The sequence below is a fragment of the Cervus canadensis genome, chromosome 9 (assembly GCF_019320065.1).
Source record: "Cervus canadensis isolate Bull #8, Minnesota chromosome 9, ASM1932006v1, whole genome shotgun sequence".
Taxonomy (NCBI): domain Eukaryota; kingdom Metazoa; phylum Chordata; class Mammalia; order Artiodactyla; family Cervidae; genus Cervus; species Cervus canadensis.
In genome coordinates this window covers 25675502-25747590 of record NC_057394.1, presented here as the reverse complement: position 1 = coordinate 25747590, position 72089 = coordinate 25675502, and positions in this window count along the sequence as shown.

The window sequence follows — 72089 nt, the reverse complement described above, 5'->3', positions numbered from 1 at the left end:
TCTAAATCTGCCTGATGAAGTTCTTACATACAGAAACAACACTTACATCTGCATATATGATATTCAATGATAATTTTTAACAAAAATTCTAATTTTCTCCCTGAAGCAAAATAAAGAATTGCAGAAATAATAAGACAAAAGCTATTAGGTATGCTTTTCTGTGTTTTTATTGGCTCTCAAAATGCAGCACATTTAGTTTATGACTCAAAATAGAAGTTTTCTGGTTTTACAAAGCTGTCTATTGCAGATTTGTCATGGTACTTGGAGGAGGAAATGGCAACCCACTCCAGTATTCTTACTTGGAAAATCCCATGGACAGAGAAGCCTGATGGGCTACAGTCACAAAGAGTCAGACACGACTGAGCAACTGAGAATGCATGGTACTAACACAATATTAACCCTTCAACAGAGACAATTTCTAGTTAGTTCTTTGACAATCCTAGTGAGTCGAATAGCATTTTCCTGAAATTCATGTCCACACAGAACTTCAGATTGTAATCTTTTTTTGAAATAGGGTGTTTGCACATGGAGTTAGTAAACAATCTCAAGATTAAAGGATTGCTGAATTTAAGGTGAGCCTAAATCCAATAATTTGTCTCCTTACAAGTAGCAGAGAACACAGAAGTTTACAGAATAAAGATGAAGGCAGAAGCTGGAGTGAGGCTGCCATCGCTGAGGAATGCCTGGATGCGATAGAACCTGGAGGAGGCAAGGAAGTATTCTCTGCTAGAGCCTTCAGAGGGAGTATGGCTGACATCTTAATTTCAAACTTCTAGCCTCCAGACCTGTAACAGCACACACTTCTGTTGTTCTAAACCATCCAGTTTGGTCTATTTTGTTATGGCAGCCCAAGGAGACTAATACACCTGGAACTGATTGCTTTGAAGGGTAACCCCACAAGTGACACTCTGGAGAGTTGTTTTATCGGTGTTACTATAGGAGTGTAACTCAGCCTGTGTGTAATAGACAGGGAACCAGTCGTGGACAAAGAGAAGAATAGTCTTCCAGTAGATGTCTGAACTAATACCAGTGGGACCAGAAAATGTGATATGGAATTATGTAATCATGCATTTAATGATGAGTATTCATAAAATAAGTATTTCTATAAGAACTTAGTATACACCAGGCATGTGCTAGATACCAAGAATATAACAGACATAAAAAATAAACAAAACAAGAAGTTAGTCTCTGCTGTTAAGGTGCCTCCAATCTTATTCCAAAAAATGTGGCTTCCATACATGGAATTGATAGCTATAATAATAGTAAGCACAAATTGTTAGAATATACTAAAGTCCATAATTCCACCCAGTACAATGGTTCTCAACATTAACTTACACTTCTTTCACCCAGGAAACTTTACAGAAAAGTATCACATTTTCTCTTTCCTAAGGGAAGCATATTTAGCTGGTCTGTTTACCACTTTTTTTTTTTTTTTTAATATCCCTAATCTCTAACGGACAACAGAATTCTGAAATTCTCTTGCCATGTTGGCTGTCAGGACTAGAGCTCTCAGTCGCTCAGCTGGTAAAGAATCCATCTGCAATGCAGGATACTCCAGTTCAATATTCTTCTATGTTGATATGTGCAGTTCAATGCCTGGGTTGGGAAGATCCACTGGAGAAGGGACAGGCTACCCACTCCAGTATTCTTGGGCTTCCCTGATGGCTCAGCTGGTAAAGAATTTGCCTGCAATGTGGGAGACCTGGGTTCAATCCCTGGGTTGGCTAGATCCCCTGGAGAAGGGAAAGGCTACCCACTCCAGTATTCTGGCCTGAAGAGTTCCATGGACTGTGTAGTCCACGGAGTCACAAAGAGTCAGGCAGGACTGAGTGACTTTCACTTTCACTTTCCCTCATGGTAATAAAGTGAGAAAACCGGTGATGTTTCCTCACAGTACAGAATAGACACCTGACTGCATTGTACACCTGTGAGCTGCTCCTTTCACAGCAGGACAATCAAGAGAAGAGGCTTAGTTCTGCCCAGATAAAAAAGACCACATTTTTCTCATTCTTGAAGTCAAAGAAAGCTTGACTTCCCAAGGAGAAAGCTCCCTGGTGTTCAAAAGGGGAGTAATATCAAGCCTACCCATAGGCCTCTTTGGTAGAAGCCAGTTAGGCTGAAACATGTGCCCACATACACGGAAGGATCCTGAGAAATCCCAAATACAGACTCAGAGTCAGGTCAATCAAAGTGATTACACAATGGAAACCTGAAAGAAATGCCCGGATATAACTGATTTAAACTACCACGAGGGCATGACTCTCTCTCTGAGTTCAACTGTGTGTCTATCCACATGTACTGTACTCTTTTCCCTCTAATAAACTTCACTTGTTTCATTACTCTCTGTCTTTGTGGAAATTCTTTTCTGCAAAGCCAAAGGGACAGGGCCCTTGTTGCTGACCACTGCTGTGACCCTACCTCAGTCTCTGGCTGTGAACTAAAACCTTGCTTCAAACCACTGCAGTCCAGGTCCCTTGAGATCAAGTTTATTAATATTTCAAGAGACTCTTAAGAGTCCTTGGACTACAAAGAGACAATCAGTCCTAAAGGGAATTAGTTCTGAATATTCACTGGAAGGACTGATCCTAAAACTGAAATTCCAATACTTTGGCCACCTGATGTAAAGAACTGACTCATTGGAAAAGACCTTGATGCTGGGAAAGATTGAGGAGAAGGGGACGACAGAGGATGAGAAGGTTGGATAGCATCACTGACTTGATGGACATGAGTTTGAGCAAGCTCCAGGAGTTGGTGATGGACAGGGAAGCCTGGCATGCTGCAGTCCATGGGGTCGCGACTGAGCCACTAAACTGAACTGAATGTTTCAGCATCTTTGACATAAGTTATGCTGTTACAGATTTATCATATGTACACTTATCTTCAATCTCCCTACAAAACATTTTTGTGGGAAGTAGAAATTTTACAATGTCTCCCTCCCATTTTTATGTGTTTCTGTTTTTCTTTCCTTCACACACACACACACACATATACACCCACACACAACACACATTTGTTACAAAATTTTATTAGGAAATGAATTTTAAAGGAAATAATAAGCAGCAAATGCCAAATATGGAGTAATAATTGTGAAAAGATCTAGGATACCACAGATATATATTTTCCAAACCCTACTGAGATATTTTTCTTTTTTTCCTAGCGTTGAGTATGAAAAACCTGATTATTGTCCACATCAAATTCATTAGCTTCTTGAAATGTACCCGCTTCCATGTTGAACTTCTAATAACTCCTCTGTGTGTGCCTGTGTTAGTCACTCAGCCATGTCTGACTCTTTGCGACCCCATGGACCATAACCCACCAGGCTCCTTTGTCCATGAAATTCAATAGGCAAGAATACTGGAGTGGGTTACCATTTCCCTTTCCGGAGGATCTTCCTGATCCAGGGATCAAACTGGGTCCTCTGCATTGCAGGTGGACACTTTACCATTTGAGCTACTAGGAAGCCCAATAATTCCTCTAAACCTAACTAACACACTGATCTTAGAACTGATGAAAGTCCCCTTATGAGTCTGCCTCATTTTCAGCATTAGCTCAGACCAAGGTTATAAGCTTGTGAATCCTGTTTCAGTTTACAACTTTGAAGATACGAAGGCCTAACAGGAGAGAATGTTCCTTTACTGTTTATGTATGTTTCCAAGTCATCCTTCCACATTGCCAGAGGCAGAACAAAATGAACTAATTGTGCTAGCATTTGCCATCTGATTTCACTTTTTGGAAAAGCTATTTCTGTTTCCTCTAATGCATGACACATCACCATATCAACTTTAACAACTTCTCTGTGAAGTGACTATACCATGTACTATACATTCTCTTTAAAGTCCCTTTCTTATGATCTTCTTCCTTGTCTTATATGACCAGCAGGCAGTTGGCATTTCACAAACATTTTATTTTCTTAGGCTCCAAAATCACTGCTGAAGGTGACTGCAGCCACAAAATTAAAATTGAACAGCCATTTAATTAAAATTCAACTGCAGCTTGCTCCTTAGAAGGAAAGCTATGACAAACCTAGACAGTGTGTTAAAAAGCAGAGAGACATCACTTTGCTGACAGAGGTCTGTATAGTGATAACTATGGTTTTTCCATCATGTACAGATGCGAGAGTTGGACCATAAGGAAGACTGAGCACTGAAGAATTGATGCTTTTGAACTGTGGTGCTGGAGAAGACTCTTGAGAGTCCCTTGAACTGCAAGGAGATCAAACCAGACAGTCCTAAAGGATAGCCACACTGAATATTCATTGGAAAAACCAATACTGAAGCTCCAATACTTTGGCCACCTGATGCAAAGAGCCACCTCATTGGAAAAGACCCCGATGCTGAAAAAAATTGAGGGCAGGAGGATAAAGAGGCAACAGAGGATGATATGTTGGGATAGCATCATTGATTCAATGGACATTAGTTTGAGCAAACTCCTGGAGATGGTGAAGGACAGGGAAGCTTGGTGTGCTTCAGTCTGTGGAGCTGAAGAAAGTCGGACACTACGGAGCACCTGAACAACAGCTGCAACAAACTTTAGTTCCCTGCTGCCTTTCTCTGGTCAAGTCCATGGGATTGGTAAAACAATCTTTTAGAAGTAAATTGATATCAAATTAGTTATGCAATCGAGTACCAGAGCTATTTAAGTTTGCTGCTATAGGGGGAAATGTCACTATAGGGTTTCTGGATGCAGTATGAAGGGCAGTATTATAAATTGTCTTGAAATCAGGAAATTATCAGTGATATTGTCAAAATAAATCAGGTATGAGCTAATGAGTACCAGGCCCAGTTAGATGGAAATGAAAATAAAGGAGGATGTTTGACTCAGAGTAGTTTGAAAGTCAAAGTCAGTAAAGTGATTGAATGACCAGCTAGAACCAAATATAATCCAACATTTGAAATCACAAACAACTGAGAGACCATTCATGTCAAAAATCAGACCCCAGAAATGGGAAAAGTGAATTTTAAGAGCACTTACAAAATCAGTGTTAATATTCCCAAGGTAGTAGCGAAGCATTCAAGTTCACATCGCCTAAGGTTAGTGCTAAGTAGCTTCAGTTGTGTCCAACTCTTTGCGACCCTACTGACCATAGCCCACCAGGCTCCTCTGTCCACGGGATTCTCCAAGCAAGAATATTGGAGTGGGTTGTGATTTCCTTCTCCAGGGAATTGTATGCATGGAAGTGAGCTGAACTTGGCTGTTGCAGAAGTTGTGGTTAAAATTAGATGAATGAAAAAAAAAATTAGATGAATGTAGTATACCAGTTTTCAGTTGAAAATCTAGATAGCTCTGTAGCACCTCAGATTAGATAGTTGGAACCAAGATGGAAGGCAAAGGGAGAGAGAGTTTAGGACAAAAAGAGAGAGAGAAAAAATTCTCCATCAAATCTTCTAAGTTCTTTAAGAGAGCAAAGAGAGAAGGGCTGCACAATTGCCGAGCAAGAGGATTGTTTTTAGAAGAGCATTTAAAAGAGTAAGAGTTGAACTTGTAGGTGTTAAAAGGAGTGAGTGTAAGAAAATGGATAACTGCATGACTTCACTAAAAATGACATGTTGAAAAGAAAAAAGCTACATTAGAGAAAACAACAGGATGGAATGGACGCCTTTTCAGTGCTGCTTGACATTTAGAATTCTTGAAAATCCCTTGAGTTGAGCGAGGCACTTAATTATGGTGATCGTCCATTTCTCTACTTATAAAAAAGTGTTGATAATGCCTGGGTTCCTTATTTCACAGAATAATGGAAATTTGTATACAAATTTGTATAAAAAATGATAGAAGAAAGCCCTGTATAATTGTATAGAATGTTGTTAGTAAAGCCATGATCAGCTATGTTATGAGTAACTAGCTACATTATAATAAAGTCTTATAATTGTTCAGGATAAAATGCTACATTTTTCTCTCCATGAAGCATCAGCCAAATTAAACAGAAGTTGTAATCCAGACTGTTACAGTACGCAGGTATTCTGTGCTTACTCAGTATCTCTTCAAGAACAGGAATACTCTGGATGTATCTTGGCTCAAGACACCATCAGTTTTCTCTTAGATTACTCAGTTTCCTACTAACAGATCTCCCTGCTTCTCTGCTGTGTGCAATTTAGTCTTGATAGAGCAGCCAGAGTGGATCTTTTAAAAACACGATTTGGATTATGTCGTTGTTCTACTCAAAACCTTCTAAAGCTTCCACATGTCACTCAGCATAAAGTCAAAGTCAGACATGAGTTGCAATTTCTGATACTTCCTCACTCTCCCTTTCTAATCACACTAGCCCTCGCACTATTCCCCTGCCAGCTCAGAGAGGTTCCTCTCTTAGGCCTGAAAGGAATGCTACTCTAGATATCCCAGTGGCCACCTCCCACTTTCATGCAAGTCTTGCCAGGCAAACCCATCTCAGTGAGTCCTGCCCTAGGCACTATATTTAAAGGGCCAGCCCCCCATATTGCAAATCCGTGTACTCTGAAGCCCTTTTCTTCAATATAACTCTTTATCACTTCTTTGCAAAATATTTATCACCTTCTAAAAGATTACATAATGTATGTCATTTTTATGATTATTATATTCTGATTTCTTTAACTGATTTCCTTGGCTCCATGAGAATAGAAATCTTTGTGTCTTTTTTCACCCATGCACCTGTAGCAGAGTACCTGGCCCATGGTTATTGTTCCCTAAATATTGGTTGCCTTGTAGTCTTTAAACTGTTAGTGAATAGTAGTCTATTCTGTTTGTGGAAAGTCATTCCACTATTCCCCAACTCTCCAGTGGTAAAAAGTAGAGGCACACTTTGTTTTATTGTGCTTCACAGATATCACTTTTTTTTTTAATTTACAAACTGAAGGTTTGTGGTAACCCTGCATTGTCACAAATGGGTCAGAATTTTTTAGCAAGAAAACATCTTTTAATTAGGGTATGTACATTATTTTTTTTTAGACATAATGCTACTGAACACTTAATAGTCTACAGTAAAATGTAATATGGGCTTCCAGGGTGACGCTAGTGGTAAAGAACCCACCTGCCAATGCAGGAGATATAAGAGACTTAGGTTCAATTCCTGAGTCAGGACGGTGCCCTGGAGAAGGGCACAGCAATCCACTGCAGTATTCTTGCCTGGAGAATCCCATGGACAGAGGAGCCTGGTGGGCTACAGTCCATAGGGCCACAGAGTTGGACATGACTTAGCATGCAAGCACATAGTATAATATGCTGTATTTTGTATTCACTGGGAAACCAAAAATCTCTCTGACTCCTTTTATTGTTCCATTTCTTTTATTGTGGTGGTCTGGAACTGAACTTGAAATCTCTCTGAGGTATGCAAGTAACAGAAAGAACTATACCAGCTGAAGAAAATAAGACAGGGAGTTACTTCTCCCTTGGTTAACAATGTACATGATGTATTTGCCATTTTTTTTTTTTTAAGCATCCATTTGTTCATGAACCATGGAGATAGGACTTGGTTCTGAAGTTAGGTGTATAATCCCACCACATGGATAGAACTACCTAGAAAGGGAAGGCAATCCAAAGACCAGAATAAGATCAGAGGCTGAAAGAGATAGGTACATATCTTTAATAAAATTTCTTTAATGTCTGGATGGGGCTTCCCTGGTGGCTCAGTGGTAAAGAATTCACCTGCAGTGCAGGATATGCAACTTTGATCCCTAGGTCAGGAAGATCCCCTGGAAAAGGAAATGGCAACCCACTAGAGTATTCTTGCCTGGAAAATCCCTTGGACAGAAGAGCCTGCTGGGCTGCAGTCCCTGTGGTCTCAAAAAAGTCGGACATGACTGAGCCACAAAAACAAAGGAAATTTGCCATAGTCCAATTCAACCTCTTTTCAAACTGTTTAACTGAACGGTTACATTCACTTTTTTTTTTTTTTCCACTTAACTACAATTTAATTTGTCAGGCTTCTGGCAATTATATCCACCAAATCTCTAACTCTGTGGAGAGTAGGGAAGTTTTATGGTTTTAATGCTGTTGCTTATTTCACAGAAGCTCGTGTAGTGATAATGTGTGTGTCTTGAAATATTCTGAAATGTATAAATTAATTGTGATAAGTCATCTCTAATTGACTCCATATTCCTTGTGAACTTGGGAATGACCCAAAGAGCTCATTTAAATTATTTTATATACAGTTTGGATACTTCAAAATCAAAGCCTCTTCTTGATCTGGAACACTTTCAAGCTCAGGTATCTATGCTCATTTACATCTCTTTGATCATCCATCAACTTTTCTTGATTATTTTCATTTAGAAAATTTAGCTCATCTCCACACATTTTGCATCCATAAACACACCCATGGCCACTGTTTACTCCAAAAGGGCTCCTTTTTTTTTCCCCTTGACTTTGATTTTAAACACACATTTTGTTTGCTTTGAAGTATCATGAGCAAATCCCAGCTTCTCATTTTATAAATTCTGCAGGAGCCTTTTGCAAGAATTCATATTACACTAAGTCTCATGCTTGCCTTCTCATTTATCTCAGATTTCCTTTTAGTTCCCAATCCATTTCATGATCCAGTTTTAAATGCCTATCTCTCTGAAACAGAGAGAGAGGTGTGCAATCGTATTTAATTTCACTCCCTAGTCATCTGCCCCTTTGCACAGTGTTACAACTATTGCTTGTATCAGAATATTTTTTGCCACCTCTAATAATTACTTTTAATGTCTTTTGTTTTATCAGCATCCTGTCACCTAAAACTCAGTGTAAAATACTTTTTTCTGTGTTTCCTTGAAATTCCCCCTATGCAATTTTATGTATAGTTTTGTTTCTGAATTAAAATCTCCATAAAATGCAAATGTTCTATACAATTTACACAATTTGATTTACATAACAATATTGATATCTTAGTCTACTTACACTTAAAATACAAATGTACACTTCTCACTCTCATGATTCTCCATGTTAACAACATGAAAGACATTTTATTAACAAAAGTTTTGCTTTTCACACTTTAATCAGTACTGTTCATATGCTTTTGTCTTAGTCTACAGTAATTCTAACTGCATTAATTCACAAGGTACTCAACATGTCTGTAAATTGCTATTATTTGCCGGTATAGCTTTACAAATATACTACCTTTTGTATGTTAATTTTCTACAGCTTATGTTCTCATTATAGATTGCTCTAAATTGAAAAAGAGAAATTAGGCAGTATAACTGTGAAAGTTTTACAAACTTAAATACACATGCACACTTATAAATAGATTTCTGGTAAGCAAGCATAATTTTTGTATTAAAGTCAGCCTTAAGAAAATCTAGTATTATTTCTAAATAAATAAATCTATTATTATTTTAAAAATAAATCTATTATTATTTTTATTAATGATAATAGACTTGGCATGGGGACATCTAGCTCTAGTAAGGGATATGACACATCCTAGTCTCATCTGATGGTGGAGAGATGTGACTAAAATAAGGAGAGACAAATGCAAAAAAGTCCAAGAAGCATTTAGAAAGCTTCTTTCACTCTATGCTACTTGAAGGCGTAAACAATGTTCTGAATCTGAAAGATTTCTGGAATAATTGAATATGTAGTATTATCAAACTGGAAAAAAAAAAAACACTAGTGTGGAAAGTTGAAACCTCACACTTGTTCTATAATATCTCTCTGGCCTTTCAGAATTCTGGAAACTATACTTAACTCTCTGACCCAGAGTTTGAAGCAAACAAGTTTGCATCTCTTCTATGCAAAAATTGATCAGTCAAGAACGACCCAAATACGCTAAGATGAAAAATCACCCTCTAAAACCCTACGCATATCAGCCTACAGCAAATACCAAGGTTATCAAGCATCACTGTGTGTTCAGAATTTGATGTCAGGTTTTTAAAAATATTTTTACTGTTAAATATAAGCTGACAATCAAGAATTATCAGACATCTAAGGAAAGTCTGCAAACCCAAAAATAAAATAAAAATAAACAGACCAGAAGCAGTATGGAAACAAAAGTTATACAAGGAATAAAATGTTGTTGCTAATATCTTCAGAAATATAAGAAAAGTTACTGCAACTCTGATGTCATAATGTAAGAAATTCTTCAAAAGTTAAAAAGAGTCCTTGGGATTAAGCACATGATAATAGAAATGAAAACTCAATAGAAAATTAATAACATTGAAATATTATAGAAAATCAAGCAAAAAGAGATGGAGAATATGAGATTAAAATAATTATATTAGGAGATCAGCTCAGAAAATCCTGCACACAAGACTTAGTGCTTCCAAAAGGAGATTAGAGAAAAAATATAAGGGATAAAATCATAGACGATTTTCCAGAACCAAAGAATGCATATCTTCAGATTGAAAGCTATCACTGAGTGATTACCACAACTGTTGAAAATAAACCCACACCAAGTTCTGTTGCCAAACGCACATGATTATGAAATATCAGAGCACTCTGCATCATGAGATGCTTCTAGCGAAAAAATTAAGGTAACACAGAAGGATCAAATCAGAGTGACTTGAGATTTCTCAACAGCAACTCTAGAAACAAGAAAGCAATGGGGTGATATAGTGATATCTAAAATACTCTGATGGAAAAGGATGTCAGGGATATCTCATACCTGATACATTGACAGTGTGTGTGTGCTCAGCTGCTCAGTCGTGTCCAACTCTTTTCGAACCCATGAACTGTAGCCCTCTGTCCAGGGGATTTCCCAGGCAAGAACACTAGACTGGGTTGACATTTCCTTCCCTAGTAGATCTTCCTGACCCAGGGATATAACCCATGTCTCCTGCATTGCAGGCAGATTCCTCACCACTGAGTCACCTGGGAAGCCCACATGGCCAGTACGTACTACAATTCCATGTTATTATTATATTACTATACACAACCAAAAAACTAACCATTGCATTTTTCTCATTGATACACTGCAAGGTCTCCTCTAAAATGATTTATACTACCACCCTGTTACACACAAGCTCTTTGAGATATCATGGAGGAAGCTCCATGCTATGGACTCTGATATTTCTCCAAAGTTGTCTCCTGCTGCTCCCTTTTCATACATGACTCATAGGAAAGTTTGCATTGATTTTCCTGAAGTATTATTACTTTCTCTTCCATCCCTATAAACAATAATCATATCTTTTAAACTCAAGTGAAACATTCTCATTTACAAATATCCCTCTCACACCCATATGGACCCAAGTTGGATGAAGTACCCATAAGAGTTCTCATATGCCCATGATCTTTCCTGTACTTATGGCATTGTGTTATAATCGTCTGTTCTTGCCACCAAATAGAGCTTCCTAAAGTCCAAAAGACTGTCTTGTTCTTTGTATTTTTCTACTTTCACTTTTTAGTTGATTTCAACATATATTTATTTGGTGTCTTCTGTGTTCCAGGATCTCTTCCAGTTATTAATTTTTTAAGTGTTGCATCTGTTGTGAAAAATGTATCCAGGCATTTATACAAAGATACAGACGGTACTTTTCAATATACTTGTCAATATGGGCTTCCCAGCTGGCTCAGTGGCAAAGAACTTGCCTGCCAATGCAGGAGACGCAGGTTCAATCCCTGGGCTGGGAAAATTCCTTGGAGATTTTGGCAACTCACTCCAGATCTTTGCCTGGGAAATCCCTTGGATGGAGGAAACTGGTGGTTTATGGTCCACAGAATCACAAAGAGATGGACACAACTTAGCAACTAAACAACAACTCTTCTATATCTTTTCCTTCTAAATACTATCTAACTGGTTGCAACTCAAATCCCCCCCCATATCTGGAACTAGAGGTCAAATGATCAGTTTCTAGCCTTAAACAATCCCTCCTGCATTCCTTTAGGTACTATCCAAATATGGACAAACAAAATCAAGGAGAAACTTTAATCTCAGAGTGCTCCATGAGATGGTGAAAGACAGGGAAGCCTGGCAGGCTACAGTCCATAGGGTCACAAAAGTTGGGCATGACTGAAGTGACTCAGCATGCATGCACACATACACCAACCAGAATGGTAGCATCATTGACTCAATAGACATGAACTTGGGCAAACTTCAGAAGATAGTGAAGAACAGGGATGCCCGGCATGCTGCAATCCATGGTCACAAATACGCAGATGTGACTGAGCAGCCGAACAACAACAGAGTGCACCACTTATTTTGGCTCCAAACCTACACATCTGGCTTTCCTAGTAGACAAAAATAGTACTGTTCCATATTTGCGGATCTATTTCTTTCAACCAGTCTTTGGCTGGGAGTAATGCATTACAGTTTCTTATATATTGACAAGCACAGGAATAAACTTGAAGTCTTAATAAAAGGCTGATTCTGAATTAATAGATCTTGGATGGGGCTAATATTTTAAATTTCTAACTAGCTTCTAGTGACACTCATGTTGATACAAGTGAGGGTCTGCAAGAGATCAGAGATTTGAAACATGATAGCAGAGGTGGTGATGATGGTGGAGGCAGTGATCCAGGTACCTCCATAGTGAAAGTGAAAGTGTTAGTTGCTCAGTCCTACACAACTCTGCGACCCCCATGTAGCAGACCCCCTCTGTAGCCCGCCAGGCTCCTCTGTCCACGGGATTCTGCAGGCAAGAGCACTGGAATGAGTAGGTAACGTATTACTGCAGCAACAGAACTCTAATATTCTGGTGCTGAAAATGTAAGTTTCTTAGCCAAGTGGAAACACACTGAATAAAGGATGACATGCCTTAATATTTTTAAGCAGATTAAAAACTTGTGTTCTATAATAACATGACTCTTGTTAGCCCACTTTTAATGAGCTCTTGCTTTATGGTGGAGTCATCTGCCTCATATTTTCAACACTTTTATGAGTTTATGATTTGATTCTATTAATACTCTTCTTTTACAAAGAGGAAACCAAGGCATGAAGATGCTATATAACTTGCCTCAAAATCAGTAATGTAATAAGTGGTAAACCTATTAATTTAATCCAGACAGTCTGACCACTGGGCTGGTACTCTTTTCAAAAGTTATAGAAATTACAGAATTTTGAGTCAAAATATGGGTAGAGCTATGAGAAAAGAGAGACATAACTCACACAGTTGAGCCAAATAATTATTATAGATTTAACTAATTCTACCAATTGGTTTTTAATCAATTTTAGATTGTGTTGCTTTCATGTCTGTTTTTGAAGGTCTTTATCATTTTTAAACAGGAAGTTCAAGCTGGTTATTTCAGAGATGCCAGCCATATGGCATTAAATCAGAAGCCTTATGAATTATTTGGAAGCTTCTTTTGATCTCAGATGTGAAAACAGCATGATCTCATTTTGTGTCAATCCTCTGGATTTATTTTAGAACCACAACCTATTTAGAATAACTTTTTGTTTTCTTGGTTCCTAAATGTCAGTTGTAAAAGCCCCTAAAATTCCTGATACTTGACAATTAAGTGAGGGAATCTGATTTTCACTTTGGCAAAAAAAAAAAAAAAATTAAAAATGGAAATATATTCTTGGTTCTTTGTGAAACATGTTTCCTCAGAAAAGGCAAAATATTTGATTCTGCATCAATAAAAACATAGAACCCCTAATAAGGGAAGTGCTGTGTTATTACAGCCTCAGCTGGTAAGCCATTACCTAAAATATTATGTTCTACTGGGAGCAGACACTTTAAATTTGTCATTTGAAACTGAAAAGTTTCAGAGAAATATGTCAAAGATGACAAGAGAATTAGAAACCTGTCACATTAAAAGTATTTAAAACCATACACGTTTAAAGTGAAGATTTAAATGAGACAGGACACTGTTTTCAGATTTTTGAGGGACAGTCTAACATGAGGAAGAATTCATTGCTTTCTGTGTGACCTCAGAATAACAGAATGGGAACACGCACATCTGGAAGTTGGAGATTTTCTGATTGATGATCATTTCAGAAAGACAAAAAGTGTTAGCCGCTCAGCCTGTCTGAACTTTTGTGATCCCACAGACTTCTGTCCTTGGAATTCTCCAGGCAACAGTACTGGAGTGGGTAGCCATTTCCTTCTCCAGGGGATCTTCCCGACCCAGGGATTGATCCTTGGTCTCCTGCATTGCAGGCAGATTCTTTACTCTCTGAGCCATCAGGGAAGCCCAAGGAAAACAAAGACACCCCTCCCCCCAAATTAAGGCTGCCCAAGGTACTCATATATGAGTCAATTTAGTCATTGGTTGATTCATTTACTCCTCCAATAATGGTTTTCTGAAGCTTTCTCTCTGCAGGCAATGTTCTAGCCTGAACGTGATAAACTACCTTCATTGAGATTTCAATCTAATGCAAAGGTGGGGGTGGGTATAGATAAAATCAGGAAAAGAAGGTAATACAATAACAAGTAAAAACTACCTGGGGCAGAGGTGGAACCTAGGATTGCCATGTGAGTGTTGACATATGAGCAGAAAACAAAATATGAGAAGGAACTACTTATGCAAAATTACAAGGATGAATGAACCAATATACAGACCATGATGTGGTGACCATCTTGAGGAGCTGAAAGACCCCAGTTGAACTGCAATGAGTGAGAGGGAGAGTAATATGTGTTCAGGTCTGATATAGACAGCTCATACCTTAAACAGCTTCTTTCTCATACCTTAAATATCTAGGCAAATTCATAACATCTAGCTACTCCAATTTATAACCTGTGAGCGTGCAAAACGTGAGGCCCTATAATAAAATTCTTTGAGGTAAATGCTGATGTTTTCATTACATAAGCCTGGGTAGATATTTTATTACATGCAACAAAGTTAAATCATAAGGAAATTTATGATCCATGAGGCAGATGGTATGTCCAAGATGATGGCAACCAAATCTTTCATCCAATTTGCTTTTACAATGGTCATCTTTTAAATGACACTCTTTGCATTTGAGATATGGGCTCTACATATCCTCCTTTGAATTTCTGTACTACAGTGGAAAGAGACATCATTTGACTTCCAAAAATAGGTCCATATAGGGCGTACACCCTGATCCTCTTTGGGAAGGTTATTCTGGAAACTTAGCCACCCTGGTGTGAGGAAGCCCAGCTCATGTGGACACACTTAAGAAAGGAAGCCTTTGTGATCATTCCAGACTGAGTCACCATCTGACTGGCACCACAAGCAAAACTAAATAAGAAGCATCCAACTGCAAACATGTCAGCTCCCACCAGGACTATAGAGGAGAGTGAAATAATTACTGTTGCTTTAATCCACTAATTTTGTGGTGAATTTTTAAATGCAGAAATAAATAACTGGAACAATTTATATTAAGGTCCATATAGTCAAAGCTATATTTTTTCCAGTAGTCATGTATGGATTTGAGAGTTGGACCAGAAAGAAGGCTGAGCACCAAAGAAGTGATGCTTTTGAACGGTGGTGTTGGAGAAGACTTGAAAGTTTAATCAAGGAGATCAAACCAGTTAATCCTAAAGGTATTCAACCCTGAATATTCATTGGAAGGACTGATGCTGAAGCTGACTTTGGCCACCTGATGGGAAGAGCCGACTCATTAGAAAGACTTTGATGCTGGCAAAGATTGAAGGCAGGAGGAGAAGGGGCAATAAAGGATGAGGTGGCTGGATGGCATCACTGATTCAATGGACATAAATTTGAGCAAGTTCCGGAAGATGGTGAAGGACAATGAAACCTGGCGTGCTGCAGTCCATGGGGTTCAAAGAGTCAGACACAACTAAGTGACTGAACAACAATAACAATATTAAGTTCATATAAAATAATTAATACCTAATTAGTAATATCTAATTTAGCTACATAAATATGTGATTTAGAACCCACACAGTTTCAGTTCATTTTTGGTGGCCTGAAATTTTCTAAAAAAAATATTTTCTGAAATGCTTCAGAAAGTGTTATCATTTTGATATTCTTTTCTTTTTTTTTTTTTTTTTTTTTTTTTTTTTATTAGTTGGAGGCTAATTACTTCACAACATTTCAGTGGGTTTTGTCATACATTGATATGAATCAGCCATAGAGTTACACGTATTCCCCATCCCGATCCCCCCTCCCACCTCCCTCTCCACCCGATTCCTCTGGGTCTTCCCAGTGCACCAGGCCCGAGCACTTGTCTCATGCATCCCACCTGGGCTGGTGATCTGTTTCACCATAGATAATATACATGCTGTTCTTTCGAAACATCCCACCCTCACCTTCTCCCACAGAGTTCAAAAGTCTGTTCTGTATTTCCGTGTCTCTTTTTCTGTTTGCATATAGGGTTATCATTACCATCTTTCTAATTCCATATATATGTGTTAATATCTGTAATGTTCTTTATCTTTCTGGCTTACTTCACTCTGTATAAGGGCTCGTTTCATCCATCTCATTAGGACTGGTTCAATGAATCTTTTGCGGCTGGTAAAATTCCATGGTGTATATTACCACAGCTTCCTTTCCATTCGTCTGCTGATGGCATCTAGGTTGCTCCATGTCCTGGCTATTAAAACAATGCTGAGATGAACATTGGGGTGCACATGTCTCTTTCAGATCTGATTTCCTCAGTGTGTATGCCCAAAGTGGGGTTGCTGGTCATATGGCAGTTCTATTCCAGTTTTTAAGAAATCTCCAACTGTTCTCCATAGTGGCTGTACTAGTTTGCATTCCCACAACAGTGTAGAGGGTTCCCTTTCTCCACACCCTCTCCAGCATTTTTGCTTTAGACTTTTGGATACAGCCATCCTGACTGGCATGTAATGGTACCTATTGGGGTTTTGATTTGCATTTCTCTGATAATGAGTGATGTTAGCATCTTTCATGTGTTTGTTAGCCATCTGTATGTCTTCTTTGGAGAAATGTCTGTTTAGTTCTTTGGCCATTTTTTGATTGGGTCATTTATTTTTCTGGAATTGAGAGGAGTTGCTTGTATATTTTTGAGATTAATTCTTTGTCTGTTTCTTCATTTGCTATTATTTTCTCCCAATCTGAGGGCTGTCTTTTCACCTTACTTATAGTTTCCTTTGTAGTGCAAAAGCTTTTAAGTTTCATTAGGTCCCATTTGTTTAGTTTTGCTTTTATTTCCATATTCTGGGAGGTGGGTCATAGATGATCTTGCTGTGATTTATGTCAGAGAGTGTTTTGCCTATGTTCTCCTCTAGGAGTTTTATAGTTTCTGGTCTTACATTTAGATCTTTAATCCATTTTGGGTTTATTTTTGTGTATGGTTTAGAAAGTGTTCTAGTTTCATTCTTTTACAAGTGGTTGACCAGTTTTCCCAGCACCACTTGTTAAAGAGTTGTCTTTTTTCCATTGTATATCTTGCCTCCTTTGTCGAAGATAAGGTGTCCATAGTTTGTGGATTTATCTCTGGGTTTCTATTCTTTTCCATTGTCCATATTTCTGTACATCCACGATCCAAGTGGGCTTTAACCAGGAATGCAAGGATTCTTCAATATCCGCAAATCATCAATGTAAACACCCATTACATTGAAAGATAAAAACCATATGATTTTCTCAAAGATGCAAGAAAGCCTTTGACAAAATTCAACACTCATTTATGATTAAAACCTCCAGAAAGCAGGAATAGAAGGAACATACCTCAACATAATAAAGCTAATATGACAAACCCACAGCAAGCATCACCCTCATGGTGAAAAATTGAAACATTTCCCTGAAATCAGGAACAAGACAAGGGTGCCACTCTCACCACTACTGTTCAACATAGTGTTGGAAGTTTGGCCACAGCAATCAGAGCAGAAAAAGAAGTAAAAGGAATCCAGATAGGAAAGAAGAAGTGAAACTCTCACTGTTTGCAGATGACATGATCCTCTACATAGAAAACCCTAAAGACTCTACCAGAAAATTACTAGACTAATCAATGAATATAGTAAAGTTGCAGATATAAAATTAACACACAGAAATCCCTTGCATTCCTATATACTAACAATGAAAAAACAGAAAGAGAAATTAAGGAAACAATACCATTCAACATTGCAACAAAAGAATAAAATACTTAGGAGTATATCTACCTAAAGAAACAAAAGACCTATACATAGAAAACTATAAAACACTGATGAAAGAAATCAAAGGGTCACAAACAGATGGAGAAACATACCATGTTCATGGATTGGAAGATCAATATTGTCAAAATGGCTATTCAACCCAAAGCAATCTATAGATTCAATGCAATACCTATAAGCACCAACGGTATTTTTCACAGAACTAGACCAAAGAATTTCACAATTTTGTATGGAAATACAAAAAACCTCGAATAGCCAAAGTAATCTTGAGAAAGAAGAATGGAACTGGAGGAATCAACCTGCCTGACTTCAGACTCTACTACAAAGCCACAGTCATCAAGACAGTGTGGTACTGGCACAAAGACTGATATTCTTTTCTTTGTCTATACTCTTCTTTTAAACTTTGCCATTATTGCTTGGAATTTCCTTTATCCTTTATTTAAAGTACATGTGCAGTAGTTATTTGTTGGATCTCTTTAGTATCACTGTATAACTCAAGTGGATTTTCCTGTAGTGATCCACAATTGTATACTATAATCCACTGTTATTGATTCCTTTATCCTGCTTTATGTACTACCCTTTTCTCCTTAATTGATTCTTGCTTTTTTATTGCTAATATGTTTTGATATGATTTAGATTTCTTATTTATACTTTATTCCACACCTTGAGTTGCCATTGTTACATATTAGTACTCAAAAATTTCAAATCATACATGGGAATAAACTGATAACATAAATGAAGTGTTACTAACTCATTAAAATAGGTTATTAAATAGTGTTTTATATTCAAAGTATTAAAAATGAATTTTAAAAGACATGAATATAACTCAAACCAAATAACAGATGCTTATTTTGTGGTGAAAAAAGGAGTCTCCTATAGGGCAACTGAAATGTTTGAGGCCAAAAAGATTTAATATCCTGTGTCATATCTGAAACAATGCTGTAATTCCTTGGCTATGCATTTTAAAAACTGTGCAAATACAGAACATTCAGATAGTATTGTGCTTTCTGTACCTCCTGGGAGACATAATAGTTAATCATAATGTATCTGTGACTCAAAATAAATTCTCTGTTCCATATAAGAATATACCAGAGAAAAATAGGGCACTAAAAATCATACAAAGAGATTTATAATCCTTTCTTCCCTACAGACTCACCTTAAGGAATCTAGAATTTAGAATCCTGATAAGGCCACAAGACTAGAATAAAGCCCATCTCTAAAGATCAAGAATAACTACTCTCCATAACTAAGAGGCTAAAACTCAGATATGCCTGAAGTAAAGTGGACTTAAGGTTAGGGACATAAAAATAAATACTGAAGTAGTTAGAAATGTTCAGATAAAGAATAGGAAAAATATTCTGCCATAGTCCATTTCTCTACAGCAAGAGCTCTCAACCTTTCTTATATACGCATGGATCAAATGAAATAAATTTCTAAGTACCAATACCTAGACCTCATCCCCTACTCCCATATTGGTTTCAATCCATCTATGTTAAGCAGTTGTTGTTGTTCAGTCGCTCAGTCATGTCCGACTCGTTGCCACCCCATGGACTGCAGCATGCCAGGCTCCTCTGTCCTTCACTATCTCTTGGAGTTTGTTCAAATTCATGTGGTTGAGTTGGTGATGCTATCTAACTATCTCATCTTCTACCACCCATTTCCCTCATTCCTTCATTCTTTCCCAGCATCAGGGTCTTTTCCAATGTGGCAGTTCTTCCCATCAGGTGGCTAAAATATTGGAGCTTCAGCTTCAGCATCAGTCCTTCCAATGAATGTTCCGGATTGATTTCCTTTAGGATTGACTGGTTTGCAATCCAAGAGACTCTCAAGAGTTGTCTAGCACCACAATTCAAAAAGATCAATTCTTCAGTGCTCAGCCTTCTTTGTGGTCCAACTCTCACATCCATACATGGCTACTGGAAAAACCATAGCTTTGATCACAGGGACCTTTGTTGACAAAGTGATGTCGCTGCCTTTTAAAATGTTGTCTAGGTTTGTCACAGCTTTCCTTTCAAGGAGCAAGTGTCTTTTAAGTTCATGGCTACAGTCACTGTCTGCAGTGATTTTGGAGCCCAAGAAAATAAAACCTGTCACTGTTTCTACTTTTCCACCTTCTCTTTGCCATGAAGTGATGGGACTGGATGCTATGATCTTAATTTTTTTTTTTTTAATGTTGAGTTTCAAGCCAGCTTTATTTTTTCAAGCCATTGTCCTCTATTACCCTCATCAATAGGCTCTTTAGCTCCTCCTGGACATGGTCAACCAGGAGATGGCAAGAGTGAACATCAGCATTTTAGGAATTAGTGAACTAAGATAGAAAAGAATGGGTGAATTTAATTCAGATGACCCATTAGAGTGGTATCATCTACATATCTGAGGTTGTTAAGCTTAGACATCTATATTTTCTAAAATCATCTTATATGATTTTAACATGTAATCACAGTTGAAATTACAGTTTCATATTACCATTGTTTCTGAAAACATGATTCATGACAATGAGATTCTAAATTTGTTGTGAAAAAAAGGGTGAGTGAATTCCATCTATAAATTAAGAAAATTTTGCTTACCAAGGTCATGGGTCTTTCTTCCACTACCTTCTTAGCTATGACTTCACTATAAATAATGTATATTTCAACACACCATTAATTTTGAGTTCCAATTTGTGGACACAGTATATCCCACATCCAAGCAGAGGTTTCATGAGTGCTTGTGTGGTAACAAAGCCTTTTGTCTCCTGTCATTCACCATGAAAGGAGTCTGCTTGGAATAGATTCTTTCCCTTCACCTAAGCTCCAGAAAGAATGATACCTGAAGCAACTAGAACTATGTCTAGCTGACCCTCAGTTCTGTGAGTGAAAAGTACATTTATTTTGAAAACCACTAATGTGGGCTTTTAAAAAAGTATAGCATTATCATAGCAACAGCCAACCAACACAAACTTAAGATTCTAATCTCAAGATTCCTAAATCTATACAATTGCTAGTCTTTATTATGATGACTCAAGAGAGGCAATGTCACACAGTTTTGCAAACTTCTACTTTATGATAGAACTTTTGGTTTCAGGAATAATCTCAGATAACTTGCTTTCAGCATAAAATAATATGAGAAAATGCAAAATGTGTAATGAATAAAATATTATATACAACTATACTAGAATCAAAGTTGACTTTAAGGATACCAACCAAAAATGTACCATCTGGAGATAAGATTTCATATTCTAAATGTAAATGAAAAAGTAATAACTAGAAAAACTTGGGGGGAAAGCTGAAAACTTGATAGAACTAAAGGCATGAAAAAAATTTTTGGGGCCAGATCTCAGGTTGGTAGTTAAAACTATATTTTTAAAAAATGAATAAATAAGCAACCTAAGTTTCTAAAAATAACTTTATTGAGGGATATTTTACATATTGTATAATAATCCATTTCAAGTGTATAATTCAATGATATTTTAGCAAATTTACCAACTTATGCAAACATCTCCTTAAATTAGATTTAGAAGATTTTTGTCAGTCCAGTAATCCTTTATGCATATTTACTGTTGACCTCCCTCTCTTTCAATCCAGCTAGTCACCAATCTACTTTCTATCACTAAAGATTTGCCCTTTCTAGACTTTTAGAATAAGTAGAATAATACAATGTGTAATTTCTTGTGTTTGGCTTTTTTCATTATGTGTAATGTTCATCTACATGATAACATGTATCCAAGGTAAGTTCTCTTGCAGTCAAATAATATTTCATTGTATGGTTACAACACATTATGTTTATCCATTCAACAAGCTGATGACTAGACACTAGTCATAATAGTTACTCTCTGATTATGTGTGAAAATGAAAGTGAAAGCCAGTCGTGTCCGACTCTTTGCTACCTCATGGATTATACTATCCATGGAATTCTCCAGGCTGGAATACTGGAGTGGGTAACCTTTCCCTACTCCAGGGGATCTTCTCAACCCATTGATTGAACCCATGTCTCCTGCATTGCAGGCAGATTCTTTACCAGCTGAGCCACAAGGGAAGCCCAAGAATACTGGAGTGGGTAGCTTATCCCTTCTCAGGCAGATCTTCATAACCCAGAAATCAAACCAGGGTCTCCTACATTGCAGGTGGATTCTTTACCAACTGAGCTATCAAGGAAGCCCCTGACTTATATAAATAATATCAATAAGAAGGACAAGTGGAGAAAAGGAAATCCTGGCACACTGTTGGTGGAAATTTAAATTGGTTCAGCCACTGTTGAAAACAGTAAGGAGTTTTCTCAAAAAACTAAAACTAGAAATACTACATGAGCCAGCAATTTCACTCCCGGATATATAACAGAAAAAAATGAAAACACTAATTCAAAAAGATACAAGCATGCCAATGTTTATAGTGATATTATTTACAATAGCCAAGATCTACAAGCAACCTAAGCGTCCATCAACAGATGAACAGATAAAGATGAAGTGTTATACATACAGAATGGAATACTACTCAGTCATAAAAAGAATGAATTTTTCCAACTTGTAACAACATAAATGAACTTGGAGGGCATTATGCTAAGTGAAATAAGACAGAAGACAAATACTGCATGATATCATTTATGTGTGGAATCTAATATGCAACAAACTACTGAATATAAAAAGGAATAGAATCACAGATATGGAGAACAAATTAGGAGAGAGGGAAGGGAAAAATAGCAAGATAGGAGTGGGTAGTAAGAGGTACAAACTATTTGCTATGTATAAAGTAAATAAGCTACAAGGGCATATTGTACAGCACAGGTAATATACCCAATATTCTATAAATAGAGTATAACATTTCAAAATTGTGAATCACTAGGTTGTATACCTGAAATCTGTATAACATTGTACATCAACTATACCTCATTAAAGAAAAATAAAAAGAGAAAATTGAGAACATTGCAAGCAAGCCTTTGAGTAGATAAATGCTTTTATTTTTGCTTGGCAGATACCTTGGAGTCAATTTCTGGGCTGAGAAGTAATCAAACTTTATAGAGTTTTAGTCCATTGGAGAAGGCAAACACTACATACAGAAAACGGTTCAATAATGGCTAAGATAGGGCGACACAATAAATCAGATGGAAGAAAAGATACAGGTTCAAGACAACACTTTAGTTGGAAGCATATGGGTAAGCAAACAGTATTAAAGGAAAGAGAGTAGGGAGGGCTTTCCAAATTGGTAATGACACGAAACGTAAAGGCATCATTTGTGAACCAACATGACAAATGTCTCAAAAAAGAAGCCTTATTCAGTTGGTGAAACTGGCCCATTTCCTGCAATCTGACTCATGGTTGCATCTGCCTCAAAGGAATGACTTTTTTAAAGCACAAAGAAGGGACAGGCTACCCCCTCCAGCATTCTTGGTCTTCCCCAGGTGACTCAGGTGGTAAAAAATCTGTCTGCAATGCTGGACACCTGGGTTCGATCCCTGGATCAGGAAGATCCCCTGGAGGAGGGCATGGCTACCCACTCCAGTATTCTTGCCTGGAGAATTCCATGGACAGAGGAGCCTAGTGGGCTACAGTCCATGGAGTCACAAAGAGTCAGACATGACTGAGTGACTAAGTACAGCACAGGAAAGATACTATCAGGTCGAACTACTGGCTGTGTGGGGTAACTTTTTAAAATCTTCTATTGTGATATGCTTTTTAAAAATTTGTACAAGAGCTAATATAGTGCAGCCGTGCATGGAAGGTCCTGTATGTCATTGAAGGCACTTTCAGTTTTCTGTTTTCTGGCTTAGTGATCTTCACATTGATGACTGATCTTCACAGTGATCTATAGAAAATGAGCATGCCTGTAGGATGAACTAAGGTAAGCAGGCAGCTGCTCCTGGCTTGGGGCCCTGCAGGAGTCATGGTCCCCTTTCTGTGACCCTGAGAGGGGAGGACACAATCATCTAAGCATACCTGTAATCACTTCATGAAACATGGTGAAAGAAGGAAGACAGTGTTCTCAACAGGTTTTAAAAAGTACGTCTTAGCGATTAAGCAGTATGTTCAACTGAAACAGCCTAGACACAGTCAATCAGACAAGTTTGATGTCGTGGAGACATGAAGAAAGAGAAAAAATCAGTCAAAGTGTTGAATCTGAGCATGGCTGGAAGAAAGCATGTCAGATCATACTAACCATTGATTGGACTCTATCCTGTAACCAGCCCAGGCTCAGCTCAGGACAGTTGCTGCAAACCTCCCCCTTCTGGCCACGGGCACCCCCTCACCCATCAGCTCCTCACGCTCACTTCCCTGGTTGATGAAAACAAGCCTTTACAGACAGTTCACCAGCACACACAGAAAGTCCGCCCAACTCTGCAGTTTGGGAAAAGCCAGAAATTTCTTCAAATCTAATAAGAGTAAGAAATGGCAAAAATTTGCAAAACACTTCGCTGTACCCTAAAAGTCTCCTCTAGCCAAATTCACATCATCTTATTGTGTGGCTTAGGAAAAAAAAAAAAACATTCCTTATAGCTCACAAGACCCAGCTAAGACAACAGAGAACAGTTGCAATGGATTTTTATAATATTTTTCTAAAGATCAACTGGAAGAAGCAGGTGGAAATAGTCAAAGTTATTTTGAAAAATAAGTGCAGTGAGGGATGATTACTTGCTCTCACTAGTTGTTAAAACACACATCACAGAATAGTACTTTTGAAATGTGAAATGATTTCTTTCAGTCTCAGGTCTGGGGATGACAAGGAGATATTAAATGTATCTACAAGGCTTTGCCTTTAAAGTTTCAAAAGCCAAACTATCAGTGTCCAGAGATCAAGGCTGAGGTAAAAGCAATTCTTGTGCCGTAGGTGACAATGGGCTGTGCTATTTCACCCCATCCCTTATCCCCAAGCCTTTGGAACCATGTAAGTTCCTTGAACATAACAGCCACACTGAGAAAGAAAACAAAGAAATCCTTGGTTGACTGAAAAACATTAGCCTGGAAAAAGAAGGGATTAAAATAGAAATTTAGTTTAGGAAAAAAGAAAAGTACGTAGTAGAGGAAAGAATAATTACCAATGCAAATGATTTATTTTAATTTCAGGACTCTTTTCAGTATCTGGCCGGCCCACCAGCACAGGTGTCATTAAAAGCACTGCTGGTTGATTTATCCTCTTTCTTGAAAGTTCTTCATGGTGAACCCCTTTCCTAACTCACTTCCAACCCAATTGTAGAAGCTAAAGCCCATGTTGGAGAGCAAGGCATCAAGGCATCATCTGTCACTTTGCCTGGATCTCCCCGTGCCAGGTCTCTTGGTAAGAATCTAAACTCCAGAGAAGCTCTTACAAGGGTGCCATCTAGAATCTCCAGCGCTGTTCAGATATGACATCAACTTTTCTGAATGGCTTCTTTAACAGAAGACGCCACAAATTCCTCAGCTCTTATTTCATCACTGAGTGCTTTTACTTCTTGTGTAGCAATGGTATGTGCATGCTCAGTAGTTCAGTCGTGTCCAACTCTCTGCGATCGCATGGACTGTAGCCCACCAGGCTCCTCTGTCCATGGAATTCTCCAGGCAAGAATACTGGAGTGGGGTGCCATTTCTTCCTCCAGGGGTCTTCCTGGCCCCTGGGTTTGAATCTGCATCTCCTGTGTCTCCTGAATTGCAGACGGTACCGCTGAGCCACTGGGGAAGCCAAATACTTATCATGAAGGATGGAAATGGGGCATGAAGTGCACCTTTTATTTTTTCTTAATATTGTTTTTAATATCCTATCTAATGAACATGTAAGAAGAGAATGTTGAAAGAGGCTACTGGAACATTTGAATTCCTGTACTTCTTTGACTCCTACTCAACCTAACATTTCATCCCATTCTTCCAAAAATAGGTAAGATTTTTGTTTTTTTTGTGGGTTTTTTTTGCTAAGCAAACGGCTTTCCTCCTACCCAATCACTCTTTACAACCAAATAATGCCAATTCCTATACACTCAGTCTTATATTTCTTTCATATGCATCACATATTCATCCCCATCTTCCTATGTTGAGTCCGAACTACATGCCCCTTAGGTGGCTGTAAAGGCCCTTCTACCGTGATTCTCCTCCATTACTGTCCACCTGTCCTTTGCAATGTAGCCATGATTTTCCTAAAAAAGCAAAATCTGAATTACATCATTTTCCTTCTTAAAACTTAATTGGGTGTTTATCAAAAATTCAAATATATAGAAGACTTTAAGAGAACATTTTCAAATAGATTTTTTAGTAAGTAGCTATTAAAATATAACACTATATGTGAAAGACCTCTATATGGAAAATTATAAAAAACATTTAGAGATACTAAAGAAAACGTAAATAAACAAAAGAAAGATTGCATTCCACATATTTGCCAAAGGGCTCCAATCATGGAAATATAAAGAACTCCTATAATGCAATGAGAAATAGAAAAATTATAGAAATTGAGCCAAGATGGGTGAATACACATGTCATAATACTATTACCCAAAATCTTAATAAATATAAGAAAAAGTGAATACTTAGGATGTATGAAAATATAAATTGAAATCATGATAAAATATATGACACTTTGAAAAAATATCATCTACTGAAGTTAAGTGTATATATACTCTAAGACCTAGCAACATAAGTCTTATGTGCGTGTGGCATGTATGTTTTTTTTAATTTTTAATTGAAGAATGATTGCTTTACAATATAGTGTTGACTTCAGATCCCCTGGAGAAGGAAACGGCACCCCACTCCAGTACTCTTGCCTGAAAAACCCCATGGATGGAGAAGCCTGGTGGGCTACAGTCCATGGAGTTGCAAAGAGTCGGACACGACTGAGCGTCTTCACTTCTACCCTACGACAAGGTGAATCAGGCACAAGTACACATATGTCCCCTCCCGCCTGAACCTCCCCCCACTCCCACTCCTCTAGGTTGTCACAGACCACCAGATTGAGTTCCCTGTGCCCATATAGCAGCTTCCCACTGGCTACTTACTTTACGCATGACAGTATATATATATGTCAAGGCCACTCTCTCAGTTCGTCTCACCATCTCCTTCCCCCACTATGTCTGCAGTCTGTTCTCTGCTCTGCAAATAGGTTTATCAGTACCATTTTTCTAGACTCCATATATATGTGTTAATATATGAAATTTGGTTTTCTCTTTCTGACTTACTTCATTCTGTATAACAGGCTCTAGCTTCATCCACCTCATAATAAATGCTCCAAAAGACATTTATAAAATTGAGAGCTGTGTTAGTTTATACTGGTTTCTTGTGGTTAAGCTTGCTTGTTCCTGCACATGAATGTAGCTAGAAGATACAATTTCTGTTTTCTGAAAGTTTGCTAAGAGTAGTTTTTTATTAGAAATGAGAGCGGATGCTTCCTTGCCTAAGACAAGTGTACTAGTTCCATAGAGACAATTTTAGGAGTGGGTTAGGGGCTCTCGGGTTGCTCCCTTGGGTGATGATTTGCATCCAATTGGTCACCAAATGAAGTAGTCCTCTTGAATTTAAAAGCCCAGTGATATTAAAAACTCTTATCTACAAACACTAGACCCTCACTCGACATGATGGTTAAAACGGTGGAGCAAAGCTACCTAATAGCCTTCACCAGCAGGATTACTGTATTAGACAGAAGTAGATTTCACTTATTTCAGTCATTATAATTTTTAGGTCTTTTTTTTTTTTTTTTTACAGAGGTGAAGCTTCATTTTAATTTATATAAGAACTGATATCCAAAATTAGAAAATACAAGGAAACCCAGGATCATGCATGAAAATTTCAAAGAAAATGAGAGAAAAGTCTTATATTCATCCCGAGTCAGCATAAGTGGTTTTACAAAGCAATCTTCACCTTGCTCATCCTACTTTGGTAAGTTAAACTGATCATATTTTCAGATCTTAGATCAAACATCACATACTTGGAAAAAAATCTTTCCTACCGTCTCTTTATCCAAGTAAGGTTAAATCAGCATCATCCAGTTAACCTCCCTCCCTTTCCTATCCCAGCTTGATTCTCAGTCTCCCCCACACATAGTTTTTTTCTTCTGCTATTTGGTAATTGATTTTGAAAATGTATCTTTTTCCTTATTTAAGAAACACTAAAACTGTTTTAGGTAATGAAATTTGAATTGTTAAAAAATAACTCAAATGTTTATACTCCTTAGAATTATCTAACCTCTGGGCAAGAATACTGGAGTGGGTTTGCCATGCCCTCCTCCAAAGGATCTTCCTGATCCAGGGATTGAACCTAGGTCTCCTGCATTGCAGGTGAATTTTTTACTGTCTCAGCCACCAGGGAAGCAGTGAAGAACCCGCCTGCCAATGTAGGAAAGGCAAGAGGTGTGGGTTCGATCTCTGGGTCCGGAAGAGCCCCAGGAGGAGGAAACGGCAACCCCACGCCAGTATTCCTGCCTGGCGAATCCCCTGGACAGAGGAGCCTGAAGGACTACAGTCCATGGGGTCGCAAAGAGTCGGACACGACTGAAGCGACTTAGCACGCACGCAGGCTTAGGAACTCTTGGGGAAGACTGCAGTGACGATCTGTACCACTAGAATCATTTGTTTTAGTCTTCCTCTAAATTCCTTTTTAGTTGTTTATTATGTAACTTTGGGACACGAGACTTATGGGAAAACAAATCAGGCTTTGTTGTTGACCAAGCACTTCTGACCGCCAAGTCCCTGTATTTCCTGAATAATGTCTTTTCTATTAAAGCATATTATAATGGTACTAAGAGCCTACTTTAAAATTACATAATTTTTGCCACATTATACATTATATAAAAATATGTTTTGATTTTTAAATAGAGCAATTCATTAGAAAATATATCTTGAAAAGTTTCAGTATGTAAGTATGCAGTTATGTTTTAAAATGCTGCAAACCTAGGCCTATTTATCTCATTCTGAAACAAATAAACTTATCTATGTGAAATAGCAATGTTATTTTTGAGGGCAACCAACTAAAACTGCCATTTAGGCATTATATATGACTTGCTACTGCAGCTCTAATAACATTTTTACTTTTGATCAAAACTCCCAGAACACTCATGACAACTAATATTAAAACCATTGAAGCAAAAGTTTATATAATTTTGAAATGGATTTTTAATAAATCAGGAGAGATTTTGCTGTCACTTTATCTAAAGATCTAACACCTTTTGAAGGATTTAATTATTTGGAGTCCTAAAGCTAGGGACCTTTCCCATATATTAGCCCCTTTCCTATCCTTCATAAAGGACACAAAGTTAAACTTACACTCCCTGTGAAACAATATCCCCGCTCCCAACCCAAATATTCTACCACCACAAACTCAAATAATAGTATTTAGAGTGGATAAGACAATTGGATTCTCCAGGGACTCTGGAATGGAGGTAAAGCAATGGTGAGTCCCCTAGAGATGCATGATTTCCCTAGAAAACTTGTGTACATCCTATGTGTCCCTCATTTCCTGGTGACTCAGCTGGTAAAGAATCTGCCTGCAATGTGGGAGACCTGGGTTTGATCTCTGAGTTGGGAAGATCCCCTGGAGAAGGCAAAGACTACCCACTTCAGTATTCTGGCCTGGAGAATTCCATGGAGTGTATAGTCCATAGGATTGTAAAGAGTTGGACATGACTGAGCCACTTTTACTATGTGTCCCTGAGAGTGCCATCTAGGGGATGCTCTGATTTGCCACACGCTGATATTGGGGAGCCACATGCAGAAATGAGATAGAAATACAGACACACAGAGAAAGGCAGGATCCAGTACCCTAAGAGAAAGACAAAGTTGGCTTTCTAGTCATTGAAAAGCCTAAATATATTTTCTACAATTAAATTTTATTTCATTTACCTTTATACATACAACACACTTGATTGGTTTCTTTCCACTAGTACTTAAGTGTGTATATTTATTTATTTTTTGATGTAAGGACCATGACTATTATAGGTTTTTTTTGTAACTGTGTATTTGTATTGGGCTATAGCCAATTAACAATGTTGTGATAGCTTCAGGTGACAGCAAAGGGACTCAGCCATACATATATATGTATTCATTATCCCCCAAACTCCCCTCCCATCCAAGCTGCACATAACATTGAACAGAGTTCTATGTGCTAAACTAGAGGTCCTTGTTGGTTATCCATTTTGAGAATAGCAAAGTGTGCATGTTGATCCAAACTCCTGAACTACCCCTTTCCCCTAGTCTTCCCCCTGGCAACCATAAGTTTGTTCTCTAAGTCCCTGAGTCTCTTTCTAATGTGTAAGTGAGTTCATTTGTTCATTTGTATCATTTTTTGTTTTTTTTTTGTAGACTCCTAAGTGTGCATATTTAAAAACTCAAGTTAGGAAAACAAATTTAAACTTTAAAATGAAGAAAATTGTTCTTGTTTAGGGAAACATAATTTTATGTTCTGGTTTTGGACTGCAAAAAAAAACTGGGACACTAACCAGAGGAAGTTGGCATATTCTAACAAGAGGAAATAATTTTCTAATGCTAAACTATGAAATCCTTCAATTTTAAAGACAGATTGATTTTCTCACTGTGACTACTAATAACACTATAAATTTGGGTCTGAATTTCTTCTCTGGGTTTAACTATCTGTATAATGATAAAGATAAATTAATCATCCTCTACCAATCAAAAATCTACAAATAATTTTAAGTGCCAATGATGTGCAAATTATAGCATTATATACAATGAAAGATAGAAGAAAGAGCATTATTTTCATTTTCAAGATGTTTACACCTTAAATATTTAGTAGTTATATAAATATTAAATAATTTGAAAAATTAAAAAGTGTCATAAATATGAATAGTAGTGAACTTCAAACTCTCAGAAACCTATACTCTCTTAACTTTATTGAAGACCTCAAAGACTTTTCATATTGTGGTTTATATTTATTGATATAGTCATGTTATAAATTAAAACTGAGAATTGAAAAATATTTACTAACAAGTTAATAATGCATATGAATGTAAACAAACTAACATCTTTCAATGAAAATACTCTCCAAAGAAAAATTAAGTTTAGTGAGAATTGTATTGTTTCACATATTGGTGAATCTCTTTAATATCGGGCTTAATAGAAGACAGTTGCATTTTCCACTGCTTCTGTATTCAGTCTCTTGGGATATGTTATTTTGTTTGAAGTATATGAACATCCAAAAAGGGTTTCCCCAATGGCTCAGGGTTAAAGAATCCTCCTGCAATGCAGGAGCCACAGGAGACGTGGGTTCGATCCCAGGGTCAGGATGATCCCCTGGAGGAGGAAATGGCAACCCATTCTAGCATTCTTGCCTGAAAAATTCTATGGAGCAGAGGAGCCTGGCAGGCTACAGTCCATAGAGTCACAGAGTTGGACACAACTGAGTACAGCACAAATTTGCAAAAAAGGAAGGCCTCTTAGACCCTCTGAAAGGGTTTCAGGGTCTTTTAAGGTGCTTCAGACTAAATTTTGAAAACTGCAAATATACAGTCTTAATTTCAACACAAATTATAAATAATGAATGCAAAATGCTTTTGAAGAATTAAAGCATATGGAAAGTCTTTTTGGAAGTATATCCACATTAATCTCGTGAGTCAAAAAATATTATTCCCAGTTTGAAAATGTGAATATAAAGTGCGTGAAACCAGATCAAAAGGCTATGACCATTGAATGGTAGGCTATGATGGCCCAGTTGTTTTTGGTTTTTGTTTGGTTTGTAAGGGATTTTCAATGATGGAAAGATTAGAGTTTCCAAGCCTGGGTTTGAATCCCTGTCAGCCCCTAATTGTGCGACCTTCACCACTTTAGCATCATTTAAGCTTAACCTGCTTATAAGCAATAAAAGAAATTTCATTGGGGCCAACATTTATATGGGTTGCTTGTGAGAGTGGAAGAAATACTATATGATATATCTTTAACACATTTTCAAGTACATGGTGGGTGCTCAGTAAATGGAGGCTGTTATTTTATATTTGTCTGCACATTTAAGTATTGTTCACTGTATAACGCTACCTGGAAAGATGCCTGAGGTATAAGTGAATGTAAAGGATAACTTCTATAATTTATATTTGTGAAGTTTCTAGGGCTTGCCATGTAACTTGGAAACTTTAAACTGATAGTGACTATCATAGCTCAATATATTATGAGGAAAATACCTTGAATTCCTAATCTTATTCATTTTAGTCGGCATGTTAATCTGATTCTTTAGACTTAGAGTTAATACTTTACCAAAAAAATTGACTTTATAGCCTCAAAGTCTTCAATAGTGTTCTTTTTTTATTTCTATTGATGTTTAGACCTATTTGGGAACTAGGCAACATGAAAGGTGGCTTTTTACATCACTTACATATTTTATTTGTGTATATACTTTCACAAAGTGATTGTAGTTCAAAGTAGCTTTTACATTTATAGGAAGACATATAAATTGGTATTTTTATTGATTAAAATAACACATTCTGTCAATTTGGTAAATAACTTTGAAAATTATATGTTTTTCTCTTGTTCTGAAACTCTAAACTCAGAGGGTAAAAAGGAATTTCACTTAGCATAATAATAATCTTTTAAATATTACAATTTTTAGGAGGCACAATTCAACCAAATAATGAATTTTAATGAAGCAAAATTTATCTGAAATACTGAAGAAAATGTTTTGCTATTGCATTTATTTATTAAATCTTATACTCCTTATTCAATAAATTTCATTTTATAAACATGTACTAACTATACAGATGTAAATTAAAAGAAGTCAAATGAAGGGGAAGCAGCCACCCTAAACTAAGGTAAAGCGTTATTATTTTTTAAATTACTGAATAAAGGAATGAAGATGCAATAAACTGCCCTTAAAATTTGTTTTGAGATTCTAACTAGAGCAATTAAAGAGTAAAACATAAATATATCACAATACATTTGATTTGAAATTCTATTGAGGATTAATGTTAGTAACAAGATGTTAGGCCTACAAACATTTCATTACATTGTATATTCTTGGCAAAAAAAGAAAAAAGTTATAATAAAACATAGAAGGCAATTCTTATAATGAGGTTATACAAGGGTGACAACTTATTTGGGAGTCTTATCCACTCATTGCCCAGCCTAAAATTCCAACATTTAAGATGGTTTGACCATTTATACCTCGGGAAGGAAAATCACATAGACTAATTTCCTAAGTAAGATGGCTTTCAATCAGGTATGTAGGAAATTGTAGGAACAGGAGAAAGTTCAAGTAGCTTTGACTGTAAAAACAACATTTCAGGGAACTAGCTTTTGCTCTAAAAGAATAAGCTCAAATAAGATACTCTTTTAAAACAGGGAGGGTTACCAGGAGAAAAGGAGGATGTGGGGTTTGGGAATCCTGTACATGGCAGTTTATTATCCAAAATTAGATGGGAGCACATAGGAGTCATTGAAGACAATCCATTTTCTTTCACAGCTTTTTGTTTTCACCTTTTGCCTAGAGCCAGGGAGAATGAGGGTGGTTGGGAACTCACAGTTTATCATCTATTTTTTATTATAGTCTCAGAGGCATCATTTTTGGTCAAACATCTTTGATCTTAAAGAGATATATGGTTGACCCTCAGTTCAGAAAACCTGGTTGCTTATTGTCTAGTGGTATTTTTTTTCTCTTGACTAAATCATAAAATGAATATGGTGTAGTCAAGAGGAAATATCTTTATATGGTTATCTTTCTGAAGTACCACAAAGTTGACTGAAAATAACGAACAGAAATTTAACATTTAACCAACCATCAGAACATTTGAAATAATCGATTCAAGTCCTAATATTTATTGTAAGATTCTCCGCATCACCCAAACCACAAAATTCAAAAGAAGAAGCCATGATTTGTTCCATTTTGTACCTACAGCATGGGGCAAAATGTTTGCTTCAATAATCGTTGCATGCTGAATAAAGATCGCATATTAAAAGACTAATGAGGAAAGTGAAACAGTGTACCTTGTTGTCATGGCAACAAATTAAAATACTTGTAAACTAATTTTTCTTTGGCTATGTCTTCATTAAAATATTTTTCCAGGAGTGATACATAATTCCAGTTCAGCAGGATATTACTTACCTTTTACAGGCACTAACATGTTTGGCTAAAAATGAACATTTTTCTTTTCTTTCCTTAATGTATATATGAGTGTATGTGGATTTGTTTTTGTTTTTCTGGCAAGTTATAATAAATACCCTGAGTGACAAATGTTGGGCTAACAATAGTTTATAAAGATGTGCTAAATGAAGAATAGAGTGTGAACAACTAATTTCAAACATATACTTAAAAAGAATTTTTCTAATTTAGTGAATTTTCTCTTTTCCTCTTTTATCCTACAAATATGAAAGATGATACATGATTCAATGAACAGTTTCTCTGACTTGAACAACATACAGGTCCCTTTTTACATTAAAATGTTCACAATGTTTTGTGTATCAATTTAAATTACTTTATGGTATTAAGAACTTAAAAGCATAAATCTTGGGATAAACTCCATATTTTTCTTGGAATTTTTAACTATAAAACCAAAGGGGATTTGCCAATTAAGTATAAGCATAAATATAAAACTTATAAACTTAAAATTATTGTTGTTCAGTTGCTAATTCACGTCCAACTCTTTGCTACCCCATGGACTGCAGCACCCAGGCTTGCTTATCTTCCAGAGTTTGCTCAAACTCATGTTAACTACATAAATTTAAAGTCATGAATCACACTGTATTGCTAACAGTAAATTTCCACCATCAGGTTGAATATGTTATGATTTCTATGGTAAAAATTTCTCTTGAGTTTCAAAAGCCGAGTCAACCCTGAGTCATGCAATGATTCATTTTCTCTTTTTTCTCACAGTAAGGTGCTACCAAACCTTTATTTCTACAGTGTCTTGTGGATGTAATTCAGACTTCACATGTGACATATAGTATAAGTGACTTTTCTATTTCATTTTGTTAGTTAACTTGTCCTCATTAAAGTACTACTTGGAGCCAATGAAATCAAAAACTCAAAAGGAAATCATGACATGAAATAATTGACCTGTACTTAGTCGTATAAATGATACAGAATATACTTATATGTGGTTATAATTAAATTAAAGAAAAAATTAAATAAAATATTATAAAATTTAAATGAAATGAAAATATAAAATTAAGATAAAAATTCTAGTAGAGAACTTGTGGAACCTAAAAAAAAAAATGTCCACAGAGCTCTGTATCTGTAGTAGTGAGTCTGAGAAATACTTTGTAGTAAACATAGGGAGAAAATACCATTTTTTATACAAACATAAATGTCATACAAATGGTATTAGGAACCATTTTAGTTGTTAGCAACCACTTTCATTTGATTAAATTTATGGGAACATTTATAAGCTAATTAATCAGAAATCTGAATCCACATTTTTTCCAGAAAAGAATGGTAAAATTGTATTTTTGGACCCAAACCTTTGCAGCACAATTTAATTTACTCCATAATTTCAGCTGAAAACTCTGCATTTGTAATAAAGATGATAAAAACTACTTCAGAAAAGTCACTATTTTATTTTCAGTATTGAATATGCATTATATAAATTCACTTACAATAATTTCTCATTATTGAAATAATAGAAATTACACAAACACTCGAGAGTAATATTTGATTGAGTATTTTAAAATTAATGCTGATTGTACATGCTGAATGAAAAGTAGATTTAATTATTGAAGTAGGCAGTTTTGAACTTCTATGGAAATTCTAAAAGGGCCTCTAGCTATAGATGGGACTTTAAATAAATTTTACCTTACTAGTTCTTAATTACTCCTCATTTACTCAGAGGGGCTCCCTCATGGCTCAGACAATAAAGAAACTGCCTGCAGAAAGAAGAGAAGAAGAAGAAGAAAAAAAAAAAAAAGAAACTGCCTGCAATGCCGGAGACCTGGGTTCAATCCCTGGGTCATAAAGATCCCCTGGAGAAAGGAATGGCAAACCACTCCAGTATTCTTGCCTGGAGAATTCCATGGACGGGAGCCTGGCATGCTACAGTCCTTGGAGTTGCAAAGAATTGGAGCAATTGGGAGACTAACACTTTAACTTTCATTAATCTATTCAGTAATCTCTTCAGAAACTTAGTTTCTCATTTTTCCTTAATGGTAACAAATCCCTAGCACTAACCTGAAGATTATAATCTCTTACTGAGTTCTAATCCAAAAAACAGAAATAGTGCACACCATGTTTTTGCTTAATCATTTCCTCAAATATATAAAGAAAATATATTGTTTCAGACATCTCAAATACTCCTTTTTATATAATGGCTTTGTTCCCTAATATCAAGAGTAAAACATGTTTATTGTAAAAGTGTCTGATAATATAGAAAATCTTACTTTAATAGAATTCTACCTTCTATTGATGGCTTCTCCAGTTGTAAAGAATCTGCTTGACCCCTGGGTCAGGAAGATTCCCTGGAGTAGAGAATGGCAACCCACTCCAGTATTCTTTCCTGGACAATCCCATATACAGAGGAGCCTGGCGGGCTACAGTCCATGGGGTAGCAAAGAGTCAGACATGACTGAGGACTAAGCACACAGCACATTCAATATATATTTACTGACTGAATTAAGGAAGCTTCTGTGTAAAATCATAATACAATATGCTCCAGAAAAGAAAACGATATGAATTCTAAGTTACAAATTTGACCCTGTATCATTCCCAGTGTTAGACTTTCTATGTCATAAAGTTTAAAGAAAAGTAGAGTCTGTTCTAGATTAAGAGAAATTTAAGAGCCAAAACCACAAAATGCAATAATGTATAGTCTTTGATTGATCCAGGGATGAACAGATTAGCTACAAAAGATGCTTATGGAATACATAAAATAATCACAAATACAGGATTAGTATTGAGTAACATTAAGTAATTTGTCTCCGTCTTGTTGATGTGATATGAAATTATGGTAAAATGGAATTTGGGGAGCAGAAGAGGCATGTTTGAGTATTTAGGAAGGAACTGTCAAGGTATCTATAATTTATTTGAAATGCAAAGAAAGAAAGAAATATCAGTAGTGAAGCAAATATAGAAATTAGAAACACTTGTTGAAATCAGATTTTGGATATTTGATTGCTCCTTATACTTATCTTTTGACTTTTCTGAATATGTAAATATGGTTATACTTCTAAAAAGTAAAAGACAGAGAAAATATTTAGATAAAGAAAAATAAAGGAGCTATACACCCAGCTCAGAAGCCTGTACCAGAACAGAAAGAGATTTAAATATTTTCTTAACAAATGTGAAATTTGAGAGTAAGGGAGGCAGAACTGTAATCTCGAGGCTAAAATATGAGATCAAGAGCTCTTCAGGCACTTCTTTGTTCAAAAGTACTGTAGGAAGAACGGCTAGCCCAGGAACCAAACGCAACATGTTCCTATGGGTCGTGTCCATGTGTGGTCAGTGTCTTGGTCGGGTCGTGTCAGACTCTGTGACCCCATAAACTTCAGCCTGCTTGGCTCCTCTGTCCATGAAATTTTCCAAGCAAGAATATTGGAGTCGGTTGCCATTTCCTACTCCAGGAGATCCTCCCAACCCAGGATCGAACCCTTGTCTCCTTCATTGGCAGGCAGATTGTTTACCACTGAGCCACTTTAGCATCCAACTTGATCCCTGTGTTGGAAAGATCCCCTGGAGAGGGGAATGGCTACCCACTCAGTATTTTGGCCTGGAGAATTCCATGGACTGTATAGTCCATGGGGTTGCAAATAGTTGGACATGGCTGAGTGACTTTCACTTTCTTTCACTTTTTCCCTAAAATTTATACCAAAATATTTTAGCCTAGAGATATATATTAACAATATAAAAAAGTTAGCATTAACAAAGCCCCACAATATATGTAATACTATTTTATTGGTAGATATTTTTTATGTTTACTGTATTTTTATAAAATAGATGGTATAAGCATGCATACAAAAGAAAGTGAGAGAAATTTTGATTTTCCTTAGGATTAATTCCTACAAATAGAATTATTGGACCAAAAATCTGAACATTTTGAAGGTTTGCAATTAAGATTACCAAACTCATTTGTAGAAAATAGACATGATTGTAAACTACCATAATCAGAATGGTAACAATCTAGGTAATGTCCGAAATGTAGGCATGATGCAGAGAACATTACATACTTTATTTTCTTACTCCATGCATTTGAGTAGATATTATTAAACTAACTTAACAGACTGAAAAACTGAGACTCAAACAAGTTGCTAAGTGTATAGAGAAAATAAATTGTACAAATTCATCTATGCTAATTCTTTCTACCAAAATATAGATCTTTCTACCAACATTGCTTGGAAAGTTCATATGCTCCTTTCAAATAATGGGTGTTATTTTTTTAAAGGCTAATCTGATAGGTGGAAACATATCTCACTGTTTTAAAGATTCTTTTACTGTATATTTATATGTCTTTTTTCAAAATTGTCTTTTCCTGTCTTAAACACAGCCTCTATATGGACATCCATCAGATTCTTATATATTCAGAGTTGTTATGTATAGATTAATATTATGAAATTTCTGTGTGAATTATGGGTTAAAAATAGTTATTGATCTCTACTGTGAATTGGGAAGAAAATATTTTAAAGAAATAGGAGTTGTTCACCTAAAATCTATGTTTAAATAGAAAAACATAAGGAAAATTAACATTGGGTAATTCATGTGAAAAGAAAATGTAGGAAAAGATTTACTTTGTGGATGCAATTCAAATTCAGGTTAAATTTCCTGGATTTCTAGTTCAAAATGTAATTTTATAACTGCATATATATTTGTAGATTTTTAATATTTATTTTACAGCAACTTCAAAAACATAATCAAGTTGTATTAATGTCCTAATCCTTTTTCATTTGTTTCATGGTTTTATCCTTCTGTAACAAAAATGGAAAAGGTGCAGATGAACAAATTGTGATTAATAATGTATTTGGTCAATGCAACTATTCTAAAAAACCTGATTACAAAGCAACCTATTTTTCTTTAAATGAGTTTTTTTTTTTAAATGCTATACATACTGCAAGTCAAACTGGGATTCAGTTTTTGTATATCTTAATTAAGGGGATTAATTTAGTTTACTGCTATCGAATCTTTTGGCTTTAAAGTATTATAAATGCATATTTTTTAAATGAAAGTGCACTCAACCAAACAGCTAATTATAACTTACAAAATAGATACAATTTCTCTTTTAATATTTCAATCATGTTTTATTGAGTGAAGCTGTAATTTTTACAATTACTTGGATACATGCAACATGACATATCTTATTTAAATATATCTTTATATATTTAATAAGGCTTCCCTGATAGCTCAGTTGGTAAAGAATCCTGCAATGCAGGAGACCCTGGTTCTATTCCTGGGTCGGGAAGATCTGCTGAAGAAGGGATAGGTTACCTACTCCATTATTCTTGGGCTTTCTTTATGGCTCAGCTGGTAAAGAATTCACCTGCAAAGCAGGAGACCTGGGTTTGATCCCTAGGTTGGGAAGATCCCCTGGAGAAGGGAAAGGCTACCCTCTTCAGTAATCTGGCCTTGAACTGGATAGTCCATGGGGTGGCAAAGAGTCGGGCACAACTGAGTGACTTTCACTTTCACTTTATTTAATACATGCCTTCCTCACTGGCATTCACAATATATCAAATGCTAACCTTATACATATATTTTCACATATGCAATGTGAAGTCTATAAATATATGGACAAACTGAAATGAAAAGTAGAAACAATGATTGAGCTAAGTTAGGCACAGCTCTTACATTTAGGGTAAATATTTTAAAGATGTGAATCATGCAGATTTACTCTCTTCTTTGAGAGCTACTGACAGTGAATAAATAGTAATCTAAGCCTATTTATTTCGGAACTATATCTGAAAAGATTTGTAGTACTGTCAAAAAGCTTTCTGGAAAGAGTCATCATTAAACAGCATTTTTAAGAGAAAACTAAAACAGCATAACCAAATGAATATCATTCTCAGTTTAATGCTATTGTTGGTGTATATTTAGCTAGATTCTACTCATATATTCTCAGTGCATATGAAATGGATCAGATAAAATATAAATGGTAATCCAAATCAGTTAATCTTTTTAATATATCATCCTCCATATTTAATGGAAACTATTTTTTTCGAACACAATACCTCTGATTTGCAGACCTATCCTTTGAAAAAGGTTCAGGTATAGTCAAGCAGTAATAAATGTTCTCTGGATATTTTACATCTTAGCCTAGAAGACCACATCCCACTAGACTAGTCATTCACTTGAGTAATAAGTTCTTTTAGGATCATTTGTAATAAGGAGAGCCAGGATGAATGTTATTCTCCTTGTAACATTATTCATATTTTGCAAAAGTGAATTTTTGGCTTTCTTTTGGTCAATTTTATTACACTTTAGGCAAGTTTCAGGAAGTCCCATTCTTTACATACTTGATTTGTGAAGAGAGATAGAGAGTTCACATCAGGAGAGAAAAGCACGTAAATCTCAATGAAATCTGAAAATGAAATAAATGGCTTTAAAAAATTGTCTCCCAGCATCCAGTCTTATTTCATTATCATCTGCATGTGTATCTCTTTAATTTGTGAGAAATGGATTGTGGCATATCCTGAAATGAAATCTCAAGACATTTATTGTAAGTAATTATTATAATTTCCTCAGAGGGGGAAGGAAAAAAAAAAAGGACTACAACAGTCTCATCAGTCTATGTCAAGCCAGACTATGAAACAAGTTGAGTTCATGTTGTTTATTAATTATTAAAATTCATACTTTTTACAACATTATTAAAACATGAGAGCAAAAGAAATGAGTCTTAGATGATTTCAGGGCATGTGGTTATTATACTTATGACAGAGTAACTCTCCTGCTCCTATCTAAATCCTATCTGTCACAGACAAATATCTCTCACAGCTCTGACTCCTCAGGATATTCTCCTATCTCTCAAATCCAGTAAAATTGTGAAATACTTGGAGTCAAAAACAAATCTCTCTGTTACGGATGCTACCATTATTTGCCAAATAGGGAAATTAATATTAATATAATTTAGAGACCACAAGTTTCACTGTATCCCAACAGACTGGGAATCTTAATTTCCATTCTTCTACTTAATAGTTTTGTGACCTTATACGTATATCTAAAATTACAGCATTCCAGCATTCTTGCCTAGAAAATTCCATGGACTGAGGAGCCTGGTAGGCTACCTTCCAAAGGGTTGGAAAGAGTTGGACATGACAGCAAATAACACTCACACACACAAGATATCTAGATGTTTTGGTTAATCATTCTGATTCATTAAGTTTGATGAAACTTCTACATTTGTACATGATTTCACAATGGAAACTATTCAGTTTCTACATAGAATGTCTGAAACCTCGACCGCCTAGTTTCTAGAGGAATATAATAAAAAAGGAGATAGCCAGAAGACACTGACAGATAATGCACGAATTGTATCCCTAGCAATGGCTTTGGGCCAAGACCTAGTGGCTCCAGGAGTTGAGTTAGTCCTTATAAAACTTTCAGAACTCCTTTTGAGTGAAGTTGAAATTGGCTTTCTGTGGGTCAATTTTATTACCATTAAATGACTGGCAAACTTAAGAATAACACTAAAAGCTAGACTAATGGGTTTTTGGCCCTTTTTCCACAGTCGTTTTCTCTCATCATGGGTCTTCAAATGCTATGACTCTTAATGGTGAAGAGACAACAAAAGAAAGCTGTTCTAAGTAAAAATTCACCTAAAACCAAAGGAAAAAAATCAATGCAACCCTAAGGCTTGGAGCCTCAGACTGAAGCACAGGTTCTCAACCTTCCTGGGCAGAGCCCCTTCCTGGGTGTGTTATTATTATTATTATCGCAGCCAGCAGTGTGGTCTGAGAGAGAAGTTCACATAGATGAAATCCTAAAAAATCACACTTAAGGGTCATGATTCAAATTTCTGAAGAGTTTCAATTTTGTGCAAAGCACAAAAATTACATTCTAAGTAGGACAGACATTATGCAAATTAGATATGCAAATTAGAAAAATTAAAAATTTTAGTAAATTTTATAAAACAAACCGATCCAGTGGGAAAGAATAATTTACACTATTTGGTGTAATCCTCTCTATTTTAACAGAAAATATATTTAAATGTAACAAAATTTGACAGAAAGATACTTATATAGAGAACTAGAGTGGGAAGGAAAACAGGGAAGTGGAAGCACAAAACAGAGAATAAGTTTAATCAAAAACCTTCTAGTACTTTAACTAAATAATACCCTTGCATTAATCACCCAAATGAACATCCTGAATTCTCTAGTAAGAGAAAAGGAAAAAGGCTTTACTTACTATCTGTCTGCTTTTCCTCTTCACCCTTTTGGAGTTTCTGCATCCCAGATGGCTTTCTATATTTAAACTCTAAGCCACTTTGTTGCTCCTCACTTTTCTACATCATTTTCCTTTTCAGTGATATTCTGATATCCTGAGTTTCCCAAAGCAAGTTAATAGTTTTTGATATTTCAACTAAAAGCATTAACATACTAATGACCCCAAATTAAGAAACTTGTTCAGGATTTTTCCTATAAGTGTTGATCAATGTAACCAACTCTCAATTTGCAATTTTCACTCAAATGCCAAAGAATCATCAAAATATTAATATGAAAGAAAGTAAAATCTCAATTTCAGTTCCATCCTACAAGAAAATCTGTTATCTTTTTTCAGTACTTATACCAATGTATATCTAGTTACTCAATCAGAACATTTAAGCCTGGGCTCTAGAGTTATCATCTTGTCCAAACCACCAGCAAATGTTTCCTGGGCTTTTGCAATTGCCTCCTGACATTGGACATCTTCTTGTACACATACCACTGCTGTCCAGTCAACTCTCCCAGAAGTACTAGACTTAAACAACTGGAAACAAGAATTGGACTATACTGTTTGTGGAAAAAAATGACAAATTATCTAAAAACATCCTTTCTTACCTCTATTTATAGCAGAATCCTTAAGTTCAAATTAGACACCTGGATGCCCAGGGAAGGATGAGGCATTCCATCTTTTCTTGCACCTTAGTGTGACATATGACTAAATGTTGTCCAGCAGGAGGGGAGCTGTAGGGACGTGTGTTCCTTCAAGTTTGTGCACTCATAAGGAAAGGGACCTACACTCCCCTGGCATGGAGGTAGTGTCTTCTAAAGAAACCAGAAATGGAAGCCACCTTTTGAGAATTTCAGGGTACTAGCACCAGACTGCTTCCCAGGTAGCACAGTGGTAAAGAATCTGCCTGCCAATGCAGGAGATGCAAGAGACTTCGGGTTTGATCCCTGGGTCAAGAAGATCCCCTGGAGGAGGAAATCGCAACCTGTTCCAGTATTCTTGCCTGGAAAATTCCATGGACAGAGGAACCTGGCAGGTTATAGTTCATTGGGTCGCAAAGAGTCAGACATGACTTAGTGGCTGAGTATGCACACAGTACCAGGCCAGATCCTCTTATTTCTGGATAGTTACAAAAAGATGAAAAATTCTAACATTTTAAAAATTGTTGCATGTTTGGTTTCTTCATGATAGCAGTTAAGTGTGACTTCTGAGTGTGACAGGATGTATTTTCACAAAAAATAGATTATTCCACATGCCTATGGAATGTACTATGCCTTAGTCCACTTGCTTTTATTATGGTGAGACTTTGACAATCCTCCTATCAAAAGGTAGGGTCTATACTCTTTTTCTCTTGAATCCTAGGAGCCTTACATCTAGACAGAAACAATGCTATGAGTTCCAAAGCTAGGTCATAAAATTCTACACAATTCTTTTGGAATATTTATTCTTATAACCCAGCCACCATAATATAGCAAACTCAAACCAGCCCACATGGAAAGATAACACTGAGGAGGTACTGAATATATAAGACGAGACATGGCCTGTCCTCAGCAGTCCACCTGCTGTTTAGGCTCCAGTCACATCTGACTGCAATTCCATGAGAAAACCCTTCATAGAAGCCTCTTGAGGAACTCAAGTAAAGCTTATCTCAGTGACATTTGTGGTTGTGGCTTCTTCATAATGGAGTAAACACAAATAAAATTCATAGAAAGCCTACAAAGTTGTCCTGGTAGAAGTACCACCAAGTTGAACTGAAAGGAACAGAAACGTTACAACATAAAGGCAAGTCTTTGGACTTGCGAACTTTGATAGGCAGGAGGCAGGCTTGAGAGAACTATTCATCTGCAAACATGATGTATGTTTGAAGGATGTTTCAGAAAGCAGACTCAAGATCCCAAAGAGAGAAGCCTCAAACCACAAAGACTCATTCCTGGAAAGTAGCATTGTGATCCAGTCAATGAACAAACGTTTTGTTTGTTTGTTTTCCCAGCTGGATTGAAAGATTGTTATAGACAAGTGACTCCTCTGTGTCTCTTATTCAATTCATCCCCTTCAATAACTTCTGTAGTTATCCCACAGTTATCCAGCCTTGCACGTTAAGTGTGTAGGGGGCAGAGAAGGTGCCTCTTTATTTTGTAGGCATTTGTGTCAAGAACTGTATTTGAGGAGGCAGTTAACCAAGGAACAGCATTTAAGAGCCTATACATGATTTAGATGCTGAATCTTAGTTCTTGATCTTGTTCCTGATGAGGTAACAGGATACAACTAATAAAAATAAATGGGGGGAAAAAAAAAAAACAACTTCTGGGCTTCTTGGATAAGGTATGTACTGCACATAGGGAGAATGGAAATAATCAGTTGCCAAAATGGGAGAATGTGCCCCCCAAATTCTATGCTACTCCTAACACTGAGAAATTCTATGTTACTCCAAACATTGAAAGTTATGTCTCTTCCCAAAATCTGGGCTCTGCACACATAACCAAGAGTGTATGGAATTGATACTGTGCCAATTTCCAGAAAGAGGCTAAAAAAACTGATAGTTTCCACTTTCTGTCTCTTGAGGCCCTCACTTATACCCAGCTACGAGGCCATGAAGAAGCCCAAGCACCAAATGAAGAGGCCTATATGGAGAAATTCTCATGGAGAGAAATAGAGGTCCCTGGCTGTCAGCACTGGCTGAGCTTCCAAGTCAGCTGTCAGTATTAACACATAACCATATAAGAGACCCGTTTTTTAAAGTGGATCCTCCAGGTCCCAGGAGGACCCCAATGATATCATGTAGAATTAAGACCAGGCTTCCTTTCACCATATTGTGGATTGGTGATCCAAAGAATACAATGTGGTTTTATGCCAACACATCTGAAGTGGTCTGTTAAAGAACAGACCATTAATAATAAATAATTTCCTCACATTTAGCCCTCAAAACTGTCACAATGAATCGGGGTAAAAAAAAAAAAAAAAACCCACAAGCCCCCACAAGCCCAGATTACCTACCAGAGCCTAATAAATCCTTCTTTACTTGATCTCTGACCATATCCGACAGCATTTCCTTCCAAATTTACCATCTCTCACTATTTTTCAGGTGTTAAGAGTTTTCTTTATGTCTTCAAATCAGTCCAATATTTCTTCCAACTCTGGGTATTTGTCTCCTTTTTTCTGGAATATTCTTTCCCTGATTTGTGTGATTTCTTCTCATTACTCAGCTTAAATGCCACTTCTTCAAAAAACTTCATTTTAGTTAAATTTGTTTCCCTCACATTTCCTCCCTTTTACAGTGTCTAATTTTATTTCTTTATAGCACTTACTACTTAAATTAACTACATTAATTCATGTGTTTAATATCTGTCTCTACTACTAAATTTTAACCTTCATGAGTCAAAGACATTTTCTTCCTGTTCTCTTCAGAGTCTCCATAGCAATGTGCCACGTGTATTAAGTGTTAAAAATATGTGTGAAAGGAATACAGGTTGAATGGCAAACATAATTTATATTTTGTTTCTCACTTGTCAACTTTTTCTGTCACCTGGTGACATTAATATCTTATCAGACTTAGTAAGATAGGGATATTTCAGAATTTTCCATTGTAGCCACATAATTCTATACATTGCAAAAATCAACAACAAATTTGTGTCATTTAAGGAAATGATGAATTAGGTTCTGCCATGTGTATAATTTTTAGATATAACCAATTTGGTGGATTACATATAATGTCCTTTTTTTTTGTATTTTTTAGAAAATGAAAACCAAGTACCTTTAAAGCTACATAATCAAGACAATGTGGAATTGACATATGTGTGTTGTTGTTCTCAGTCAATAAGTCATGTCCAACTCTTTGCGACCCCATAAACCACAGCCTGCCAGGCTCCTCCGTCCATGGAATTTTCCAATCAAGAATACTGGAGTGGATTGTCATTTATTTCTCTGGGGATAAAGGTCAATGCAACAGAATAAAGCCCAAGAATATTTAGATTTGATAAACCTTCTGGTTCACGAGATTTTGATGGTTAAAATAATAAATAGTCAAAATTTTCTAAAACATATGGTAGGGTAGGCTTTGAATCAAATGGACTATATTCACTGAATGATTGTGAACAAGTAATAGACATTCATTACTGTGTAAATCTTAACCATCATTTGAGTCCAGGATTTGGCCTTCTTGCAAGACACCTAAATTTGTGATAATTTCTTAATCTCCTCCTTACAAGCTGCTAACACACATTCTTTTAAACCATCTGGCTCTAGAACAACTTAGCTAAAACAAAGTTTCATTTCAGATGATGTGTAAATAAAGGCATCACAGTTTTTTGTTGTTTCTTTCAGCTAACATTCATTGGGCACATGCATTGCAAGAATTTCTAAGCACTTTAATTGTATTAATAAAATCAATATTCTCTGTCCATTAGGTTGCTAGAATATAAATAAGCCAACTGAACCATGGTGAAGTTAAGTACTATATATCAGACAAAACACAAATTTAAATGTGACTGGATCAGAAATTCCTAGATTTTTAAATAGATCTAAACTACTTTCTTAAGTTGACATAGCTCCGTGTATTTTCCTTTTTTTTTTCTTCAGGCAAGCCCTTTATTGGGGCTCCTGCTGCAGCAGGGGGAGCAAGAATAAGTAACAGGTTCCTTTGCTCACTTGCAGGGTGGAGCTGGAGGAGGGGCTTAGGTGGTTTGCTCCACCCCTGGCTCAAGGAATCCAACCCATTCCAGTAGAAGTTGACCTTGGTCCCTATAGGTCCTTGGAACAGTCAGTGAGGTGTTTCTACAGTTCCAGGGTAGGCGAGGGTCTGTGGTCCTTGCTCCACAGGAAGAAGTTTCAGAAGAAGAGTCTCTGAGCCCCATACCCCTTAAGAATAAGGGTGTAGAGTCTCAGTGGGGGATGAGACAGGCTGGGACCTGGGACCTTTGCTGCAATGCTGCAGTATTTACACCTGGACAAACCCCTCCTATAGCAACAGAATACAAAGGGAAAATATGAGACTAAAAATAACTGTGAGCATGTGCAATTAGGGCAAATCCTGGGCAAAAGATACAAAGAAACCAAAACCCAACTGCCACTTCTGAAGAACCTGGAGCAAAAGCAGGGTGTTAGAAGCAAAAGCAGGGTACTGAGCATGACCCCTGCTCAACTGCATTTATTTTTTCTTCAGCGTCTCTCCACTTGCATGTCTTACTGTCAAAACAAAATTAATGTTCAAAATTGATTTCATTGTCTACCCTTAGAAATGAATAAATCTGTCCCCTTTCTTATATTTTTATATGGGAGTGAATGACCATTGTGACAGTCTGAAATCTGGAAGTTCCTTCTTTATGACCCTCATATTCAAATATTCTACCAAATTCTATTGACTTTATCTTCTTAATAGCTCCCTAATCAATTCAATCCAAAGCATTCCCAATCTGTCTTAGTTAAGGCCAATGCCAATACTGGTAGAAATTGCAATAACACACTCTGAAATAGTTATCTTTATTTCCCTTCAAATCTGATCTATTTCAGACATTGCTACAACAAGTAATACACCTAATAATCAAATCTGATCATGCCGTCCAGGCTAGATAAAATTTTGCAATGGACCTCCACTTTACATTGACTTATTATCTTTAATCATTTTATCTCTCTATTAGAATGTGAATTCCTTCTTTAATCTAGCCCAGCATCTACTACTAATAAAATCTAAAATATCCTTATTAAATTTTTTAAATGGAAAGGGTATATAAATATAAACTTATTTTTTGCAAACAATGTAGAAATTAAAAGCAAAAATTCTGCCTTACATTTGCATTGTTTTTTTTGACAGTACCTAAAGTAAAACAAAAATTAAAATGAAGGGCTCACGTAAATTTAAAGTGGATGCCTTTAAAGGATAAATGGTGTAATGATAGAGCCCCTTGATTGAACATATTTTTAAACAAATCAAGAGCATATCAGATGCTGAAGTTACCCTCTAATTGAAAATCTTATAATTATTTAAGTTTGAAATAAGTAATAATATTTATTAAAAATTATTTGATACTTATTATTATACAATGAATTGAGGAAGAGAGCTCAGCTTATTTTTAAAAAATCAGAAAAATAACAGAAATCTAATAGGTATGAAAATCAGTCAATGGAGGTATTAAAAATGTACTTAAAAGTGAACTGAATTTTTTATTAATTGAGGCAAAGCTCAAAGAGTTTCACTTATTTTGAAACATTGGTAGAGAATATTTGTTATCTCAGTTATAAAATAAAAATGCCTACTTTTTTGTTAATATAGACATCTGAAGAGAGACAATTATTTCCAACTTTGCTTTGTTTGTACTTTTTTTTATTTTCCTGGTTTCTTTCTTGGCTTCTTCCTTCCTATCTCCCTTCCTTTTTTCTCCTCCTCCTTCCTTCCTTAATAAAATAAAAATTTTATTTAATTTTGTTAATTAGGTATTTAATTATGTTAATAGCAACTTTTACATGATAAGTTTTATAGATAAGGAAAAATAGGTAAGGCTTTTTCACACTAAAGGTAATGGTTCAGGGCTAAAGAGATCACAAATATCAGAATCAGATTTTAACTTTCCAAGTTTTGGAGGCTCTATTCTTTACACTGTGCATGCTACATTTTTCAGGCACATAGAAAGACTAAATGAAGAGACAATAATCTGAGGGAGGTTTTGAGCAGGTGATAAATAAAGGACTAAGGAAAAGTACACTCTCCAAAAAAGAAAGAGGAGCACTTTTGTAAGAAAGGATGCATATAGAGACATATATAAGGTAGTAGCAAGAGACAAGAAATGACAGCTTCCTTGTGTGAAGCTGTGGCAATTATAGATTTCCACAGAGAAAAAAATTTAAACCCACATTAATACAATAATATAAAAGTCAGTTTAGGAAAAACAATAAAGTGTGGACTCTTGGAGAAAATTAGATGGAACTACTGCAAGAACAGCTAAGGGAAAATTTGAGAAATTTTAGAAGGAAAAAGTTATAATGTGTTCCACATATCCTTCACCATGTGATTTTTCAGGAAATCTAAATATAAGCTAAATACATATCTGAAATACAAAGACAATGAACAAAGAGGCCTTTTAATTCATCCGTACATTAATCCTTTTCTTGCAGAAATTTGTATAAAACTGCAAATGGTCCACTTCCTCTCCAATCCAGCTGACTTGCATTAAAATGTGACAATCTGCATCTAATACATTAGATGAAAATACATGTTTATATTAATCAACATAAATACTGATTCCAATATAATTTCATTTTTATTTCATGCAAATGCAGAAGTTTAAATGGCATATCTATTTTTTAAACTGTACATGCCACATTTGGCATGTACTAATGCCAACTAATGCCAACTAAATGCCAACTAATGCCAACTAAATGAAAAGACAATAATCTGAGGAAGGTTTTGAGCGGGTGATGAAGGACTAAGGAAAAGTACACATGTTGATATACAAACCGTATGTAAATCTGTTTGTGTTAATATCTCTATCATTGCTATACAAGCAATTATTTCAAATATTTGGAAATATTTTATGTCTAAATATAATCTAAGTATAATAATGAAATGTTTTCATATTATAATTACTTAGAGGAAATTCACATTGATAAGTAATATATAATTCCTGAAATTTTATTTAACATTTCCCTGAGTGAAATGTCATACTGGATTCATCTGTCAGTTCAAAGCTGGATAGCATTTTTCATTTCAATGAAGACTATATTGTGAAATAGAAAAGTAGCAAATTAATTGTTGTTTAGAGTTCTGCTTCTGTAGTAGAAATGAAAGTTGCTCAGTTGTGTTGACTCTTTGCGATCCCATGGACTATATGTTCATGGAATTCTCCAGGCCAGAATACTGGAGTGGTTAGCCTTTCCTTATCCAAGGGATCTTCCAAACCCAGGGATCAAACCCAGGTCTCTCACATTGCAGGAGGATTCTTTACCAGCTGAGCCACAAGGGAGGCCCTTGGAGTAAAAGGTAGTAGAAGGTAGACAGAGAAACAATGAAGCTATGAAAGGACGATGCATTTTTTTAAAACTCCTTGGATTCACAGCTTAAATATTGTGAATGCCTATTATATGGAGATTTATTTTCTTTATGGTTACTGTCAACTCCAATTCCTTTCACAAGATTCTATATAAAAGATCTGCAAAATACCATAGTGGACTTGTATAAAATGTAATTTGTTTTTTTTGCTTCAGTGTACTCTAAAGAATTAGGATATGTATGTTTAGAGAACAATATATTTCTTAAGTGGTTGTATATGGACATTAAATTATATCATATATTCTGAATTCTTTGGAAAACAAATATTTACATATAAGTAAAATGACATTTGGCTCAGGATGTAAAGAAACCCACCTGCAACGCAAGAGACTCAGGTTCGATCCTTCAGTCAGGAAGACCCCCCGGAGGAGGAAATGGCAATCATTCCAGTATTCTTGCCTGGGAAATTCCATGGACAGAGAAGCCTGGCAGGCTGGAGTCCAAAGGGTCGCCAAGTGTTGGACACAACTTAGTGACTAAACAACAACAAAGTGACATTTCCCATTATATGTAAAAGCTATTTTTTAGAAGTAACTAGTCAGGACCATTTCTTTCAAGTTTTCTGTTCAACACAATTTGGTCTAAGAATTTTTTCAGAAACTAAACATTTAAATTTGTGTTTTATGATGTTTATACTTATCATCAAAAGAAATTTTGTGACTAAAATGTTTATTTATAAAATGAAGATGCTAACAACAAAAACATCTTCAAAACTGCTTTTAAGGAAATTGGGTTCTTCTGAATATATTAAAATTGTTAACAAAGCTTTACAAATTATTAAAAGTTGGTGATGATGGTAAATTCATGATAATAATGATGACTGTTAACACTGAGTTTTTATTTATCTTTCACATGAACAGGGAAGTCAAGTCTTTCTTACTCACAGTTTTCCTGTTGAGTTCAACGCCAACCCATGATAAGAGTTTTCAGTTTTGAATAACTTTGGATTTTTAAGAAACTATAGAAGAATATCTTAAAGATTTTTTTTCTTTAAAAAAAAAAAGCTCACTCTTCTTGCAAGTCAACATTATAATGAATACTTTGGTCCAAAAAAACAAAATCAATAGGAAATATATCAATAGAAATCAAAGTTGCAAGTGTTTGATAAATTTTCAAATAATAGACTCTTCCTAGCTGAATCATTTTAATTTTGATCACTTCATAATTTTAAGTCTCAAAAATATGATCCACTAGAACTTTTTCTAGTCAATTTTCCTGATGTATCTTAATATAGAGAATTAAACCAAGCAAAAATAAACATTCGGTTGTATAAATTACCATACAGAGAAACTGAAAGCTTTCCAAAAATGACATTTCTCTATATTTTATTAAGGTTAGATACTGGAAATATATTATTGGATATTAATTTAATAATAATTATAGATATGTTATTATAAGGCTATATGTGTGCATTCAATTTTTTCCTGGTTAGGAAGGAAAAAAAACTGATTGTGTCTTTGTTTTTTTGCAAAGTTCTTGTAGTGAACTCCAAAGTTTTTACTGTCATCTCTTTCAGGAAGGGAAATTTTATCTATCTCTCTATCCCTTGGACTGCAAGGAGATCCAACCAGTCCATTCTAAAGGAGATCAGTCTTGAATATTCATTGGAAGGACTGATGCTTAAGTTGAAACTCCAATACTCTGTTCACCTGATGCGAAGAACTGACTCATCTGAAAAGACCCTGGTGCTGGGAAAGATTGAAGGCAAGAGAAGAAGGGGAAGACAGAGGATGAGATGGTTGGATGGCATCACCGCCTGGATGGATATGAGTTTGAGTAAACTCTGAGAGTTGGTAAAGGACAGGGGTCCTGGCGTGCTGCAGTCCACGGGGTCGCAAAGAGTCAGACATGACTGAGCAACTGAACTGAGCTGAGCTCTACCCATCTATTTATCTATATCTATATTTACAAAAAGAGAAGATAAAAAGAGAAATTACAATTTTGAACTTGTTAGTAGTCAAATGAAGGTGCCATTTAACTTGAGAAACATTTTTGAGCAGTTATGATCAATGTAAACCGCAGAAAATACAAAGGGAGTTAAGTATAACATTTGATATCAAGTACCTTATAAATTCATAATTACTTGGCAAGTATACAAAAGTCCTAATATAATGTGCAGGGAATACATTCCAAAAGAAATTCAAATGCAGTGATTATTCAAAAAACAAAGAAGCTACATGCAGCTGAATAATCAAAAATGAGTAAAGAAGGCCACAAAGCTGATATAAGCATTGGAAATTAAATAATTCTCATAGTGAATGATGAAACAGCTGGAGAGGACAGCATGGGAGAGGTGGAAGAGAACATGTATCTATTTAAGAATCAAGCAATGTTTCAATTTGGCTAAGAACCTGATTTCTATAGGGATACTGGGATAAAAGCCTGGATATAAACTGTGTCCATAATGTAGTTTGGTTTGTATTCTAATAAGGGAAAAAAATACAACACTATTAATATATTTGATAAATACAAAAATAGGATAATTTAAGTGATGAAGCCTACAAAAGTTGGGAAATGTTGGGGCTTGATTTGGGGAGAAGAGAGTGAATTTCTTAGATAAGGTGGTTCAGACAAAACCCCTCTTATTGACTGAACATTTAGCTAAAACATGACTAGAGAACTAGAAAGTTGAGGAGGCTCAGTGGGTGAAGAATCCATCTGCAGTGCAGGAGATGCAGGTTCAATCCCTGGGTCAGGAAGATCCCCTGGAGGAGGGCATGGCAACCCTCTCCAGTATTCTTGCCTAGAGAATCCTATGGAAAGGGGAGACTGGCGGACTACAGTTCATAGGGTCGGATTGCAGAGTCAGAAGCAACTGAGCATGCACATCAACATTAATTTATAAATTATCTTTCAGTGAGGTTTTGGTTATTTCAGAATTCAAGTTTAACTGTGATACAGTTTTTGGTTTTTTTTTCCCTTAGAACACAATCAACATTTAATACAGTTTCTTCTATGAGTTTATGGTCTAAAAATCACAACATAATAATTTATTAGCTTATAGTTAAATTAGACGTTCTTTTTATCTCTTGAATCTCTGATTGCTAAAAGTCAAATCTCAACTAAGAATGACTAGAATCACATTTATTTAAGCTTAGTTAACCAAACGTTAAAATTGGTATGAATCCCTTCAATTTTTGCTATTCATCTCTGACTCAGCCATTTTAGAGACAGTTTCTCAGAATACAGACGAATGTTCCTACTTCAGTGCAAAAAAAATTACCAATAAAGTGAGACTTTATTCAGCATATATAAAAATAAACTTTTAAAATTTCCTCATGAGAAAATAGACTGAAATAAACTTCATGAAACTTTGCAAGAGAAGAGAAATACAGGTTACTCCATTTCTCCGTCTCCCAACCCGGTAAGACCTTCTTAGCTTGGAAGTGCTATTCATTGTCTAGGACGTATAATGGTGATCTGGATCTAAAAAGATGGAGAAGATGGTCAAAAGAGAAAAAAAAAAGTTTTCTATTATTTCTGTAACTGTAGTCTCTGAAGATCTTAACTAAAGGACTTTCCATTTATCTTTTCAACACTATAGCTAGAGTGAGTTCTCAGTTATGTTACAATGCCCTTGGTATAAAAGAATTGATTGGTAAAAGATTCTTGCCCTTGGTAAAAGATTGTAGCTAATAGTTACTGCATTACTACATTTTAATTGTGAAAAACAAGAGGCTTTTATCTTAAATAAGCTTTTATTTTTCACCAGAACTATGTTAATAGATTAATAAAATATAATTATATTAATATAACAGTATATTGATATATGAAGGCTACTGGATATTGAATGAGGAGCCTCTCTCAATGTCACAAAGATCAATTTCACAACAAAATGAAAGAGAAATAATAACATCTCCTCTGTCTTCATTGTGAAAAAAAAGATGAGACAATATATGTCAGAGTTTTAGTTACCTCTCAGTCACCATGTAAATGGAAGGGATTGTTACTTACACAGACATAGTTGTAATTCTATTTCACATTGACACTTTTATTTCCAAATAAGATAATTTCTTGGGGCTTAGAAACAAAAAAATTCCAGGAGCTAAAACAGGAAGTCATTGGACTATGTAGATGAAATTTCTATTATGGACAGAACTATTTCTAGATTCATTATTTTCAGTTTATTTATGGAAAAAATGCTGATATGTCTAGTTTTCCTATTCTCCTTTCTTTAATACTGTAGTTGGAAAAAATGAAAACTTCTAAGAATAATAAGTATACTCATTGTGACAAACCCTTTATTCAGAATATTTTTCTACCAAAAAGGGGATTTTTGTATATATTTCCTTTGATCATTTGTCCAATGGTCACACTGTAAGAAGAGCATGCTATGAGTCATTGAGGTATTGGAAAAAATAGAACCACTGTGTATATTTATTTTGATGTTTTTGAATTTATCTTACAAATTTATTTTGTAATGTTCATAATAGTTTATTAGATGATAGTTTGCATATAAAATGCAAATAATTAATTATATAATATTCTACATAAATTATTTTTATTGATGGGGTGTAATTAATCAGGGACACTTATGACCTTGGTATCCAGCATGACTAAGGAGTTTAAAAAAATTGTTCAATTCCCATTAACAGAAATTTTGAGATTTTTCTGTCTTCAAAGTGTGATCTTTAATATGATTGCATACATACTTGCATGCGTGCTAAGAAGTTTCAGTGGTGTCTGACTCTTTGCAACCCTATGGACTGTAGCCTGCCAGGCTCCTCTGTCCATGAGACTCTCCAGGCAAGAAAACCGGAGCGGATTGCCATGCCCTCCTCCAGGGAATCGTCCCGACCCAGGAATTGAACCTGCATCTCCTGCGTCTCCTGCATTAGCAGGTGATTTCTTTACCACTAGCCCCATCCAGGAAGCCCCTGAATACTTAGGTGCTTAGACTTAATAGCTAGACACTTTCTAAGAGTTCTAGTGATACTGAGACAAACAAGACACAGTTCACCTGATGCTACAATTCTTACATTCTTCTGGAGAAAATACATAAATTGGCAGTAACAATTGAAAGATACAAATGGAAGGATGGGAATAAACAGAGACGCTATGTAGTACACCTACATAATTTGCTATGCAAACTGGGATGCTGGAGAGTGAAAGAAGTCATTCTTAATATTACAGCTAAGAAGAGAGATATAAACTAGGACAAAATCTGAATATAGAGGACTTATGCATACCCTGGTGATGGGGGCGCATACATGATCACCCACCTATAACTGAGAGGGGAGTTGGAAAAGTTTCAGGAAGGAAGTAACATCTGCACTGCTCAAAAGGATGTACTGACATTTAATAAGAGAAACAGTAAGTAGGAGAAGGGAATGAGTGTCCCAGTATCTTTCTTCAAACCTTCCCTTGTATATATAAAATAGATAACTAATAAAGAAAAAAAGAAAGTGAAGTCACTCAGTTGTGTCTGACTCTGTGATCCCATGGACTGTAGCCTACCAGGCTCCGTCCATGGGATTTTCCAGGCAAGAATACTAGAGTGGGTTCCATGCCCTCCTCCAGGAGATCTCCCTGACCCAGGGATAGAACCCAAGTCTCCTGCATTGTAGGCAGATGCTTTACTATCTGAGACACCAGGGTCCACTAGATAACTAATAAGGACCTCCTACATAGCACAGGGAAGCATTGAATAGAGACTCCATGTTCTATAATGATCTAAATGGAAAAGAATCTTTTTAAAAAGTGGATATATGTATAAGTATAACTGATTCACTTTATTCTACAGCAGGAAAAGTCAACCCACTCCAGTATTCTTGCCTGGAGAATCCCATGGACAGAGGAGCCTAGAGGGCTACAGTCCACGGGGTCACAAAGAGTCGGACAGGACTGAAGCGACTTAGCACACAGCACACAGACGCAGCAGAAACTCACACAACACTGTACATCAACCATACTCCAAGAAAAATTAATTGAAAAAAAGAAGCTTCTCTTGATAAAAGGTACAAAGGCCTAAAAGCAAAACACCAGACAACAGCAAATCCTGCTGTGAGACTGAAGTGCTACGGCCTAGAGTCTGGCAAGTGGCAGGTGGCGAGGGGGGAGGCAGACCTATAAACACAAGCAGGATAGAAAATTGCTTGCTCAAGAAGGGGCTAAAAAACCTCTCAAAGGAATCAAGCCATGTCTCCAAAGTCACACCGATTGTAGGTGGCTGACTTGAAACTTCGAGTTTGTGTCCTGGAGCCCAGGACAAGGATGCATCTTGTATGTTCTAAGAATTACGTTCCCCAATTAAGTGCCCCAGGGACCTGTTAAAAATAAAAGTATGGCATTTTATGTTGAAATTTTAAGGATTGTGAAAAATATTCCCTTAAGCATTATCTTATAAAAAGCATATGTTAATAGTTGTTCAAAGTATTAATACATGGCCTAAGAATTAGCAGGAAAACAATTTACAGTCTTTAAGAAATTTGCAGGCCATCACAGTGCTTAACACTGCAGCGTCATTACCCATGTACCTATAGACTTTGTGCAGTTTTGAAAAATAATAAATGCCCGAGATATTGATAAACTTGTCTTCAGAGTCCTGCCAAGATTTCTAGTGTTCTGAGGCTTGAAGTGGTGGTTGACTGCACCATTCCCTTAGGGCATTCAGTTAAAACACTGCGGTAATTAACCAGAGCAAGCTGTCCATGAAGTCAGCTCTGATTAACTCAAGGGATCCTAGAAAGGTAAAGCTGGGATTTAAATTAAAATGTTATACAAAGTAAGAAAGGTTGATGAAAATTACCCTTTATCTTGCCTTTAAAACTTTTGGCAACCCTATCTAATCCACCCAAAACAGAGGTATTCTGTGCCATCTAATTACCCGACTGACTGTCCCATAAACAGGAAGAACTCATGTTGTAAGGGCATCTAGTTTTTCAGTCATGTGGGACTTCCTGGCTTTTCAGAGATAAATCTATAATATCTAATAAATCTGAATGGCCCTATTGTATTATTATTGTGATATGTGGTAGCAAGGAGCTCTAGGCAAATATTTATATTTTAACAGGGGTTTTCTGGAAGCAAGAACTTAACATAAATTATTGAATTTATTGGTCTTATTACCTAAAGATGCTGGGCTAAACATCTGGAGGCAATGGGCTTTTTGACCTTTTAAATTCCAGGGTTCACCTTTACAGCAAGGCTCCCTGACTTATTTATTTTGCACTCAGTGACACTGGCATATTCTTCTTTTGGTGAGAAAGCAGAGGTGTTGTAAACAACAAAGGCCATATCATGTTTTCAGTTTGCATGCCTTCCTCAGTAATAAAGGAGGAAAGTGAGTTTCCATGGGTCAGCTTCACGCAATGAATATGTCTTGAAATGGCCAACTTTCTGAATGACTATTCAACTAGGAAAGTTCATCCAATTTCCAGCTAGGAAAGTTCATTCAGTTTCTCAAAGGAGAAATTCTATCAGCCTTAAGTGACAGTTTTTACCATTTAGCACAGATGTTTTCCTGTTATAAATACATTTAGTAAGAGCAGAAAGACAGAAACAAAACCTGCAGCTGGCATGGTGGCTAGCAGTTTTCCCCATTGTAGACCTCAAAACCTAACCATTGTGGACTCTCTGGCTGCTTAAAAAACCCACTTCGGTATGTCCTCTGGCTTCTGCTAGTTTGGGAACACCCCTGAAGCTGGGCATCTGAATGACAATGACTAAATTCCACCCAGGCACCAGGCAGGCCAGATGACCTCACTGCATCCTCTGTGAGCCAATTAAATGCTATTTGACTTAATATTTATATCTCTTTGTTTTTCCTACGGGGGAAAAAAACAGTCATAGTCATTCTGATATCTGGCTTGGGTTCCGAAAATCAACAACCTGGCTCATGTTACATGATCAGTTTATAGTAAGAAAGACTTATATCTTGAGATTGGAACTGCTACTTACTTACTAATACATACTCTTGCTCCTTGTCAGCTGCAGGGCACTTCTTGTGTCCTGAAATTGCTACTTCTCTCTGCCCTATTCTAGGATTCTATGAGAGACTGTGCCATCTACAAGTTTTAGGACTTTTGACGAATATTTGGATCTCCTTTTCAACATCTATAGTCTATGTTAATCGACCTATGCATCTCATTTTCATCTGAAAAATACTTAAATCTACACCAGTACTTCTCCTTCCTTTCCTTCATTATATTAGTGGATTTTCAAGACTCTCATATCAGCCTCTCAATGAAATTATCAATCTATGAAAAGTGCAGGAAACAGGGAACCAATTAAAATGACACCACAGAGGACAAGCAAGTACAATCCAGATAAGGGGAAGGATATCAATTCTCCAGCAGGTATTTAGCAAGGAAAAAAACACAGAGAGAAAGAAGAAAAGAGAGAAAGATATTGATCTGGTGCTAGGATAAGGAACATATAGATTTTAAAAGAGTATCAACAAACTGTTAACATATAAACATTAGTAAAACCTTAATTTGAAAAAGAACAATAAAAATTTGTGAGAAAATCAGAAAATTTGAACTTTGATTATTGGACATTAAGAAATTACATTAATTTTTAAGTGTGAAATGATTTTCTTGTTATGTGTTTTAAAAATGCATCTTTATCTTAGAGATGCAATTGAAACATCTGTGGGGGAAATAAAATATTGTGTGCTTTTTATCTCAGTATAAAACTGGAGAGTACAGAAGGGCTATGGGTAAAATGAATTATGAAAGTTACAAAACTCATAAGAAGCCATAAGTTATGGGTATATGTTAAATTTTTTCAATAATAAATGTTTAAATGTGCTTACATAATTAAAAGTAAATACTGTTGATAAAAATAATATATAGAATTCTTACCCTAAACATAATTTTAATCTTGTTTAATAAATGATGTTTATATATATTGAACTTGAGAGCTTGAAAGACAAGGTCCTTTGGCACAAACAAAGTGTTCATAAAACTAGTCATCATTCTGAGTGCTTCAGATTTCACTGATTATATACTGAACATGTCTTTTTACATGTCCTATTCATTTCTCCCATTATTAATCTGTTTATTCTTAATTTACTCTTCCTCTGAAAAGGGCAAAGGATCCTTTACTGCTGTTAGAACATAAGCAAAGAATTTTTGCTACCATCACTACAAATATAAATTACAATCACAGATGTGTATTTCACCAAAACAGGGAAAGGCTGCATCTTTTCACTCACATTCATTCAATAAAATACACAGATCCCTAGGAGGCCTACATATTTGCTAGTATAAAAATGCAAATTGGTTTTCATTTTATTACTTAATTCTGGCAGTTTTCAGAAATATTCTTCAGGGGAGAATAAAAACTTTATTTACAAATAATTAGTAGTGAAGCTTCTTCATGGGTCACAGACTTATCATGGCAAAGGGGCTTGTGTAACTCAATGAAGCTATGAGTCATGATGGGTAGGGCGACCCAAGACACACGGATCAGGGTGGAGAGTTCTGACAAAATGTGCTTCACTGGAGAAGGAATGGCAAAGCACTTCAGTATCCCTGCACTGGGAGCACCATGAGCAACGTGAAAAGGCAAAAGACACGTCACCAGAAGATGAGCCCGCAGGTTTGAAGGTGTCCAATATGCTACTGGCGTAGAATTAAGAAGTAGCTCCAGAAACAAGATAGAGGCTGGACCAAAGTGGAAATGATGCTCAGCTGTGGATGTGTCAGGCGGCGAAAGTAAATTTGATGATGTAAAGAGCAATGTTGAATAGGAACCTGGAATATTAGGCCCATGAATCAATGTAAATGGGATGTTGTCAAGCAGGAGATGGCAAGAATGAGCATCAACATTTTAGGAGTCAGTGAACTAAAATACAGGGGAATGGGAGAATTTAATTTAGATGACCGTTATATACACTACTGTGAGCAAGAATAACTTAGAAGAAATAGAGTAGCCCTCACAGTCAAAAAAAGATTCTGAAATGCAGTACATGGGTGCAATATCAAAAATGACAGAACGATCTCAGTTCATTTCCAAGGCAAACCATTCAACATCACAGTAATTGAAATCTATGCCCCAACCAGTGATGCTGAAAAAGTTGAAGTTGAATGGTCTATGAAGATCTACAACACCTTCTAGAACACTAAAAAAAAAAAAAAAAAAAAAAATGTCCTTTTCATCTACAGGGATTGGAATGCAAAAGTAGGAAGTCAAGAGATGCCTGGCGTAGCAGCAAGTTTGGCCTTGGAGTATGAAATGAAGCAGGGCTGCAAAGGCTAACATAGTTTTATCAAGAGAATGCACTGGTCACTGCAGACACCCTCTTCCAACAAGATAGGAGATGTCTCTACACATGGACATCACCAAATGGTCAATACCGAAATGAGATTGATTATACTTTTTGCGGTGAAGATGGAGAAGCTCTATACAGTCAGCAAAAACATAACCTGGAACTGACTGGCTCAGATCATCAACTCCTTATTGCAAAATTCAGACTTAAATTGAAGAGAGTAGGGAAAACCATTAGGCCATTAAGGTATGACCCAAATCAAATCCCTTGTTATTATACAGTGGAAATGACAAATAGATTCAAGAAATTAGATCTGGTAGACAGAGTGCCTTAAGAACTGTGGACGGCGGTTCATAACTCTGTACAGGCAAAGGTGACCAAAACCCCAAGAAAAACAAATACAAGAAGGCAAAGGGATTGCCTGAGGGGCCTTACAAATAGCTGAGAAAAGAAGAGAAGTGAAAGGGAAAGTAACAAGGGAAAGATTTACCCAACCGAATGCGGAGTTCCAGAGAATAGCAAAGAGACAGAAGAAAACCTTCTTCAATGAACAATGCAAAGAAATAGAGAAAAACAATAGAATGGGAAAGCCTGGAGATCTCTTCAAGGAAACTGGAGATATCAAAGGAACATTTCATGCAAGGATGGGCACAATTAAGGACAGAAACAGTAAGGGACTAACAGAAGCAGAAGAGATTAATAAAATGTGGCAAGAATATAAAGAACTATACAAAAGAGATCTTAAAGAACAGGATAACCATGATGCTTTGGTCACTCACCTAGAGAGAGACATCCTGAGTGTGAAGTAAAGTGGGTCTTAGGAAACATTACTATGAACAAAGTTAGTAGAGGTGATGGAATTCCAGCTGAGCTATTTAAAATCCTTAAAGATCATGCTGTGAAAGTGCTACACTCAATATGCCAGCAAATTTGGAAAACTCAGAGGTGGCCACAGGATTGGAAAAGGTCAGTTTTCATTCCAACTCCAAAGAGCAATGCCAAAGACTTTTCAAACTACTATATAATTGTGCTCATTTCACATACTAGCAAGGTTATGCTCAAAATCCTTCAAGCTAGGCTTCAGCAGTACTTGAATTGAGAACTTCCAGATGGATAAGCTGGATTTAGAAAAGGCAGAGGAAAGAAAGAAAGAAAAGTGAAGTTGCTCAGTTGTGTCCAACTCTTTGCAACCCCACGGACTATATAGCCTACCAGGTTCCTCCATTCATGGGATTTTCCAGGCAAGAATACTGGAGTGGGTTGCCATTTCCTTCTCCAAGAGATATTCCCGACCAAGAGATTAAACCTGGGTCTCCCACATTGTAGGCAGACACTTTACCATCTGAGCCAATCCAGAGATCAAATTGCCAATGTCCGTTGGATCATAGAAAAAGCAAGACAGTTCCAGAAAAACATCTACTTCTGCTTCATTGACTATGGGAAAGCCTTTGACTGTATGGATCACAAAAAACTGTGGAAAATTCTTAAAGAGATGGAAATACCAGAACACTTTATCTTTCTCCTGAGAAACCTGTATGCAAGTCAAGAAGTAACAGTTAAAACCTGACATGGAACAATAGACTGGTTCAAAATTGGGAAAGGAATACAACAAAGCTATTTATTATCATCCTGTTTAATTAACTTATATGCAAAGTACATAATGTGAAATACCTGGCTGGATGAATCACAAACTGAAATCAAGATTGCTGGGAGAAATATCAACAACCTCAGATACACAGATGATACCACTCTAATAGAATGTGAAGAGGAACTAAAGAGGCTCCTCTTGATGAAAGTGAAAGAGGACAGTGAAAAAGCTGGCTTGAAATTCAACATTCAAAAACTAAGACCATGGCATCTGGTCTCATCACTTCATGGCAAATAGAAGGGGAAAAAGTGGAAGCAGTGACAGATTTTATTTTCTTGGGCTCCAAAATCACTGTGGACAGTGACTGCAGCCATGAAATTGAAAGATGCTTGCTCCTTGGAAGAAAATCTATGATAAACATAGACAGTCTATTAAAAAGAAAAGTCATCACTTTGTCAACAATGGTTCATATGGTCAAAGCTATGCTTTTTCCAGTAGTCATGCCCAGATGTGAAAGTTGGACCATAAAGAAAGCTCAGTGCTAAAGAATTGATGCTTTTGAATTGTATGCTAGAGAAGATTCTTGAGATTACCTTGGACTGAAAGGAGATCAAACCAGCCAATCCTAAAGGAAATCAACCCTGACTATTCATTGGAAGGACTGATGCTGGAGCTGAATCTCTAATACTTTAGCCACCTGATGCAAAGAGCTGATTCATTGGAAAAGATCCTAATGCTGGGGAAAATTGAAAGCAAAGGAGAAGGGGGTGGTAGAGGGTGAGATAGTTAGATAGCATCACTAACTCAGTGGACATGAATTTAAGCAAACTCTGGAAGATATGAAGAACAAGGGAACCTGGCATGCTGCAGTCCATGGAGTTGCAAAAGTCAGACATGACTTCACACTGAAACAACAGCAACAATTAGTGAAGCTTCACTTTATAAAATAATCCACCTAAAATATTTTTTTCTGATAAAATTTATTAAGTTTTATTTACACAGTTCATTTTGGTATTTCTTAGAAATAAACTGAAAAATGTGTCAATATATAGCAATATTGATAAAAAAATATGCCATTGATACCAATTACTTGTTTTGGTAATGATACATTTTCTGTGACAATAATGTATTTTCAAATTTTTAAGAAAGATTGCTATTTCAATTTTTTTAAAATAGTATATTAGATACAGAAAATCCAAAATTATAAATTGTAATGATCTATATTTTTCTGAATACAAATGAATGAAATATAAATGAAAAATGCTATTCTATGAATTTCATGTTAATATTATTTCTTATATTAATATTGGTAAGAATTGATTATATTCAAGCTGTCAAATATATTATTGGCCCAGGTATATTAATTTTTAAAAAACAACCCAGCCTCATGTTGCAACATTCCCATGAATTGCACCTGTGATTATGACAGAAGATGTTTATAATTTATATGAAACTTATAATGAAAGCAAAGTCATTCACTTTTTTCTCTAGTAATTTACATGTGTTTTTTATGCAGTTGGAAAACCTCAAGTGTTTTCAAAGAGGTTTTGCTGCTTGCTCAAGAATACAATATTAATCATAAGATTTTCATGTTATTGACATAAACTATGAGTTAAGAATTTTAACTAAAAACATGGAGAGAAACTGAGAGGACTGTTGCTTATAAATCTGTACCATTTTACGTAAGTTTTTACTTTAAAGACACTTTAAATAAGTCCCAAGCTAAAGTTTAGAAGATATATCAAGTCATAAAAGGCATTTGGAGTTGTTCCAAGATTATTAATGTTTATTACATAAAAGAAGTTCAAAATCTACCTTTGAATTTATTCCAATGCCTGATTTTTTGGCCCAAAATGTATTCTAAAATAAACCTCACATGACAGAATCCACAAAGTGTAACCTCTGAAAATCCACTTAGTACTGAACAACACCCAGGTTCATTGCCATGGCTATTGTGGACATATTGTTGGACACATCATGTCCAACATTCACACACAAATTAATTTGCCAAAACATTAATTCTCAAAATGATTTCTTCTTCGTCGTGATTTCTTCCTAAGCCAATATCTGGTGTGTGATCACTTGATGTCACCTAACTAACAAATGGAAAATACTACATTGAGCTTGAACAATGGAGAGAGCTTTGGGACTAAAAGTTTAGAGTCCTGGCACCATGCTTGGGCAAATCATTAAGCCTCCTTGAATTTCCAGTTTTCTCCTTTTTGAAATGGCAATAAAAATGTTTAACATTCATGGCTTGTCAACTGCTTTGTTGAATTTTCATCAAGCAAACATTTATTGATCTTTTATCATAAGCTGCTTATATATGATACTTGATTTTAGAGAAATCATTTTCATTATATTTTAAAGTTCAAAGAATTTATTTTAGAATAAGTCACTAGGACAAATAAATCACCATGTGATAAGTGCAATCACAAAGGTATGCACATTTTCTCTAAAGCAAAAGAAAGACAGATGTAAATTTTATGAAAGGGTTGGGGAAAGGCTTCTTAGGAACACTGATTCTTTGAAAGACATTTGAGCAAAAGAGTTAACTAGATAAAGATATGGAGAGAAGGTACAGACAAAGCAGAAAGCGTGTAAACAGACATGAAAGCATTTACTTCAGAACTTGGATAGTCATTCCTATTATGTCATTTAGGCTTTTCATCAATTCTAAGACACTTGTTTTTCCCACAGTTTTACTTCATGGAAAAAAATGGTGTGTTTTACGGCCAATGACGCCTTACAATCACCATCAGTCGGATGACAATTGTTAGTGTTAGCTGCTCAGTCATGTCATTCTTTGGGACCTCATGGACAGTAGCCCGCCAGGCTCCTCTGTCCATGGAATTCTCCAGACAAGAATCCTGGGATGGGTTGCCATTCCTTTCTCCAGAGGATCCTTCCCTACCCAGGGATCGAACCCGTGTCTCTTATGTCTCCTGCATTGTAGGTGGATTCTTTACCGGTTGAGCCACCAGGGAAGCCTAACAATTGTTAGAAATTTGTGTAAAAACTTTCACTGAGGTCTCTTATTAGGAGGAAGCAAGAGCCAAGATCAATATATTGTGGATTTGGTGAAATACAGAGAAAAATATAGAGATGGAAATGAAGATGGAGACAGAAGAGGGAGAGGGAGAAGGAAGGGATGGTAGGACAGAGGAAGAGAAGAAGAGACATCTGCTCTTTCACTGTGAATTTCTATAAATTCTTTTCTATACATCTCTTACATTTTTTAAATTGAGGCATAGTTGACTTACAATATTATTTCAGTTTCAGGTATTCAACATGGTAGTTTAATATTTTTATAGATTACATACAAATCAAAGTTACTATAAAATAATTGACTATATTCCTTGTGCTGTAAATCACATCCCTGTTTATTCCATAACTCGTAATTTTTACTTCTTAATCCCCATCACCCATTTCACCTCTCCCCACACCTCTTGTTCCTTTCTATTTACACTGATTTACTTTTCAGCTACTTATCCACAGATAAGTATTAACACCTGATGAACTTCTGTGCTATTTTCACCTGAATTACTTATGAAGAAGACTTTAGTGTACCCTCAACAAACTGTGGAAAATTCTTAAAGAGATGGAAATAACAGACCACCCTACCTGCCTTCTGCAAAACCTGCATGCAGGTCAAGAAGTAACAGTTAGAAACAGACATGGAACAACAGACTGGTTCAAAATTGGGAAAGTAGTACGTCAAGGCTGTATATTGGCTCTCTGCTTATTTAACTTATATGCAGAGTACATCACGTGAAATGCTGGACTGGACAAATCATAAGCTGGAATCAAGATTTCCAGGAGAAACATCAATAACCTCAGATATGTAGATGAGAGAAAGTGAAGAGGAACTAAAGAGCCCCTTGATGAATGTGAAAGAGAACGGTGAAAAAGCTGGCTTAAAACCACTACAATATTGTAAAGTAATTAGCCTCCAACTAATAAAAATACATGAAAAAAAAAAACAACTCAACATCCAAAAAGCTAAGATCATGGCATCCAGTCCCATCACTTCATGGCAAATAGACGGGGATACAGTGGAATAAGTAACAGACTTTATTTTCTTGGGCTCCAAAGTCACTGCAGATGGTGACTGTAGTCATGAAAAAAAAAAAAAAAAAAACGCTTGCTCCTTGGAAGAAAAGCTATGACAAACCTAGACATCATATTAAAAAAGAGAGACATCGCTTTGCCAACAAAGGTCCATCTAGTCAAAGCTATGGTTTTTCCAGTAGTCACGTATGGATATGAGCTGTTTAGTCGCTCAGTCGTGTCTGACTTATTGCAACCCCATGGACTGAAGGCTGCCAGGCTCTTCCATCCATGGAATTCTCCAAGCAAGAATACTGGAGTGGGTTGCCACTTCCTTCTCTAATGGATATGAGAGTTGGACCATAAAGAAGGCTGAGTGCTGAAGAATTGATGCTTTTGAACTGTGGTGTTGGAGAAGACTCTTGAGATTCCCTTAGACTGCAAGGAGATCCAACCAGTCAATCATAAAGGAAATCAGTCCTGAATATTAATTGGAAGGACTGATGCTGAAGCTGAAGCTCCAACACTTTGGCCACCTGATGGAAGAGTCAAATCATTAGAAAAGACCCTGATGCTGTGAAAGACTGAAGGCAGGAGGAGAAGGGGATGACAGAGGGCAAGATGGTTGGATGGCATCACGGACTCATTGGACATAAATTTGAGCAAGCTCCAGGAGATGGTGAAGGACAGGGAAGCCTGGTGGGCCGCAGGGTTGGACATGGCTGAGCGACTGAACAACAGCAACACCAACAAAGTTCGTGCTTCCTTACGAAATAAATTACAAATTAATTTAAAATGCAAGCTAAACTTCTCCTTCCAGAATGATTTATATCTATAATCAACAAGTGACACACCCCCTCGCCAATACTTTGTATCATATTCTCAATGCTTCCAAACCTGTTCAAAGCAAAGGTGCTGCTTTCCTGAAAAGAACAACCCCGGAATTTATTCTGTACTAAACTTATAGCAGAATAAAGCCAAACATACACTATTCTGGTTCTTCTATTGGTTAATAAATTATTGGAAGATTTTTTAAACAATAAGGAGAAGTCTAGTCAAAATTTACTTTTAACCCACAGTATTCTGAATTGGAAGGACTGATGTTGAAGCTGAAACTCCAATACTTTGGCCACCTGATGTGAAGAGCTGACTCATTGGAAAAAACCCTGATGCTGGGAAAGATTGAGGGCAGGAGGAGAAGGGGACGACAGAGGATGAGATGGTTGGATGGCATCACCGACTCGATGGACATGGGTTTGGGTGGACTCCGGGAGTTGGTGATAGACAGGGAGGCCTAGCCTGCTGCAGTTCATGGGATTGCAAAGAATTGGACATGACTGAGCGACTGAACTGAACTGAACCGATTCTGAATACCTGTTTTTCATATTAGTTGAACTATCAATATAATTCACTACATTTTAAATATTTGTTTTTGTGTTTCTCCATTAGACTGTAAACCCTCTAAAAGTTTGATCCTTTGTGAGTTATTTATAAATTGACAAAGGACCTTACACTTGTTAAGGAAATGGAAAATGATGTTTAAATATTTAACTATATTATTTAATTAAATAATTTAATTTATAATTTAATTTTTGAACATATAAACACACACAAGTAATGTTACGGATGTTACTGATAAAGAACATACTATACTGAAAGCTCATAATCTAAACTGAGAATAATTTTTTTAATTTCACAAATAAAACACATGTTAATCAAATCTAATCAAATCACCTAATATGGATATCTGAAGACATCTGACTCAGATGCAAGTAGTAATCAAGTGCAGAGATATTAAAATTTTAAACTTCCATAAAGTAATTACAGAAAAAAAAGTGGAAGAAGACAGGAATTACAAAAAATAGCACATGAACCATTCATTGGGTATATTTGTCCTCATGAACAATTATAAATAAAACCTACTTATACTATTCACATAACAATTTAAAAGATAAGGAAGTGCTCTAACCATTTAAAATTTTTACTGAAGAAATTAAATAATTATACATGCAATAGTGAAGTAGTTATATTTTGGAGGTAAGAGATCTATAAGTGTCATCAGATGCTAAAAAATGTTTTTGTATAATTTATCCTAGAAAGCAAATATAAGAGATGATTAAGGGCTAACTGTGAGGTTTTCAGGGCTTCCCTGATGGCTCAGTGGTAAAAAACCTGCCTACCAATGCAGGAGACGTGGGTTTGATTCCTGACTCAGGAAGATCCCCTGGAGAAGGAAATGTCAATCCACTCCAGTATCCTTGCTTGGGAAATCCCATGGACAGAGGAGCTTTGCGGGTTACAATCCATGGGATCGCAAAGAGTCAGACAGGCCTTAGCGACTGAGCATGCAGGCACATGAGGTTTTAAGGAAAAGCTTCATATTAAAGTCAGATGAGACAAAAAGTAAAAATTTCTACAGTACAATCTCTTCTAAATTAGGCAGGATGCATCCAGTACTTCAGGAAAATCAGGTTAGAATGATCAAAGATGCATCATCCCTAAAGCAACTAATTTTGAGCATTTTTTTCATTTAACCAGTGAATTTAACTAAATTTACTTCTTGTATAACCATTTTTTTGCCGTTATATTTCATTCTCTGTTGCTAATATGAGTGCGATAGATTGCTTTAAAATATTAATAATACATCAGCCTACTGACTATGCTTCCATTTAACGAGTAAATTTTTTTATATAGTCTGCATGTGTTGGCAGACATCCAGCTCTTATTTTGTATCACACAATGAGAAGAGTTTTAAAACAAACAAACAAGTAAACAAACTAAAACCCATTTCGGAGTGTTTTGTTTCGTGAAAACATTTATCAGACTTTCCTAACATTTCACACTGGGAACTTGGGAACTCCGGAGGGCAGAACACTTTAGAATCACCTATTGCTCTCAGCAGACAAGGAAGGCTTCTAGAAATAATTGCTCTAACAACTGCCAAAAGGTTTCTACAGTCTTTTAAGCTAGCACAGAACAGCTTTGATGGTCAGCTACAACCTGTCTCCTCAAACAACCAGGATTCACATGGCCATATATTGTATTTCTGAAAGGTTTCTCCAGCAGGAACTCTCTGGATGATTGAGGAGTCCAGCTACTGTGGCTCAGGCTCCTCCTTATCGACATGCTCACGGTCTGAACTCCAGGTTATTCTGCATTTTACTAGAATATGACTGGGGGTGTAGGGAGTAAAATTTTCAACAGCAGACAACTGCACAAATCCATCCACTCAGGTTTTAGAAAACAACAAGCATTAGAAAAAGCAAGCTTAAGGACCATGTCTTAGCATGCTATCTGAATATATAGCCTTGGTGTATATAATCAAAGTAACATGTTTAACAAAATATTTTATAAACATCTAAACTTCCAAATGCAGTAAAATCCAAATCACTGGATTTTCTCCCAGAAAAAAAAAAAGTCTATTAACTAACATTTGGATATAATAATAAATGTCAAGTGAAATAATGGGCATATGTAGTAGATTGTATTTTTCATGTGAACATGTCAACAAGTAGCCTTGTTCCTGGGAGATATAAATAGTAGTACAAGCTAGTTGCTACCTATCATCAAGGAAATTATAGATTAGTAAGAACACATAAAGAATTCATTTGCATATATGTGGTAAGTGTCTTCTGAAATTGGCAACCAAAAAAATCGATTTTCAGGATGACATTCATGGTGAGTGCATTTTATTATGCTCTGATATTTGAAAATATACAGTGTGTACATTTATCATTTTAACTTCCTCTCTGTTCACATGCATGTGTGTATGTATGTGTGTATTTGCATGCGTGCTCATGTGTATAAACTAGGACCATCCATCTCCACAAATAAGATACCAAAGTTAATATACCGCTTTCTGTCATGTGAAAAGCAGCATCTGTAAGTCAAATGCACTAAAATTAATCTTCGTGGACTCAAACAAAATATCCATGCTCAAAATATTTTCTTCAAGAAGGAATAGGTTTTTTTTCTTATATATGACTTTCAAGGTCATAATCTTAGACTTTGAAATTGCACTTTAACAAAGTATTTCTTTAATAGGGGCATTTAGAAAAAAATATTTTAATAATGGAATTCAAACTTAGCATGAAAGGATGCTTAAAATAGTATAAGTTCAGGGATGGCAGAAATCATTCACAATATACAAGCAAATATATATGTGTGTGTGTATATATAACATACATATATTTTTAAAGTAGCAATGAAACGATAACATTTCTAATTTATAACTACATACATATGACAAAAATTAACAGAAGATACAGCAGAGAAATAATCTGAATCAGTGGCATGCATATATAATGTTCTAGCTGCATGATAAACTAAATAATTTACACCAGAGTTTAATATCTCATAATTTAAGTTGACTGTATGTCTATAAAAATTAACCTTTACTTTAATAGCTAAATATTAACTATTAACTCCAGACTTATTTTAAATATATCTAAATTATATATTCATCCTAAAGATAGTTGTAAGAATTGCTTTTTGCCTTTAGCATATCAAAATATTTCACATTCACACCTGACAGTTTCCCATACAATTTCATTACAGTATTTCATTATTTATGGTGTTGTATACCTAAGATACAAAACTGTGGTTTCTCCTCTATTTTGTCCTCCAAATTTTATTTTATCTTTTGGAACAATGTACATACAGGAATTTTATAAAATTCATTACTAGGAAGTGCTGTCTGGCAAGCACTCCCATTTTCTTATTCCAGGCGCCAAAATAGCTGGTGAAATTTGCAAGCCAGCAACCACTTCATCTAGGGCAGGCCCTTGTACTATAAATCCATAACTAATCAGGGTCAGCTGATAATGAAGGCAACTTTTGAAAAATGTCTGTTCTGGGGAAAAAAATCTCTGTTGCAATCCTATGTAGCCTCCTCAAATTCTATGCTCTACAGTGTAGATTCAAATTCTGTTGGTTTGACTAATATAACAATTTGTGCTGTCACTTCAGTCGTGTCTGATTCTTTTCGACCCTGTGGACTGTTGCCGGCCAGGCTCCTCTGTCCATGGGACTCCCCAGGCAAGAATACTGGAGTGGGTTGCCAGGCCCTCCTCCAGGGGATCTTCCCAACCCAGGGATCAAACCTGCATCTCTCTCTTATATCTTGTGCATTGGCAAGTGGGTTCTTTACCACTAGCGCCACCTGGGAAACTATTAAACAAAAATAATTGTTCTTGTTGTTTAGTTAAGTCGTGTCCGACTTTTTTGCGGCCCCATGGGCTGAAGCCCACCAGGCTCCTCTGTCCATGGGATTTCCCAAGCAAGTATACTTTCTTCCCAACCCAGGGATGGAACCTGCATCTCCTGCATTGCACGTGGATACTAATAGTTAGCACTTACATAATGCTTAAAATGTGCTGGGAAGTATGCTAAGATGTTAATGAGTTACCTCATATAATCCTCACAATTAATGCAAGTATTATCATTATACACATCCTATAGATGATGAAACAGAGGCACTGATTTAAATAAATTAACCAATATTTCAAGAAATCACTAAAATGTAGAGATGGGACTGGAATCCTAGGAAATGTTTACCCAAATATCTGTTTTTAATCCCTTCACTATCTTTGAAAAAGTCCATCACACACAGTAGAAAGCTATAATGTAATAAAAAATGTTTTGTGTTTGAAGACATTAAATGCATATGTTTTAATAAATCATTATTGAATTAAAAATACAATAAAAATGACTTAGTTTAAGCCTGTTTTTTCCTAACAATGTTTTGAGGAAAAATCTATATGCTTCAGATATTTGCTCAATCTCCTATATAGAGTACATATCCCAAAAGCCATGTGGAGAAACATTCTGTATTTTAATTCTGTTAAAAATGTTGAGGTTTGACCAAAAACAACGAAGTTTGTAAGCAATTATCCTTCAGTAAAAAAATAAATTTAAAAAAGAAGCAAAAAAAGTTATCAAATTCATAGACAGAAAAATAAAAATCCAAAATATAATGTATTTATAGTGCATTAGCTGATATCAGATACCTACAGATATGAAACCCTTAACAGGAATGAGGGTATTTTAAGCATGATCTAACATGCATAAATTAGAGTGCATGACTATAATTGTAAGATATTTTAGTCACAGGCCAACTTTATTTATTCCCATAAACTATTGGCTTGG